General features: G+C 50.8%; 3 protein-coding genes across 5 annotated transcripts; 2 read left to right on the top strand and 1 right to left on the bottom strand.

Moving 5' to 3' along the window:
- The first annotated feature begins 797 nt into the window (after positions 1-797).
- Positions 798-14,248, top strand: LOC149366820 (uncharacterized). 2 transcript variants are annotated; one of them, XM_089552530.1, is made up of 3 exons: positions 798-1,396; positions 9,907-10,144; positions 10,735-14,248. In XM_089552530.1, exons 1-3 carry the CDS (start codon positions 867-869, stop codon positions 11,479-11,481), a joined length of 1,515 nt encoding a protein of 504 aa, XP_089408656.1. In that variant the 5' UTR covers positions 798-866; the 3' UTR covers positions 11,482-14,248. The 2 variants fall into 2 exon arrangements, with proteins under 2 accessions (XP_089408656.1, XP_089408662.1); XM_089552536.1 differs by lacking the exon at positions 798-1,396 and adding an exon at positions 7,140-7,716.
- A 5,515-nt stretch (positions 14,249-19,763) lies between these two features.
- LOC149366821 (uncharacterized) lies at positions 19,764-24,131 on the bottom strand. Of its 2 annotated transcripts, XM_089552596.1 has the most exons (4): positions 23,629-24,131; positions 23,310-23,473; positions 21,701-21,938; positions 19,764-20,869 (listed from the first exon to the last, which is right to left on the bottom strand). In XM_089552596.1, exons 2-4 carry the CDS (start codon positions 23,393-23,395, stop codon positions 20,120-20,122), a joined length of 1,074 nt encoding a protein of 357 aa, XP_089408722.1. In that variant the 5' UTR covers positions 23,396-23,473; positions 23,629-24,131; the 3' UTR covers positions 19,764-20,119. The 2 variants fall into 2 exon arrangements, with proteins under 2 accessions (XP_089408722.1, XP_089408713.1); XM_089552587.1 differs by lacking the exon at positions 23,629-24,131 and having other exon boundaries at positions 23,310-23,618.
- An 18,788-nt stretch (positions 24,132-42,919) lies between these two features.
- LOC149366822 (uncharacterized) lies at positions 42,920-52,431 on the top strand. The gene is made up of 3 exons (XM_089552548.1): positions 42,920-43,858; positions 45,436-45,673; positions 51,675-52,431. The coding sequence occupies exons 1-3, from the start codon at positions 43,368-43,370 to the stop codon at positions 51,777-51,779; spliced, it is 834 nt and encodes a 277-aa protein (XP_089408674.1). The 5' UTR covers positions 42,920-43,367; the 3' UTR covers positions 51,780-52,431.
- Positions 52,432-67,227: the final 14,796 nt, after the last annotated feature.

Raw genomic sequence — 67,227 nt, forward strand, 5'->3', positions numbered from 1 at the left:
ACGACCATACTGCGCATGCGCTAGGAGCAAGTGACGTTATTCGCACAGCTGCCATGCCACAGCCTTGCCGCGCGCGGTCGGCTGCCTTTCCTTAAAATGATCGGAGTGCAAAACGCTGACAACCACAATGAACACAATGAACGCCTATGGCCTATCGCTTTAGCGCCGCGTCTCTGGCACATTCTTGTCAACGCCTGCAGCTCACACCTCTCTCTCTCTCATCACCCCACGGGCCGATGAGCACAGTTCAGGCGTCCACTGACCCAGGGCGCCATTATGTGAACTTCCTTTCCTTAAAATGATCGGAGTGTAAAACGTGGTCAACGCCAACGCCAATGAACACAACGAACGCCGACGCCCTATGGCTTGGTAAATAGGTCGGTAAATTGGTTTTTGAGGAAAGGAAATCGCAGTATTTGTCTCGCATATATCGGCGGACACCTGACCGCGCCGTAAGGGAATGGAGGAGGCGCCGTAAGGGAATGGAGGAAGGTAGGAGTGAAAGAAGGAACGGAGCGAGTCGGTCACCCATAATCTACAGCTGGTATGACGTCACAGCGGCAACTTGCCTGCTCCTTCGCATGAACGCGCGCGCATGAACGCCCCACGCAACACAACAACGGAGCGAGTTGGTCGCCCATAACCTACGTGTTGGTCGTCCATATTCAGACGGCTAAGGTTAGACGTAACTGCGACTGGGTCACGCGAAGGCTTGAAAGTGCGAGTAGTATTGCTTTCGCAATAAAAGTGCCCGCGATACCATTGCGGTGACACCCGAAACTCTCCGGTGCGTTCTGTCGGGGCGTCGTGACTGTCGCCAGAAGAAACGTCTGAAAGCGTTAAACGCACGCTCAGTGCGGAATCAAATGTGGTGTCTGTGCGCAAGCTGGGGCGAACCCCGGATGCGGTGGTCACCTTCGCGGGGACAAAGGTGTCACGGACGGTGTTGTACAACTATTAACGGCTCCCTGTTCGCCTCTACAAGAAGACAGTGCCTGCATGCCGCCGCTGTGGCACAGTGCGACATCGGGCCGATGCGTGCCCGCGACCGCAGCCGGGGCGCTGCAAACGCTGCGGGATCAAGCTTCCTGGTGCCACTTCTGACGGCCCAGCGGAACATGGGTGTGTTCCGAGCTGCCTCATGTGCGGAGGTGGCCACTCAACCGGAGCTCCCGGCTGTGCCGAGCGGTTCCGGAAAGCCTTCAAACCAAGCTCTCCATCTGGATCCAAGCCAAAGACAAAGACGGGGCCCAAGCAGGCTCCTCTGCCCAAAGCCAAGAAAGCGCCAGCCGCTAAGGAACCCACGGCCCAAACCGGGCCCCACGCGGGGACCCACGCGGGACTCCCGGTCCTTAACGTCAGGGTCTTCCCGCCCTTGCCATATGTCCAACCACAGGTGAGCAGTTGGAGTAGGGCAGTCTCCGGGCCCCCAACCCGTCCCTGTCCTACTGAAACCGTCCCACAGCAGCAGGTAGAGGAGCTCAGGCGCCAGAACCAAATTCTAGGGCGCAAAATTCAAGAATTGGAGGCCAAACAGGCCGGGTCATCCGAGCCAATGCAGGAAGTTGAGCCAGATGACGAGCATGACGGATCATTCGCAACATCTTGCCTCACTAGCGTCTCGCGGCAGAGCGGGGACACGATAGCTGGACCAGTTTCCACTGCTGGTCGTTTCGGCGGCCTCGAGGCAATGCAGCGCCAAACCGAGCAACTGGAGGAGCAAGCGGCGGCCCTCCCGAATCAAATCATGTCAGCAGTCCGCGCGTGCTTCCACGACATGTTGAAGGCGGCTTTAACGCAAGCACTTCCCGTCCTTATCGCCCATGTCGCTGATTCCGTCCTTAAAGCCGTGCAGCCCTGGGTCAGCAACCAAATTGCTGTCAGCAACCAAATTAAGAACTCCACTAGCGGTGAATCCCCTCACCTCAAACGTAAGACAGCCTCCCGCCACGCAGCGGAGGAACACGGTTCAGGCTCGGCTGCCGGTGGGTCGCTGCGGCCCCTCACTTGGGTTGCGTCGGCTCCCGCCCAGGGCTAGTCCGCTCGCCCGTAAATATAAACAACAAGATGGCTAGCAGATCTAACAGGAATGCTAAAAACCTTGAAAAATTCCACATCATTCAATGGAACTGCAGGGGTTTCAGAGCTTGGAAAAAGCGGTCGCACCTCCAGCTCTACTTTCACTCCGTAGGTGACATGTCGGCGCTCATTGCCCTGTAGGAGCCCGGCATAGACGCCAAATTCACGGGCTACAGCACCTTTCAGGGGGTACCCTTTGCGTGCATCCTGGTGAATAAAGCTTACACAGTGGTTCAGGTCGACTTAGACTTGAGCACCGAGCAAGAATATACAATGGTCCGGGTACTGCCTCTCCGACGCCGCGACCCGTCAATACGTATCCTCAACATGTATTTCCCTCCTCATTAACCGCGCGTAACTTTCAATGAAATCGTCCTTCGCGCGATCTAAATGGCAGCCAAAGAGCCTCTTGTGATCGTTGGAGACTTCAATGCTCCCAGCCTTCACTAGGGCTACAACTTCGAAAAGGCTAGAGGACCTAAGCTGGCGGAGCTCATCTCCACCCTCTGCCTCACGTGGCTCACGGACCCGGCGTATCCTACCCGAGTAGGGAATTCGGTAACCCCCGACACGTCTCCTGACCTTTCCCTCGTTAAAAATGCTAGAGCGCCTACCTGGGAGAACTTGGGAGATTCTCTAGGCAGCGATCACTTCGTTCTCCGGATTACACTCGTGGCAAAGGCAGCGCGCAAAAAATGGGGTCAGGCCAAGCTGACCGATTGGCACACATTCCGAAATCACACTAAACCTCCCGTACTATTTTCCAGCGGCTACGCGGAGTGGGGTAACCACATATACAACATTCAGAAACAACACGTCACAACACTACAAAGCACCGAAGAGATCCCCGCAGTGAACACCCACCTCCTGCATTTGTGAGAGGCGCGCCGGAGCTTAACTAAACGGTGCAAAAAGCAGAAAACTAATCGCAAACTGCGCCCCAGCATAGCCAAACTCAGAAAGCAGGCTGCAGCGTATGTTGTCGAGCTCTCAGATTCAAATTGGATAGCACGCTGCGACGCCGCAGCTCATCAGATGAGTCAAGAGCACTTGCTGCTGGACTAGTTGGTTTTGGTTCATATTTGAATAGGTTTTAGGCGCACAAAACAGACAGACACATAGGTCTGTCTGAACCAAAACCAACTAGCCCAGTAGCAAGTGCTCTTAGACTATGTTTCTATGGCGCTTCGCACTGTTACCTACCTATGTGTCTGTCTGTTTTTTGCGCCTTGCCCGGCTGCTCAGCAGTCGGGTTCCTTCCCCCCACCCTCTCTATCCATCACCACCTGGCTCGACTGGCTTGGCGCTGAAGGGGAAGAAGAACAGCGGCTTCTGGTCGCCCAGGCGGTCGACATGCTCGGCCTATAAATTATGGTCGAATAAAAGTCTTTTACGACTACTACTACTAAACCTATTCAAATATGAACCAGAACCAACTAGCCCAGCAGCAAGTGCTCTTAGACTATGTTTCTATGGCGCTTCGTCCTGTTACCTACCTATGTGTCTGTCTGCTTTTTGCGCCTAAAACCTATTCAATCATCAGATGAGCTCGAAGGGGACGCTGCGTCTCTTTCGCAGTCTAATCGGCCCCTCCCAAACTAGAGGGGAGACGCAGAAGTAGCTCCGGCGGGCTCTCCATGGGTACCAAGGTACGACGGCGGAACTTGCGGACACTGTGCGACAGACATCTCTGTCTTCCGGACGACCCAACTGGGCCTGAGTACATGTACTCTGGCAGGCCTAATGCAACACTCGACGCCCCTTTTGAGTTGCACGACCTTAAGGCGGCCTTAGCAAATATGCGCCGTGGTACGGCTACGGGATGGGACCACATAACAGTGATCCTTTTGGCAGCCTACCGGACTCAGCCTACATCCACTGATTAGAATACACCAACCAGATCTGGGGCGGGCGTCCACTCCCTACCCAGTGGAAAACGTCACTTGTGAAGTTTATCCCTAAAACATGTAAGGTCGTGCATACGGACAACCAGGTCCATATCACTGACCCCGTGTGCGGGCAAGCTTATGGAGACGATGGTACGGGATCGCCTCTCTCCATACCTGGACAGCAAGGGCTTCTTTGTAGTCACCATGTTCGCGTCTCGCCCCCACATGTCTGCACAGGACGCCCTCCTCCAGCTGCACAGGGATGTAATACGACCCACAACTATGCAACGCAATGGCAAAGCCATCCTCGCCCTTGATCTGATAGGATTTTCGACAATGTTAAACACGGTATTATCCTGGCCAACTTGAGTTCTACCGATTGTTGAGCTAAGACGTACGCGTATGTGAGAGATTTTTTGACTAATCGCCATGGCCTTTCTTCGGACTGGGGACGAGGAATACTGCCCTTACATGATGAAAACTTGGGATACCCCTCAGGGAGCGGTGTTAACACCGCTCCTGTTCAACATAGCTATGACGCGGCTATGATCCAACACGCGTTATATGCAGATGACATTACAATCTTGACTACCGAGGGGAGCCTTGGGGACATGGAGGACCGCTTTCAGCAGGCCGCTTCCATCGTCAATGCGTATGATATTGACTGTTGTCTCCAATGAGCTCCAGCGAAATCAGAGCTTCTGCATATCAGAGCAAACCCAAAGGACAGGACAGCAATACACATCTTTCTCACGAGGTTCTATTAGAGAGGTGGAGGAACTCCGTATTCTGGGCCTTTTCATTCACCACTGACTCAGACCGGACACCACTATCGTGAAACTCAAGAAAGTAGGCGAACAGGTAGGACGCATTATCCGCCGCGTTTCCGACAAGCGGGGCGGTCTGCGGGGCAAGGACGCGCTTCGGCTCATCTATGCCTGCGTGACCAGCCGGATCCTCTACGCCGTGCTAATCTCCGCACTACTAAGCAAGAGGAGTCGCGAATAGACGCCATCTTGCGCAAGGCAACTAAGCGAGCCCTAGATCTCCCGGTGGCTACCTATAATGCCAAGCTCGATCGAGGCACTGGGGCTGCTAAACTCCTTACAGGAGCTGCGGGAGGCCCACCTCGTGAGCCAATACACGCGGCTCATGCAGACGGCCAGTGGGCGCCACCTGATAAGCCGCTTACACGTCCAACACGACTGCACTCCAGGGGAGGCAGAGCGTATCCCAGTACTGTGGCGTCATATGCTCTGAATCCCCCCGCTCCCCCGTAACATGGACGCCGACATGCACGAAAACGGCGACAACCGCGGGTTCGGGCTCTTGAGAGACAACACGGGTTCCAACCCGGTGTATATTATGTAGACGTAGCAGGGCCATCGCCCACGGGATTTTACACGGCCGCTGTCGTTCACCAGGAAATGCACGTTGATGGACTCTCCTTTCGAGCCCCGAATTCAATGCGAGCCGAAGAAATAGCAATTGCGCTTGCTGCCGTCCACGCCAATTCGAGAATCATCATCACTTACTCCCGAAAGGCATGTGATCATTACTTGACAGGAGAGAGCTCCCACTTAGCTGTTTGTATTCTAAGACGGACTGCCACTGACCCAGCACAGAAAATAATCATTTGGGATACCGGCCACCAGGGCTTACGAGTTAATGAGGCCGTTAATACGGCTGCCCGAGCGCTTACTCACCGGGCTCCTCATCCCAGCTATTCTGGATCGGAGACTAACCAGCCGCTTCTGCGATTCAGGGAAATAATAACGCATTATAGCGACAACCACCGCCTTCTCCCGGCCCCTGCAAAGGGGGTGATTAAGACGGAGCAGCGAACCTTAAGGCGCCTGCAGACAGGCACTCTACTCTGTCCTGCAATCATAATGCATTACGATCCTAACACGGATGGGTGATGCCCGCACTGTGGGCAGACCTGTGATATCTTCCACATGGTGTGAGCATATATTCAAAATCCCCACCTCCCGCTTTCCCCTAGCCCTTCTCGAGAGACATGGGAGACTGCATTCCTCAACTGCTCCTCGCTTGATGCCCAAAGGGCTGTGGTGAAGCGGGCGAGAGACGGGGCCTTGTCATGCGGTGTCCTGGACTAGGGACGCCGACCTTGTAGCCGGGCCACTCTGGAGCTCCCAAACTCTATTTCACTAAATAAAAGTTTTCACCACCCCGACCAAGCAGCAGAACAGCCAAAAGGGTAGATTCGCTGCACGCTGATGTGAAGGTACGCGAAAATAACTAAGAAGTGTTGTATTTTACAACCAAACACAACTAAAAGCATCTTTAAAACGAGTAACACCAGTGGTGTCTTAAACGGCGCAAAGACCAAGAATATTTGCGGAATTATTGTTCTCTTATCTTATTTGTGTCGTCCCTCCTCGACAATTTTGGCGCTACAGTTCGCTGGAACTTTGTTCTAGACCGCTGTCGAGCTCCGCCTTCACGACGTATGCCATGTGACCTTGCAGTGAGTGTCTATTGTTATTTGCGATTTTACCGCAAAACCCAGTTGGGAACCAGTTCCATTGCTGTTACATGGCATGCATGCCTCATCATCTTTTGCAATGTTCAATTACCTTCCATCACAATACCATACGTGATTGTACTCATCCGACGCACAAATCGAGCTTGATCCACATACCAATCCCTACCAACCAACCTTAATTCATTTCATAGGGTGGCCCTATTTCAAAATTTTTTGTGGTCCTTTGGAATTCTTAGGGTGACCAAACTTCCTAACAATGGGATCCTCACATTTTCATGCAAGGAGGCCCCCCATGATTGGTCCAATGTTACCGCGTGGTTTTGATGACGTCGCGACAATCGCTTATACTCATAGATGGCGGGGAGTCATAACACTATTGGCGCCGCGGAGCAGCGGCTAAGCGGAAGGCCACTGCGCCAGAAGGTGGCTGTTTCAAGCACAGCCACCGAGAGGGCGTGTGAGATCACGGTGGCGCCTCCCGAGCACCCGTAAAGCTCATGGGCAGCGACGCGGTGGGCAGTTTGTTCACAGTGGGGTGAAGCGCTTGAGATGACCTCACATGGCCAAGTGACGCCTCGGCCAATCAAAAAATTTTGTGACGGAGAAGCCGGGAATATAGACGTTTTTTACGACAAAGTAAGTTTTGTCGACGTGACAACGGAATCATGCTGCTCGATCGCATCGTTCTTCCAACGGCGCACCTCTGTGTGGAAGAGCACAGCGAAAACGTTGAAAAGGTTAAGACTTACTTTTCCTCTACCAGTTCTTCTCTCGTTCGGTGCGAGCGCCACGGGATTATTTTAAGCTCTATTTGCGGCTACCTTCAGGATTACATTACGGCAACTGGTCAATTTCCCTATTAACTCCATATAATATTCCACCGAATGTCCAACAAGTGTATTTTCTCTTATTCCTGGTATTTCTAATTTGTTTAATTTATTTAAAAATTTCAACAATAAATTTTTATGGTTTGAGTGATTACACTATGCTACTCAGATTTCTTTTTTATTGCACATGTACTTTCTTGGCATTCACCACCATACCTTGGCTAATCCCCCCGCGTGGGTATATGCCACGTTTACTGAGGAGAAGCCGAAGAAGCAGAAGAACGAAGAAGTCCCGGCCATTCTATGAGGTGAACAAAAACAACAACATGGAGATCGAGCACCTGCCGGAGAGCCTTCTCTTGGAGGTGTTCGGGCACCTGACGTCGTTCGACCAAGTATGCGCCTGCGCGAGGTAAGTCGGCCGTCACTGCTACGCAGTGCATCACTTTCCAGTCGATGCTTCAGAGCTTAGACGAAGCATGTTAGGATGAGGATGCCGGTGCGACACTACATCGCTCAGCACGTATTTCGCTTTTCAATTTATTAAAGGTAGCATGAAACGCTCTTCAGCGTTTCTTTGCAGTTTATAACGACAAGGTAATTAGTGTGAGCTATTAACAGCCACGCGCCTGCTGGATCTTGCATTCCCTATTACGCTTCAACACATGAAATCAACGGGCGCCCTCCGTAATCTGGTGGTTCCCACAGTCTTTGCAGCATCTCAACGCTTATCTTGAAGCACTCAGGAAGCTGGAAAAAATCCTCAACAAGGAAGATCACATAGGTCTCACAGATGTTCCTGCACTATTACCATCGACTTGTCTCCTCATGTTATTGCCGAAACGCCTGCAGCAGACGAGCCTTTGGAAGCGCCGCGGGGACCAAATATTGGCACATAAACGTTGCGGCAGGGTTTGAAACAGAGGTGCGACGCAGCCGCTCGCGGTCCAATCTCCATCTGTATAGCAGTGTGTGCGAGATCATAAGAAGTTCCGATTCCAAAGTTTTGAGTCTCATACTCTTTTGCCGCTTGGGAGCGCTTTACGAGTGCCTCCTCTGCATCTCAGTGGTATGTAGACGCCGTGTTTCCATGAAGTCACGAGGAAGCTGCTCATTCGGAAGAGATTGCGATGCACAAAGCTCATCTGCAAAAGCTGCAAAAGCTGCATAAGACGGACAACTAGCGAACAGTCCGGATTTCCTGTTGCGACAAGTGCCGCTGCTAGACAGTCTCCAGTCGCGTCCCAGTTCTCGGTGGAGGACATCAAACGGGCTGCGCAAGATATCAACTTTAGGATGGGAGCCACTCCCGGACTGGTAATCCGAAAGTGCTATTCACTCCTCTCTATAGCGGAGAAATTCAACAATCACCACAGCGAAGGCCATGGCATGGCAGTAGCGACGAATGATTCTCTCCCTGTGGCGACCGAGATGCAAGGTTGGCGTAGCAAGAATAAGACTCGGGCAATGTATGCCGCGAAGGTTCATAAAGTTGAAAATGCCGCTAGCAGCGACACAATCAGTAAGCGGCAACATAACAGTACCCCTCAGTTCCCGCTTCTTTATTCCTACACACCAGTTCTCAGCGCGGATGGAGATCACACTGCTGGAATGCTTTACGCAGACCTTGTCTGAACGCTATGGCAGTCACAGGACTTTTAGCCTCACTCTCATCGATTCTGGGTCTGCGACGGCGGATAAACGGCTCTTCACCGTTGGAGTAAAGATCCTGGATTGGGAACAGTTGCGGATAACATTTAATGGAGAATACCTAAGTACCTCGCGCTTCGCTGATGACATTGCCTTCCTAAGTGACTCATGAGATGAGTGCAAAGCTTCATCAATGAGTTATGCGGAGCAGAATGGCAGTCTCGCAATGGAACAGCAGATTACAATTCTTAGCGAGGTGCTGGAAGTGGTAATGGAATACGTGAACTTAGGGCAGCTAGTGGCTGCTGATCCGTATCTTCAGAGGGAAATGTCTAGATTAAGAATTGGGTCGAGCGCATATGGCTGGCTTTGTCATATCATGAATGACAGTTTACCAACATCCCTGAAGGGAAATGTATTAGCAGCTGTATCTTACAAGTGTTCACCTACGAGGAAAAAACATGGAGGCCAACAAAGAGGGTTCACCTAAAGTTAGGCGCAACGCAGTGACCTATATAAAGAAAATTATGTGTAACGTTAGAAGGCCGCAAGCGGGAGGAATGGCTGAGGGCAAAAACGCGGACCAATGATATCAGTCGAAATCAAGAGGAGTAAATGGGCTTGCGCAGGGCATGTAATGCAAAGGCACGATAACCGCTGGTCCTTAAGGGTAACGCTGTGCGATTCCAAGAGAAGGCAAACGTAGCAGGAGGCGGCAAAAAGTTAGGTGGGCGGATGAGATAAGAAGTTTCCCGAGATACGGTGGCTGCAGTTTCCTAAAGGGAGGGTTAATTTGAGACGCACATGAGAGAGGCATTTGCCCTGCAGTGGACGTAGTCAGGCTAATGGTGATGATGATGATGCCTCTTCTAGAGCTGGCGCATGCGTTACGATCTGCCCATGTAGCGAATCAAACGATGCGATAACGCTAGCGCTCGTCTCTTCATTGCAGAGTATGTCGGCGGTGGCGACGTGTGGCAGGCGACCGCTCGCTGCGGCGAGTGATACGCGTGACGCCGTTTCCGCTCAAGGCTCCACAGGTGCGCAGCCTCCTCCAAACCCACGTCGATGCCAACATCGTGGGACTGAGCATAACCCGTTGCACCGACACTTCGTCCAACTGGCATGAGGAGAAAGACTTCCCGCGGCAGTTCTTCGCCTACCTGACGGAGCACTGCCCCTCAGTCAGGGTGAGCGTTTGATGGCGCCAGCGCTTAACGGAGGGTCCCCTCGTGCAAGCGCGAGCTCAAAGTGTTATACGGGAGCTGTGGGTCCCGGCTAGTCTAAAAGGAAGCAACGCGTACATCCCGAAAGAAAAATACCACTTTTTTAACGGCAGGAAATGTTACGATCTTCAGTTAACAGAACGTCCAAATTTTACAAGAAGAATAAGGAATGCTTAGTCATCATATTTATCAGCATGTCTTCGCTCACCAACATTACTACTGTCACGTAGTCGTACTGCAGTCCGACAAGCAGGGAAACAGCGAGAACGGCTCCCAAACAGAAAGTAAGTTAGGTGGAAGACATTAAGAAGTTTGCGGGAGTTTGGTGCGGCAGCTGTGAAAGGGCAGGGTTCACTGCAGGGACATAGGAGAGGAATTTGCCCTCCTGGGGGCGTAGTAAAACTGATGGTGATGATTATCCAGGAATGATAAAAGAGGAGATAATCAGAGAGAAATTATAATGATAATCAGAGAGAAACGCGCGTATTTCAGCAGGCCTTCTTCGTGAATGAGGGAATAAAAAGGGCTCTACAACTGTTCTTGCTTATTCGCAGGTCCTGCACTTCACTCGGGGCTTCCTCGTGCGTTACCTTCGACCCGTCAAGCTCACAGTGTGCGACCTGCCACCGTCACTCACGCACCTGTCACTGCGCCAGTCATGGTTCAGTCCGGAACAGTTCTTCACCGTCGAACCGGGCCGGCCATACCCGCGCGGCCTCCAGTTGCTCGACCTCGCCGAGGGCGGACGCGCCTTTGACATCGCGCACGCCACGCCGGAGCCGTTCCTGTCGCTTCGCGCCCTTAGCGTCGAAGGCGTCTACCTGATCGATTACCAAATCCTGACCAACATACTGCCAGTGATCGCCAACCTCGTCGTGCTGGACATTGAGCGTACGCTCATGAGCGACACCGGCGTCGCGGTGGCGCTCCTGCACGGTCACAGCCTGCGTGTTTTGTTCTTGGGACACAAGGCTTGCACCGGCGAAGCATTCGAATCTGTCTACGGACGAACGAACGGAAGCCTAAAGCTGCGCCTAACACACGTATGCCTCAGGAGAACGCAGGTGGGAGAGGAGGGCCTTTACAGATTGTTAAACATCGCTCCCCGCTTGCAGTGGCTCTCTGTGAGCAGCCCCCACATGACGGAGCGCGTCGCGGACCGCGTGCGAAATGCCGTGCCCAGTTCGTGCCACTTCGACGTCTTGCCATGCTCCGAGGAAGCGAGTCACCTGTGCCATCACTTCGCCAGTGACTACGTTCAGAACATAAAGCTGGGTACCACGCCTAGCGAAAGCTGCTGAAGGGACCTTTTTTTCTCCTTCCACGTCGCAGCAGTAAAGAAGAGCAAGAAAACAGAACAGAAGAGAGAATGGAATGCTACACTTGCGCGTCGCAAGAAGCGCCTTTATGAAAAAGGCTGCCTTATTGCTGAGGTTCCATGCACCCGCGAACAAGTTGCCCAACGAAGCAGCAAAAATGATTTTACTGCCAGAAGTTAGGGCATTTCGAAAAGACTTGCCACATTAAAAACCGAGAAAGAAAACTTGAAGGGGTAACGGCACCTGATAACGAGCGCCAATTCCTCGGCACAGTTACACCACGACAAAGCAAGTCGTCTGCGCACTTTGTGACGGTACAGATAAACGGCCATGAAGTAAAGATGGAAGTTGATACTGGAGCACAGGTCACGGTCGTGGGCGAAACGTTTCCAGGAATACTGAGTTGTTTTGCGAAAGCAAGAAATCTAAGGGGACCATAGCTTTGACACGTGCGGAAAGTCAGGCCGAAATTGCATGGGAGGACAGTCTCTGAGAGGACACAGTGTAGGTCGTAAAAAACTTGCGGGTGTCTTTACTATCGCTGCCTTCAATAAAGGCCCTTGCAGTAGTTCGATTTTTACACGAACTAGAAACGTGCGATGAGGTCACGAAAAAGTACCCAGAGCTTTTTCAAGGAATCGGCTCTTTAGCAGACGAGCAGACGATACGTATGCCGCCGCGGTGGCTCAGTGGCTATGGTGCTCAGCTGCTGGCCCGAAAGACGCGGGTTCGATCCCGGCCGCGGCGGTTGAATTTCTTTGGAGGAGAAATTCGAGGCCCGTGTACTGTGCGATGTCAGTGCACGTTAAAGAACCCCAGGTGGCCGAAATTTCCAGAGCCCTTCACTACAGCGTCTCTCATAGCCTTAGTTGCTTTAGGACGTTAACCCCATAAACCAAACCAAACCAAACACGATACGTATGGTAGAAAATGCAATCCACTACGCAGTGTCAACCCCGCGCAGGATTCCTATCCGGATGAAGCAACCAGTTAAGGAGAAACTTGACAGGCTTGAGCGGGAAGGCGTGATTAGGAAGGTCGAGGATACGACAGAATGGTGTGCGCCAATTGTGCCCGTTTTGAAGCCGTCCGGCGCAGTCAGGATTTGCGTCGACCTCACTCAACTAAATAAGTTCGTAAGAAGAGAGCGCCTCCAGTTACCAACCGCAGAGCAGTTCATGGGAAGCTTGCAAGAAGCCTCCGTGTTCTCTAAATTAGACGCAAGCTCGGGATTTTACCAAATCCAACTTTCGGAGTCGTGCCAAACGCTCACCACTTTCATAACACAGTTCGGCAGCTACTACTATCGCAGACTACCGTTTGGTATAACCTCGGCACCAGAAGTTTTTCAGAGCAAGGTCACGCAAGTTTTGGAAGGATTAGACGGTGTTTTGAACTACATGGATGATATTGTGGTGTTCGGCGCAAATAAGGCCGAACACGACTCTCGCCCAGCGAAGCACAAGGTTCTCGAAAGACTACAGCGGGAAGGGGTGAAGCTAAAGAAGTAAAAATGCTGTTTTTCATTGCGAGAAGTATCCTTCCTTGTCATGATTTTTGGCGCTGGTGGAGTGCGGCCGCATCCTGAAAAAGTGCGGGCCATCAAAGAATTTCCAAGGCTGCAGAACGTATCAGAATTTCGCTCTCTTCTGGAAACGACAAACCATCGTGCTAGATTCCTTCCAGATGCAGCGTCCATGAGCGCACCTCTGCGCAGCCTTCTGAGCAAGCACAATGACTGGACTTGGGGACCGCCACAGGAACAGGCGTTATGCAAAATCTAGGAAACCAATTAGCTCGGACAGGTGACTCGCCAGGTACCACCCTCTTTAAGAGACAATCGTCTCCACTCATGCTTCGTCGTATGGTCTTGGTGCTGTGTTATTTCAGATGCAACCATCCCGGGAACGACGACCGTTTGCTTATGCCTGGAGATCGCTGACGAAGACGGAACAAAAATACTCAAATAGAGAAGAAGGCGTTAGCGCTGACGTGGGCAGCTGAGCGTTTCGACAAAGTTTTAAGAAGTATGAAATTTTTGTTCGAAACATATCACAAGCCTCTACATCCGTTGCTCGGCTGTGATCCTCTGGACGCTATGCCGCCTCGCATTCAAAGATTCAGAATGTGTTTGATGAGGTGCTACTTCACACTAACGCACGTTCCCGGCAAAAGCATTGTGACAGCAGACACCTTATTAAGAGTGCGAGCGAACACTGCTCACCATACTCTAGGGGCCTTGACAGACTCTGACGTATCGGCTTTCATCGATGGAATCGTTGAGGGACTACCTCCTACAGAAAGCATGCTTAATCTCATACGAGCCGAGCAACAAAAAGACCATGAATGCTTGTCATTGCTGGAAGCCTGCCACCACGGGTGGCCAAGAAAAGAAAGGCTCCCAGTTGTTTTGAGACAGTTTTGGCACGTCCCGGCTAGCATTTCAGTTTGCAAGAAGCTGTTGCTAAAAGATTCTGGCATTATTATTCCGTGAAGTCTGCGGAATGAAATGATCGAACGGATGCCCGAAGGGCACCAAGGCATCGTTCGCTGCAGAGCAAAAGCTAAGGAATCTGTTTGGTGGCCCGGGCTCAGCAAAGAGATAGCAAAAGCTGTAGCTGATTGCCCCGTGTGTACGACCGAAAATGTGCAGTTCGCGGAACCAATGATTCCCTCGGAAACGACAGAACTACCATGGCAAAAAGTCGACATTGACCTGTTTGAAATAAAACGCTCCGTGTATCTTGTTGTCGTGGATTATCATTCCAGATATCCAGAGCTGGCCTTGCTGAAAGAAGATACGTCATCAGAGGCGGTTATCAACCACCTGAAGAGCATCTCTCTTCAGGTGGTTGATAACTTCTTCCTGTGTTGCGTTCGCGCTGCTGATACTGATGGATCGCAACCAACTAGCTCTGCAGATGGTGTTATTCAAGCCTCTTTCTACTGTCCCCCTCCCCTCGGTCACCTCTTCGGAGGCAGCCGAAGTCCTGACAAGTCCTGACATCACAGCCACACCTGCGGCGAACTTCCAGTTACAGGTAAAATCCACTCCTCGTTTGAATTCCACGAGTGTGCTCTGTTAAAGATATGCGAAAGGCACTGGTCATCGCCAGATTATCGCGCACCGTCAAAGACATAGCTTCGCATCAAAGCTGCTACCCGGAGTGCCTATTAATCAGAGCCGAGGATGGGGATGCTGTGGCTGTGGAAGCCATGCTCTTCACAGTAGACTTCAGACACACCCACTATTCAGGCCGCCGCATTCACGATGGTCTCAGGACAGGTCCATAACACTGGCAGCACGGCCGGTGGCGATGGTCTGCACGGCCGGGTCCTCCGAGCGCAGCAGGGTCTCCCAGTCCTCCCAGGTCTTGAGGTTCTCTAGGTCCCGCGGGGGAGGGTCCGCCGGGCAGTGGGAATTGATGTGGAGGGAAGAGGCGAAGAATTCTGGGCATAGAGTGCATGCCGGAGTGGGGAAGGAGGGATGATAGTAGGCTAGGTTAAGGGGTGAAGGGAGAGTGTGTGTCTGTAGTCTGCGGCAGAGTGTTGCGTGTTTGTTATCTAGAGAAGGGTGGGGCGGGGGGTAGAGCTGGCGTAAGGCTCTGTACGCCTAGGTCAGCTCATTGAATGAGTGAATGCGCTCCTTCGTGAATCCCCGATCAGAGGCCACCTGAGCCCGGTTTAAAGAACCTCGGGCTAAAAGGTTGGCGGCCTCGTTTCCAGGATTCCCGGAGTGCTCAGGCACCCATATCAGCTCCACTTGGCGGGGCGGGGGTGCATCGGGCGAGTCCAGTATGCCAAAAGCAGGGACGTGGACTCGACCTCAAGCAAAATTTAGAATCGCAGTTTTAGAATCACTTAAAATGTACCGGGCTTCCGTGCGGGTGATAGCAAGTGCAATGGCGGCTTCCTCGGCAGCTTCTGGCGAGGTGTCTGGAGGGAGAGGTAGGATGAGGACGGCGGAAAAAGAGGAGTCCAGCACAGCTGCTGTCACCTCATCACACGTGCAGGCAGCGTCCACCCATACGGCGTCCGGCTCGGGGCCGTACGCTCGATGGAGTGCCTTCGCACGGGCTCTGCGGCGCTGCTCATGGTGGTACGGATGCATATTCCGCGGGAGCGGCCTGATTAGGAGCTCTCGGTGAAGGGATCGTTGGATCGCGAGGAGCGTTGGGTCGTTGGCCGGTATTCTGATGCCGAAGGTGTCCAGGATATACCGACCTGTGGAGGTTTGTGTGAGCCTGATGTATTGGGCCTGTCGGTGGGCCTCCACCAGTTCCCCGATCGTATTGTGGAGGGCCAGGCCTAGTAATTTTTCTGTGGATGTGTTGAGGGGAAGGTGAAGTGCTACCTTGAATGCCTTGCGAATCAAAGCATCCAAAGCGTTTATATCATGTTTGGATAGTTGTAAGTATGGGGTAGTGTACAGCACACGGCTGAGGACAAAGGCATGAATCAGGCGGCATAGATCGCGCTCCTTCATGCCTCTACGACGTCGCGAATTCCTGCGGATGAGGTGCGATATCGCGCCTACAACCTGCTTGAGTTTCTTGAGGGTGGTGGTGTTTTTGCCATCGTTCTGGATGTGCAGGCCCAATACACGGAGGGTGGCAACCTCAGGTATCGGGTAACCATTCAGTTCAATGGCAATGGGGGAGCGGGGACAGCGGTGGTTCTTAGGCCGGATGAGGAAGAGTTCGGACTGTGCTGCCAGTTTTATGGACCTTCGGAACATAAACACTTGAGTGCAGTGGGGTCGTGCGGGGACCCTGGGGCGTGCCCAGAATTCCTGTGTAAATAAAGTTTTCTCTCTCTCTCTCTCAGGACAGGTCCCCGCAAGGCCGCAAGACCAAACGCGGGATGCCAGCCTCTGAACGATGTACAACTCTCCCAAACGAAGAGCTTGTGAAACTGCCGTCCAAGACTCAACTGACATGGGACCACCCGCTTTCTGAACCTCTCGTTTTTTGGGGGCCAGAAAGTGAACGGCTGGAGCAAAATATCTTCCTCAATGACTAAGGAAATACAAAGCATAACATTTTTCACAGCCATCATCACGCTGGACTGCACGTGCTGCATAAAATTGCTAAAAGCGGTTGTTAATAACACAACGCATACTAAAATAGATCTCGCATTTTATAGTCGTGTTTAAATGAATCTAGCTAGACATTTATCCGTGGTTACGACAGCGAGGCCTCGACGGCACCTCTTTCTAAAATTCTGCTTTCACCCGCTCCTTTATGCGTTCCCTTACGGCGCGGTAAGTGTGTCCACCGAGATATGTGAGACAGTCACCGCGTCATTTCTTTTCCTGAGAAAAGAAATTTCATAGCGGGGCGATATGCCCATCCTTTCAATCTTTTCTTTTGCATCTAATTCACCCCCATTACTCACCTTTAACGGTGGTTGTGGTGAAAGTATTTTTTAGGAAAGGACAGGATGTTGTTTTGACCAGCCCGTGAAGGACCGTGCCTTACAAGCACTTGGTACGGTTAAGTGCCCACCAAGAAATTACAGTTACTGCGCCCATTAACTTGCTCAGAGCCCTTGTAATTCTAGGGTACGGTTAAGTGCCCACCAAGAAATTACAGTTACTGCGCCCATTAACTTGCTCAGAGCCCTTGTAATTCTAGGCTACGACATTGGGCGAGTGACCAGGGCGCGAAGTTAAGGCTACGCAGGGTGCGATACCGGCCGCAGTCGCACACTGGTTAAGGCTCTCGTCTACCGAGCCGGAGTACTCGGGTTCGAACACGACCGCGGCAGTCGCGCTTCGATGGAGGCGAAACGCAAGAGGCGCCCATGTGCTCTGCGATATCAGCACACGTTAAAGATCCCCAGGTGGTCGAAGTTTTATTGCGAAAGCAATACTACTCGCACTTTCAAGCCTTCGCGCGACCCGGCCGCATTTACGTTTGACCTTTACCGGAGTGAATATGGGCGACCAACCCGCTCCTTTAGATAGCCCTGCTGCAGTCACGCCGCGCCGCGCACCTGTGGCGCTAATGTCGTTGTGACGACATACCAGCTGCAGATTATGTTTTCTTTCTCTCAGTCGCAACATCAAAAACGAAATATAAAAAAAATTACCGAAGACGCTTTGAGTCCTCTCGCAGCGGGGGCCGGTAGCCACGCGGGACCCGTAAACGCGGCGCACTGCGTTTCAAGACGCTTTCAGTCGTCGCGCAGTGGTGGCCGATAGCCACGCATGACTTGTAGACGCGGCGCACTGCGTTCCTTCAGTTGGAGGCGCTGCGAGTTTGTTTTCACAACCTACCAGGCTTAAAGAAAGCTAAGGCCCCGCCAATTTTTTCCGGTCACCTCCACTACAACACCTATTTCTCTCTCTTGTTTCACTTCCACCTTCCACCACGACGCGGTTCAGGGGTCCACGAGATATGTGAGAGATACTGAGCAATTTCTTTTCCTCAAAAACGAACTTACCAATTTACCAATGCTACTCCATGGAACCAATAAGTGCAAGCGATTTCGCACCATCGCAGCGCTATGACCCACAACTAATCATTGTTCACTATCAGGAAGGCAAAAGAGCCCCACCGCCCGATGTGTGCAGCCGCTAATATTTATAGTTCGTAAAGAACGACGTTGTAGTTAAGAATAATAATAATAATAATAATTGGTTATTGAGGAAAGGGAGATAGCGCAGTATCTGTCTCACATCTCGGGTGTACACTTCAACCGCGCTTTAGGGTGGGAGTGAAAAAGGACAAAGAGAAAGAGGATTCTCGTTAAGCCCCACAAAGACTACATGCCTTCTCGTCCTTCCCAACTGTCTTTGCCGAGAAAATACACAGGCCTCAACGACGACCCGACCGCTAGGCAACTCTTGCTTATCAGCGAGTAGTACTTCCAACTGAAGTACCACTTGACCCCACTTTCAACCGATGCCGCACGTTACGTAAAATGTCTGCTTAAGTTTTTGAGCGACTAGTAATAGCACCTACTAAGACAGCAGGAGTTATGTTAATCCCATAACCAACAAGACCATTCCAGCAGATAGGCATAGAGCTCCACGACCTCTTTAGGACGTCGTCCTTTGAAAACAAAAGCATATATGCGGCGGCAGGCTACCTCACCTAGGGAGTTATGATTAGCAGGGATGCGAATTTGAAGTTTATAGAGTATGCCGGCCGTCAGGTAAAGAAATTCGTCAAAGACTACGCATTCGACCACTCCCTCGTAACATGCACCTAGACCGCAACCGCGAGGGACAGGAAGCCAGGGAAGCGGCCCTTCATGAACGATACGGCGATGAACAGAACACCGTATGGGTAGATGCTGCATGTGACCAGCACGTATCGCTCCAATTACAAAAGAATTACCCCAGGGAACCAACCCAGAGTAAAACCGAATAAATAGCTATAGCGCTAGCGCTGGGCAGCTCCAGTGCTACCTTTATACACAGTCTTCCAAAAACTGTAATGCTAAATTATGCTAGGGGCAAAGTCTACCCTGCTACCTACCAAATACCGACCCAGAACCCCCCTCCTCCAGCAGCACTGAGCTCATCTGGGTGCCTGCGCACTCTGGAAACCCAGGCATTGAGGCCGCCGAATCTTTAGCCCGAGGGTCGAGAAACCGGGCACAGGCGGACTTCATGGGGGGTTTCTGAAAGGAGCGCGCGTCCACCTGAGCTGAACTCGTTGCGAATGCTCATGCCGAAAGGGAACTATACCCCCCTCAACCCCCGACTCCTCCCTCACTACTAGGGAGTAACACCTAAGGCCCCGTCTGCAATCGCAGACCATCCCTACCCCCTCTCTACTCTCCCACTAGCGAACCATCCCACCTTCCTACCCTCTGTCCAATACGCAGAAAGAAAACTTGACCCATAGCCTCCTTGACGGTGCGGCTTCACCTCCACACAGCGGGCAGGGACCACTCCAAACATGGGAGGACTGGGAGACATCGCTACGCTCCATGGACTCAGCAATTCAAAACATCGTCGCCGGCCGCGCTGCCAGCGTCATGGAGAATACACAACTAACAAGACTTCTGTGCAATGTTGGAGACAAACGGGTATCTCCAATATTGTTGATAGATCAAACAATATTTGCACTTCGAGCATGCAGGGGAGAAAAACGGCGCAGCATATCTTCATTGACTGCCTTCGGTCATAAAAGTGAACAAGAGAAGAGGTGCCTCAGGGAGCTTAACCCACGGTGCGACAAGAGGTTGTGCCGGAGGACGCGTTCATGAATACAAAGAGGCGCAGTGCCAAGCTCAATGACATGAAACAATGCCGTTGCGTAAACCATTTATTTCGGTTTGTCTTGAAAACGAAGGCCACATATCCAACACTGCATTTATGGTGTCTGCCAGCTCACATATAAGAAGTGTAGTTGTCCGAGATGATTTAAAACCGGGTTTTTTTTTCTGACCATTCAAGCGATATTTTGACCCGAAGTGGTATTCTCTTTTGACCCATCGTTACTTCAAGAATTGCAAAACGCAAAGCTTTGCTTAAACTTTCATGGGTATCGAAAATTATGTTGACTGGCGAACAGCAGAACGACGTGAGCAAAGAGTCAACTCACGGAGGTCTCTTGAAGGTGAAAAATCAGGTCATATAAACAACAGAAGAAAAAAGGACGTTTCAGCAGTTTTCACCAGGCGGGGCACCTAGCTTCAAGTTCTTAATGAAGTCACAGGTGAAGTGCTGGCAGAGGGGACTTGTTTGCTCGGAGCTTGGTAAGACCTCCAAGTAGCGGCAAGAACTGGGCACGGCATTACGCACGCGCTCCGCGACGCGCTCCGTCATGCGGTGGCTGCTCACAGCGAGCCACTGCAAGCGGGGAGCCATGCTTATAAGTTTGTAAAGGCGCTTCTTGCCCACAATCGTGCTCCTCAGGCATAGATGTGTTAGGCCCAGCCTTAGGCTTCCATTTGTTCGCCTGTAGATTGATTTGAATGCTTTGCCCGTGACTGCAGTGTGTCCCAAGAACAACAAACACAGGCTGTGACCGTGCAAGAGCACCATCTCGGCACTCGTCTCACTCACGCGCGTGAGCTCAATGTCAAGGACAACGAGGTTTGCGATCACGGGCAGTATGTCGGTCAGAATATGGTCGGTGAACAGGAAGCAGCCTTCGAAGCCAAGGGCACGAAGAGACGGGAACGGCTCCAACATGGCGAGCCCGATCGCAGATTCGAATCCGCAGTCGGCGAGGTCCAGCAGCCGGAGATCCCGTGGGTATGGACGGCCCGCTTCGGTGGTGAAGAATTGCTCCGGACTGAACCACGACTGGCGCAGCGAGAGATGGGTTAGCGTCGGTGGCAGGTCGCACACTGTGACCTTGTTCTCTCGAATGTGATCGAAGAGGAAGCCGTGAGTGATGTGCAAGACCTGCGAATAAGTAAGGACACTTGTTGATCCTTTTAGTACGCTAGCACTTGTAGTGGGCATTCCCCTTATTTATCCTTTGCGTGTTTATCAAAAAGTTGACGTTTCAGTTTTTTGGGGAACAACAACAGCGCTGTATGGGATGACTAGAGATCGGAAACTTTAATATATCGCATTACCCATTCAATCCAGATGTCACCGCCGATTCCTCCCCAACTGGAGCGTCGTATTGTTGCTATAGCAGCGGTCTCAAGCATGAAAAAACTTCGTCACCGAGCAGGTTTATAACCACCAACAGTGATAACAAACCAGAATCGTTTTACTATGCCTAAAACGGTGCGGCTAAGGCGCAGCCTTTCGCGCTGCGTTCACGTCCAGAATTTCATTTTCTAAACATCAAACCCCGTTGAGTCAGCACGTGCGCTTAAATAGATGAAATCGAATTTAAATGGAGCTTCCGACCCCAGGGTTAACTACCGCTTTCGTGCTTGGTTTGTCGACGCAAGCGAAAAATATAACTTCATCGACTTCATTGCCAAGAGTGAGGCCAGATTCTAGGGCACCGCATCAATGTTTTGTAATTCTTGGTTATCAATGATGGAAGGCATGCTTATAAAAATGTCTAAGCATTCGTTTTTCTTCATTTAAAAATTTCACATCCTGTTTACTGAAGATCACATCAATTGCTGGCGTTAAAGAAGCGCTATTTTTGTTACAGATGGACGTGTTGCTTTCACTTCGACTACTCCGATCCCGTAGCGCTCGTATAAGACTTTGCGCTCGGGTTTGAACGAGGGGACACTTCGTCAAGCGTAGCCATCATGAAACGCTCACTCTGAGTGAGGGGCAGTGCTCGGCCAGGTAGACGAACAACGCTCGCGGAAAGTCTCTCTCCTCATCCTCGGCAGTGGATATGTCGAAGGAACGGGTTATGTGCAGTTCCACGATGTTGGCGTCGACCTGGGTCTCGAGAAGGCTGTGCACCTGTCGGGCCTTGAGCGGAAACGACGTCACACGTAGCACACGCCGCAGCGAGAAGTCGCGTGCTACACGCCACCATCGGCGACATACCCTGGAATGAAGAGGCGTGCGCTGGTGTTGTCACATTGTTTTATTTGATATATATACATAAGCGGTCAAGTATACGTGAGTTCTAGCAGAGGCAAAGCTCATTATTGCGATGTTTATGAGCCGTTAATTCACCGTCGTACAGCCAGAATCTATTGAAGCTAAGAGTGATCTGACCTCAATAGCATTCAGACAAGGTGTACATGAAGGATTCCGACGGGGTGATTTTCCTGAGAGCTCTGAAATGGAGAGGGTAGAAAGAAAGACGTGGGGATTGATGAATAATCTTCTCTTGCCGCTTACTGATGGCGCCGTTGCAGTGGGAATTTCTCACGTTCTTAACGTTTGCGGAATACATTGCCAGAGTATGATTCCTGCTACACCTACCTTGCGCCTCCGTCGACGTATGGAGAGAACCGTTTATCGCTGCTACCACGCCATGGTCTTCGGTATGGTGATTATTCGGATTGCTGCCACTCTACAGGGGAATACATACTACGTGCGGATAAGAAGCCCTGGACTGGCACCAATTTTAAAAATGACATCTTGCTCATCAATTTCATATCGTCCACTGAGATCTCGGACGCGACTGGTGAGTTGCTAGCAGCTGCGCCCGTCAAAACTGAAAATCCTGACTGATTGGTAGTTGCCCGCCTCATGCACCTTTTGCAGGTGAGTTTGGTGCATGCCAGTCCCCTCAGGAAGACCAGCTTCCTCGTGACTGCAACACAACCCTGCAGTGTATGTACCACTGAGGTGCAGAGGAAGGTCCCATAACACGCACCCAAGCTTCAAAAGAGTATGAGACTAGAGACTGTGGAATTTTACACAGATGGAAATTGGGCCGTGAGCTGCTGAGCCGCAACTTTGTTTCAAAATCTGACGCAACGTTTATCTGCCACTATTTCGTCCGCACGGAGTTTCCGAACACACGTCTGCTGCTGGCCTTGCGGCAATAACAGCGAGGAGACAATAAGCAGACAACTGGGCCTGCAGGAGCATCTCTAACATCTATGTGATCTCATTTGTTGAAAATTTTCTGCACTTTCCTCAGCGCTCAAGCGTTGAGATGCTGCAAAGGCGGTGGGACGCATCACATCTACGCAGGGCGTTGGTTTATTTTGTGTTGAAGCGTAATGGGGAATCCAAGATCAAGCAGTCTCCTGGCTGTTAATAGCTCACACTAAGTACACTATCGTTATAAACTAGAAAGAAGCGTTGAATAGCACTTGACGCCACACTTAATAAGTGGACAGCGAAATACGTGCTCAGCGATGTAGTGTCGCGCCGGTATCCTTAGGCTAACATGCTTCGTCTAAGCTCCGAAGCATCGACTGGAAGGTGATGCACCGCGTAGCAGTGACGGCCGACTTACCTCGCGCAGGCGCATACTTGGTCGAACGACGTCAGGTGCCCGAACACCTCCAAGAGAAGGCTCTCCGGCAGATTCTCGATCTCCATGGCCGGCACTTTCCTTCTTCTTCTTCTTCTACTCAGTAAATTCTTCCTTTGAACGTGCACGTGGCGCTCTTAGACCGGCTGCCGTCGGAGAAAAATTCAGGTGGCACTTTGCCTAAAGGGCGTAGAGGCGAAAGCGTTTTCCGCATAAAGCTTCGCGTGTATGAGTGGAACGCGACAGCGTGTAGCGCTGCCACGGAGTCCACGGAACGCTACCACCCGTACGGCGCAAATACCTTCAGGATATGGTCCGCGTCTGGCGCGGAAAGATGAACGCGGCGGCTGCATCGAGGGACGCTGGTGCTGGTGCCGCCCAGCAACAGGCGCCGGCAAGCTCTGCGCACACGCAGGGCGGGAGTGCGCTGAACGCAGCCTCGAAGCGTTCCAAGCAACTCCGGTGCGGCCGCAGAACACACCGTGCATCGAAAAAGACATCATCGTGGTGCTCAAACCGCGAAACACGGTCGAACTCGAGCTAACTTTTGGTCCTGGACAAGCCGGCGCTGCAATCCGCAGCATCCTCGGGGTCGCCGCAAAAGCGGGACTTGTGGTGTGCCTCGTTTGGGACCAAAACGTGCTGGTATGAGCGCTCAAATCTGTCGACGCCGCGGAGAAACTTCTCCGTGATATTAAGGCGGAAGCGTTTAATGCCTCATACTCTCGTTATCATCCGTGTCGGCTGATTTGTCCGCGTTTCGGCGTCACTACTTAAAAAGAAACTGCGTCGGGGCAGGGAATCGAACCAGGTAGCGGAGACGGTACCACCCCGCCACGGAGCCCTTAATCATGCTCAAACCTTTGGCCTCCGTGGCGGTATTCAATAAACCCCGCCACGGAGGCCCAAGGTTTGAGCATGATTAAAGGCGCATCTAGAGAAAGCATGGGTTTCATAAATAGAATAAAAGGAATAAAAAATAAAATAAGAAATGAAAAATAAAAACAAAAGCAAAGAAAGAAGCGAAAACAAAATACAAAATGCAAAAATAAAAATAAGAAGAGAAAGAAAAAGAACAAGGAAAAAAGTAAAATAAAAATAAATAAAAATAATAAAATAAAAATAAATTCTGATATTAAAATGTGATAAGTAGAAATAAACAGTAAAAAGATCACAAATAAAACTAAAATAATGAAAATTTTTAGAAAATTAAAAACAAACAACGCGCCAGGAAAAGCTTTCGCCTTGCAGCACTTTAGAGACAAAAAAAAATTACCGACGATTACGTTACTTCCTAATGCGAAATTTGAGCGCAGCAAATAAGCTGTTTCACCTTTTCGATAGTGAGTCAACCCCAGCTGCGGAGTTGGTTTCAGGGACAACGCCGCCGATGCCGACACAAACAATATGATACCCTCGCTTCCGCAGCGCTAAGAACCAGGTCTAGCCGTGGGAAGGTGGTCACGTATTCGTCGACGTGCCGGGGCCTACGTGAAATAACCGGCGCGTCGGCAACTGAAGAGCACCCTATCCGCCGCACAAGAACAGGGGGGGGGGGACCCTTTCCTCCTCTTTCTGCATGGCGGCGACGGTGTTCTATGCAGTCACGTTATCTTGACTCTCTAGCGGCGTCAGCGGCATCCAGCGGTATCAGTCGGTCGTTATCTGCCGGTCGCTGCTAGCGCTGGGGGGATGAAAGGGGGGCGGAGCTGGTTACGAGGCCGACGCCGACGACGACGCGAAACCCAGGAACGGACGCCAAAGAGCTGCACTCTAAAATTAGGAGTCACTTTGGCGACTAAAGTGGTGCAAGGCGAAAGCCTTAGTACAGCATTCTGTCACGAATGTGGTTGTGAATGATGAATCAAGTGCTGCCAGCGAATGACGCGTCCATTGGCTGTCTGCGTGTGTTACTGATGTGTGGTTAACATGTTAAGCTTCGCCTGTAAGAGTGGAACGCGACAGCGTCTTGCAACGCTGCCAGGGAGTCCACAGAACGCCATTGCCAATTCGGCTGTACGCCTTGCTGGACGGTAAATTTATTTTTTGAGGAAAGGAAATGTATCTCTCTCGCATATCTGGGTGGACACCTGCACCTCGCCGTAAGGGAAAGGGGGAAGATGGGAGTGAACGAAGACGCCGTATTAGCTAGACGCGCCTTTGTTCATTCCAAACCATTCAGCTGGCATTACGGAGTGGCTAGCGTGCTCGTATCGCACTCCGGAGACCCTAGTTCGATTCCCCAACTCGACCAATTTCGTTCTCGGTTTTATTGATTTATGCGGTCTAACTAGAAAGGTTAATTAGGCTATTTCATATTTATATTATTGTATTTCTATCCATCGTGTTCTGTCATTAACCTGTCAATTGTTGGAACTGTCTAGGATGTTCGACACAACGTATATGAAACGAGCAACGTCTTACTGAGTGGGGAAGTGCGTGGTGGTGGAGGGAACGCGGCTTCGTACTTATCTGTTTTTTTTCAGCAGCGTCTCCTTCCGCGGACGCTGTTGCTGCGGCGCGCGTCTTTCTTTTTTCTTCTGACCTCTTCATTCTCCTCTATATTAATTAGGCTAATTGATTAATTAAGCGATTAACTAAACTCAGTCCAACTTAGTTGCAGCATCACTATACGATCCCTTTGATTGGTTGCATGGTTACTAGCCAAAGTACAATTGGCCCCATTTGAAATTCGCGCACTGTGACGTCACGAGCATTTCGACCAATTGAAAAGCGTGACATTGGGAGCGGAGCTGGTTACGAGGCCGACGCCGACGACGACGCGAAACCCAGGAACGGACGCTAAAGAGCTGCGCTCTAAAAAATTGGCTGCGGTTTAGTTCTAATTAAACCTGGATGATTGCGAAAGCAACATCTGCGCGTAACCATATATTACTGCCTGAGCTACATTGCCCACAGTCTCGCCGTTTCGCGTGCTCTTGCACGACCATACTGCGCATGCGCTAGGAGCAAGTGACGTCATTCGTACAGCTGGCATGCCACAGCCTCGCCGCGCGCGCTCCGCTTCCTTTCCTTAAAATGATCGGAGTATAAAACGTTGGCAACCCCAATGAACACAATGAACGCCGATGGCCTATAGCTTTAGCACCGCGTCCTGGCACAACCTTGTCAATGCCTGCTGCTCACCTCTCTCTCTCTCTCTCTCTCTCTCATCACCCCACGGACCGATGAGCACAGTTCAGGCGTCCACTGACCCAGGGCGCCATTATGCGCACTTACTTTCCTTAAAATGATCGGAGTGTAAAACGTGGTCAACGCCAACGCCAATGAACGCAACGAACGCCGACGGCCTATGGCTTGGTAAATTGGTTGGTAAATTGGTTTTTGAGGAAAGGAAATGGAGCAGTATTTGTCTCGCATATATCGGCGCACACCTGAACCGCGCCGTAAGGGAAGGTAGGAAGATAGGAGTGAAAGAAGAAACGGAGCGACTTGGTCACCCATAATCTACAGCTGGTATGACGTCACAGCGGGAACTTGCCTGCTCCTTCGCTTGAACGCGGGCTCAAAAACGCGCGCGCATGAACGCCCCACGCAACACAACGGAGCGAATTGGTCGCCCATAATCTACAGCTGGTATGACGTCACAGAGGCAGTAGCGCCATAGGTGTGCGGCGCTGCGTCCGGGCTATCTGAAGGAGCGAGCTGGTCGCCCATATTCACTCCGCTGAAGGTCAAACGTAACTGCGGCCGGGTCATGCGAAGGCGTGAAAGTGCGAGTACCATTGCTTTCGCTGTAAAAGTGCCGCCGAAATTTTTATGCTGCCGGTAGGGGAACGCGAACTACCATTGCGGGAACACCCCAAACTCTCCGCTGCGTCCCGTCGGGGCGTCGTGACTGTTTCGCCAGACGAAACGTCTGAAAGCGTTAAACGCACATTAGGTGCAGAACCAAATGTGGTGTCTCTGCGCAAGCTGGTGGGAGACCCGGTTGCGGTGATCACCTTCGCGGGGACCAAGGTGCCACGGACGGTGTTGTACAGCTATGAATGGTTCCCTGTTCGCATCTACAAGAAGACAGTGCCTACATGCCACCGCTGTTGCACATTGGGCCATCGGACAGATGCATGACTGCGACCGCAGCCCGGGAGCTGCAAACACTGCGGGGTCCAGCTTCCTGGTGCCACTCCTGACAGCCCAGTCATCCTCCGCAAAATTATTAAGCGGGCTCTAGACCTCCCCGTGACCACCTCCAACAAGCGCCTCCTGGGGCTGGGCATGGTGAACACATTTCGGGAGCTCCGGGAAAGCTCACTTGACCAACCAATACACACGTCTCTCGAAGACATCGTCGGGTCGCTGCCTTCTTGCCCGTCTACACATCCAACACACCACTCCCATGGAAGAGCACGTACGTATTCCATCCCAGTGGAGATGCGCCCTCCACGTGCGCCCTCTTCCCGCGAACATGAACCGCGAGGACCATAATGGCCGGCGCCTGGCGCGGGCGGAAGCACTGGCCCGCCACTATGGATCGAAAACCGGCGTATTCTACGTGGATGCCTCCGGCCCCCACCATGGGGGATGGTTCACGGCCGCAGTCGTCCACGAATCCAAACTAGTGAACGGCCTTACTTTCCGAGCCCGTGACATAACACACGCTGAGGAGGTCGCCATTGCGTTGGCTGCATCTCATTCCAATTCAAAAACAATTATTTCCGACTTGCGAGGGGCATGTCGGAACGTCGAGCAGGGCTGGGTACCGTATCTAGCCTACCGCATTCTCCAAAACAGCGTCTATACCGGGGACTCCGCTCACCGGCGTATCGTTTGGGCTCCTGCTCACATGGGCCTTGAGGGAAATGAGGCAGCTGACGCCGCCGCCCGCGCGCTCTCTCACCGGACATTCCCCTCCGACCCCGACGATCAGGAACTCGAATTTACACCAGCTTACTCGTTTAAAGACATTTCTTTACTTTATAAATCTGGCCATAGTCTTTATCCCCGCCCGTGTAAAGGTATCTCAAAGGCGGAGGAGCGGCTTCTGCTTGGCCTATATACAAATACTTTGCTGTGCCCGCAGCTCTAAAACACTTTGACCCTTCTTTCTCTGGCAGCTGTCCGCACTGTGCGGACAAGTCTTCGGACATCTATTACATGGTGTGGGCCTGCCCCTCCAACCTTGCTATCCCCCCTCACCCCAACCCAACCCGGGAGGACTGGGAGGCGACCCTGCTCGGCTGCTCTGACCTGCAGGCCCAACGGGCCCTGGTCGCGCGAGCCCGGGCAGCGGCCGACGCCACTGGGGTCCCGAACTAGGGACCTCCACCTAGTACTTGTGAGGGCTGGCCCCCTTTGGGTCAGCTCATACCTCACCTCCCGAAGTTTATCTGTAAATAAATGTTTTCCACCACCACCCAACCGGAGCTCCCGGCCATGCCGGGCGGTACCATCAAGCCGAGCTCCCCATCCGGGTCCAAGCCGAAGAGAAAGACGGGGCTCAAGCAGGCTCCTCCGCCCAAGGCCAAGAAAGTGCCAGCCGCTAATGAACCCAAGGCCCAAACCGGGCCATCAAAACCTGTCAACTCCGGGACCCAGGCGGTGCCCCTGGTCCTCATCGTCAGGGACTTCCCGCCCTTGGCACCCGTCGAACCACAGGCGAGTAGTTGGAGTAGGGCAGTCTCCGGGCCCCCTACTCATCAATGTCCTACCGAAACCGCCCTACAGCAGCAGGTAGAGCAGCTCATGCGCCAGAACGAAATTCTAGCGCGCAAAATTCAAGAATCAGAGGCCAAACAGGCCAGGTCATCCGAACCAATGCAAGAAGCTGAGCCAGATGACGAGGATGACGGATCAACCCTAAACATGTTGCCTCACTAGCGTCTCGCGGCAGAGCGGAGACACAGTAGTTGGATCAGTTTCCACTGCTGGTCGCGTCGGCGGCCTCGAGACACTGCAGCGCCAAACCGAGCAACTGGAGGAGCAAGTGGCGGCCCTCCCGAATCAAATCATATCAGCAGTCCGCGCGTCCTTCCAGGACATGTTCAAGGCGGCTTTAACGCAAGCACTTCCCAACCTTATGGCCCAGGTCACTGACTCCGTCCTTAAAGCTGTGCAGCCCTGGGTCCGCACCCAAATTAAGAACTCCACTAGCTGCGAATCCCCACACTTCAAACGTAAGACAGCCTCCCGCCAGGCAGCGGCGGAATGCGGCTCAGGCTCGGCTGCCGGTGGGTCGGTACGGCCCCTCACTGGGGTTGCGCCGGCTCCCGGCCAGAGCTAGTACGCTCGCCCGCAAATAAATACAACAAGATGGCTAGTATATCAAACAGGAATGCTAAAATCCTTGAAAAATTCTAGATCATCCAATGGAACTGCAGGGGTTTCAGAGCCTGGAGAAAGCGGTCACACTTCCAGCTCTACCTGCAGTCCCTGGGTGACATGCCGGCGCTCATTGCCCTGCAGGAGCCCGGCATAGACGCTGAATTCTCGGGCTACAGCACCTTTCAGGCGGGCCCCTCTACGTGTATCCTGGTGAATAAGGCTTAAACCGTCGTTCAGGTACACTTAGACTTGAGCACCGAGCAAGAATATACAATGGTCCGGGTACTGCCTCTCAGACGCCGCTACCCGTCAATACATATCCTCAACATATACTGCCCTCCGCACAAGCCGCGCGCAACTTTCAATGAAATCTTCCTTCGAGCGATCAAAATGGCATCCAAAGGGCCTCTAGTGATCGTTGGAGACTTCAATGCTCTGAGCCTTCACTGGGGCTACCACTTCGAAAATGCAAGAGGTCGTAAGTTGGCGGAGCTCATCTCCACCCTCAGCCTCACGTTGCGCACGGACCCGGCGTATCCCACCCGAGTGGGTAAACCGCGACACGTGTCCTCATCTTTCTCTCGTCAAAAATGCTAGAGAAGCTGCCTGGGAGAACTTGGGAGATTCTCCAGGCAGTGATCACTTCCTTTTCCGGATTACGCTCGTGGCAAAGGCAGCTCGCAAAAAATGGGGTCAGGCGAAGCTGACCGATTGGCACAAATTCCGAAATCACACTATCCCTCCCGTACCATTTCCCGGCGGCTACGCGGAGTGGGCTAACCACAAATACAACGTTCAGGAACAACACGTCACAACACTACAAAGCACCGAAGAGATCCCCGCAGTAGACACCCACCTCCTGCATTTGTGGGAGGCGCGCCGGAGCTTAACTAAACGGTGGAAAAAGCAGAAAACTAATAGCAAGCTACGCCCCAGCATAGCCAAACTCACAAAGCAGGCTGCAGCGTATGCTGTCAAGCTCTCAGATTCAAGTTGGATAGCACACTGCGACGCCGCAGATCATCAGAGAAACTCGAAGAGGACGCGGCCTCTCTTTCGCAGTCTAATCGACCCCTCCCAAACGATGGGGGAGATGCAAAAGCAGCTACGTCCGGCCCTGCCTGGGTATCAAGGTACGACGGCACAACTTGCGGACACTGTGCGACAGATATCTCTGGCTTACGGAGGACCGAACTGGGCCTGAGTACATGTACTCTTTCAGGCAAAATGAAACACTCGATGCCCCTTTTGAGTTCCACGACCTTAAGGCGGCCTTAGCAAAAATGTGCCGGAGTACGGCTCCGGGATGGGACCTCATAACAGTGAACCTGTTGGCGAACCTACCGGACTCAGCCTACCTCCATTTATTAGGATACATCAACCAGATCTGGGGCGGACGTCCACTTCCTCCCTAGTGGGAAACGTCACTTGTGACGTTTATCTCTAAAACAGGTAAGGCCATGAATACGGAGAACCCGAGGCCCATATCACTGACCCCGTGTGCGGGCAAGCTTATGGAGACAATGATACGAGATCGCCTCTCTCCATATCTGGAGAGCAATAGCTTCTTTGCAGTCACCATGTTCGGGTTTCTACCCCACATGTCTGCACAGGACGTCCTCTTCCAGCTGCACAGGGATGTAATACGACCCACAACTATGGAACACAATGACAAAGCGATCCTCGCCCTTGATCTGAAAGGGGCTCTCGACAATTTTAAACACGGTAGCATCCTGGCCAGCTTGAGTTCTATCAATTGTGGGGCTAAGTATTACGCGTATGTAAGAGATTTCTGACTAATCGCAAGGCCTTTCTGCGGATTGAGGGCGAGGAATACGGCCCTTACATGATGGGAATACGGGGTACCCCTCAGTGAGTGGCGTTATCATCGCTCCTGTTCAACATAGCTATGATGCGTCTCCCAAGCCAACTGGCCCGGGTGGAAGGCATTCAACACGCGTTATATGCAGGTGACATTACAATCTGGACCAGCGAGGGGAGCCTTGGGGATATGGAGGGCCGCCCTCAGCAGGCCGCTTCCATAGTTGATGCGTATGCTATTGACTGTGGGCTGCAATGTGCTCCAGCGAAACCAGAGCTTCTGCATGTCAGAGCGAACCCAAAGGATAGGACAGCAATACACATCTCTCTGTCAGGAGGAGTTATTAAGGCGGAAGCCTTTAATGCCTCATCGTTGTAAGCAGGAGCTGTCGACAAGAAATGTCACGCTTTTCAGTTGGTCGAAACGGTCGTAACGTCACAGTGCGCGAGTTTCAAACGGGGCCAATTATACTTTGGCTACTAACCATGCAACCAATTAAAGGGATCGTATAGGGATACTCCAAGTAAGTTTGAGTTTAGTTAATTGCTTACTTAACCAATTAGTCCAATTAACCTTTCTAGTCAGACCAGATAAATAAATAAAACCGAGTAAGAAATTGGCCGAGCTTGGGAATCGAACCCCGGTCTTCGGCGTGAGAGACGAGCATGCTATCCACTCCGCCATGCCAGCTCGATGGTTTGGAATGAACAAAGGCGCGTCTAGTGAATACGGTGTCTTGACTCACTCTTATCCTCCTCCATTCCCTTCCGGCGAGGTTTAGGTGTCCACCGACAAATGAGAGACAGATACATTTCCTTTCCTCAAAAACCAATTTACCGACGAGCGAGGCGTAGAACCGAATGGGCGATGGCGTTCTATGGACTCCTTGGCAGCGTTGCAAGACGCTGTCGCGTTCCACTCTTAGGGGCGAAGCTTAACCACACATCAGTGACCGCACTTTAGGTCAAAAAGTGCCCCCCTGAATTTTGTGAGGCAGTTACTGCGTAATTTCCTTTCCTCAAATACAATTTTCATTTTCTTCATTACGGCTCCTCTTTATCTATCTTCTTTCACTCCCACTTCCTCCCTTCCTCTACGGTGCGGTTCAGGTGTCCACCGAGATGACAGAGAATTACTGCGCCATTTCCTTTCCTCAAAAAGCGTTGCGTTCAAAGGGCAAGGCATCGCGCCGAACGGGTGGTGGCGTTCCGTGTACTCCCTAGCAGCGCTACAACGCGCTGTCGCGTTCAACTCCTAAAGGCGAAGCTTAAGCGTCGCTAACTAGCAGTTAATTAGTATTCAGGCATTAATCAGTAATTATCCATTGATTAGTGCTTTGTCATCACTTAGTAATTAGTACTCAATTGTATGTGACGCCACCAGTGCCACAGAAACAGCGAAGGTGGTGCGGAAAACGCTTCCGCCTCTACCCACTTTAGACAGTAAAGTGCCCCCTGAATTTTTTTCCGGCTACCTTCAAGATCATATTATGGCAACTGGTTAATTATCCTGTTAACTCCATGTAAAATTCCATCGAATGTCCAAAAAGTGTATTTTATTTTATTCCTGGTAGTTCTAATTTGTATAATTTATTTTTAAAATTCAACAATTAATATTGTAAGCACAACATGCGCCCCTCGTCTTCATCTATACATATTCATCATCATCGCTCATCTTCTTCGGAGGGCTGGTCGCCATATTTGCGGATGGCATTGTAAGCACAACACGCGCCCCTCGTCTTCATCTGTACATATTCATCATCATCGCTCATCTTCTTCGGAGGGCTGGTTGCCATATTTGCGGATGGCATTAAATCTCGCTCCATCCTGCGCTCCGTTTCCCGTCTCACAAGTGCTGGAGTGTGCTCTCGATCCCTGCGTCCTCTGCGCCGCCAGACTGCAGCTACGTTCCGGTCGCTACCTGCTCCTACTATCCGCCCCGATAAGGTCCTTCGCAATCTTCTGAACAGCCCACTTGGGCCATCACCACACTCCATCGCGAGCCTCCTATTTGCTCCTACTATCCGCCCCGATAAGGTCCTTCGCAATCTTCTGAACAGCCCACTTGGGCCATCACCACACTCCGTCGCGAGCCTCCTATTTGCTCCGACTATCCGCACCGATAAGGTCCTTCGCAATCTTCTGAACAGCCCACTTGGGCCATCACCACACTCCATCGCGAGCCTCCTATTTGCTCCTACTATCCGCACCGATAAGGTCCTTCGCAATCTTCTGAACAGCCCACTTGGGCCATCACCACACTCCATCGCGAGCCTCCTATTTGCTCCTACTATCCGCACCGATAAGGTCCTTCGCAATCTTCTGAAAAGCCCACTTGGGCCATCACAACACTCCATCGCGAGCCTCCTATTTGCTCCTACTATCCGCACCGATAAGGTCCTTCGCAATCTTCTGAACAGCCCACTTGGGCCATCACCACACTCCATCGCGAGCCTCCTATTTGCTCCTACTATCCGCACCGATAAGGTCCTTCGCAATCTTCTGAACAGCCCACTTGGGCCATCACCACACTCCATCGCGAGCCTCCTATTTGCTCCTACTATCCGCACCGATAAGGTCCTTCGCAATCTTCTGAACAGCCCACTTGGGCCATCACCACACTCCATCGCGAGCCTCCTATTTGCTCCTACTATCCGCACCGATAAGGTCCTTCGCAATCTTCTGAACAGCCCACTTGGGCCATCACCACACTCCATCGCGAGCCTCCTATTTGCTCCTACTATCCGCACCGATAAGGTCCTTCGCAATCTTCTGAACAGCCCGCTTGGGCCATCACCACACGCCATCGCGAGCCTCCTATTTGCTCCTACTATCCGCACCGATAAGGCCCTTCGCAATCTTCTGAACAGCCCACTTTGGCCATCACCACACTCCATCGCGAGCCTCCTATTTGCTCCTACTATCCGCACCGATAAGGTCCTTCGCAATCTTCTGGACAGCCCACTTGGACCATCACCACACTCCATCGCGAGCCTCCTATTTGCTCCTACTATCCGCACCGATAAGGTCCTTCGCAATCTTCTGAACAGCCCACTTGGGCCATCACCACACTCCATCGCGAGCCTCCTATTTGCTCCTACTATCCGCACCGATAAGGTCCTTCGCAATCTTCTGGACAGCCCACTTGGACCATCACCACACTCCATCGCGAGCCTCCTATTTGCTCCTACTATCCGCACCGATAAGGTCCTTCGCAATCTTCTGAACAGCCCACTTGGGCCATCACCACACTCCATCGCGAGCCTCCTATTTGCTCCTACTATCCGCACCGATAAGGTCCTTCGCAATCTTCTGAACAGCCCACTTGGGCCATCACCACACTCCATCGCGAGCCTCCTATTTGCTCCTACTATCCGCACCGATAAGGTCCTTCGCAATCTTCTGAACAGCCCACTTGGGCCATCACCACACTCCATCGCGAGCCTCCTATTTGCTCCTACTATCCGCACCGATAAGGTCCTTCGCAATCTTCTGGACAGCCCACTTGGACCATCACCACACTCCAGCGCGAGCCTCCTATTTGCTCCTACTATCCGCACCGATAAGGTCCTTCGCAATCTTCTGGACAGCCCACTTGGGCCATCACCACACTCCAGCGCGAGCCTCCTATTTGCTCCTACTATCCGCACCGATAAGGTCCTTCGCAATCTTCTGGACAGCCCACTTGGGCCATCACCACACTCCATCGCGAGCCTCCTATGTGCTCCTACTATCCGCACCGATAAGGTCCTTCGCAATCTTCTGGACAGCCCACTTGGACAATCACCACACTCCAGCGCGAGCCTCCTATTTGCTCCTACTATCCGCACCGATAAGGTCCTTCGCAATCTTCTGGACAGCCCACTTGGACCATCACCACACTCCAGCGCGAGCCTCCTATTTGCTCCTACTATCCGCACCGATAAGGTCCTTCGCAATCTTCTGGACAGCCCACTTGGGCCATCACCACACTCCAGCGCGAGCCTCCTATGTGCTCCTACTATCCGCACCGATAAGGTCCTTCGCAATCTTCTGGACAGCCCACTTGGACCATCACCACACTCCAGCGCGAGCCTCCTATTTGCTCCTACTATCCGCACCGATAAGGTCCTTCGCAATCTTCTGGACAGCCCACTTGGGCCATCACCACACTCCAGCGCGAGCCTCCTATGTGCTCCTACTATCCGCACCGATAAGGTCCTTCGCAATCTTCTGGACAGCCCACTTGGACCATCACCACACTCCAGCGCGAGCCTCCTAATTTTTCTGGTCTTCTTGGGGACGACGTAGAGGACTGGCTCGACCAATGCAACCAGATCAGTGCCTATAATCGTTGGGACTCAGCAATGAAACTTCTCAACGTGTCCTTCTACCTCACTGCCGTGGCCAAGACTTGGTTCGTGAACCACAAAGATGCCATCCCGGACTGGGCTCACTTCTGCTAACAGATTCGACAAATTTTTGGCACATTTGGTGCAAGCCCCACCTTACCAAAAAAAAGCTAGATACGCGTGTCGAGCTACTGTTACGTTCTGGGCCAGCCGAGTGAGACGCGCGCCGGCGTTCTGGGCCAGCCGAGTGGGACGCGTGCCGGCGTTCTGGGCGAGCCGAGTGGGACGCGCGCCGGCGTTCTCGGGATGCTATATAAACGGCATGGCAGAGCGCTGCGCCGCTCTTTCCTGCCCGTCTGCCGAGTTGGAAAAAAGGTGTACCTTCGGTGTCTCCGCTTGCTCGTCATTCGTCGAATCGCGCGAAACGTAACACTACCCAGTGAATCCTACACGTCCTACATTGAAGACATACTTGGCCTGTGTTGACGTGTCAACCCCGTTATGTCTGAGTACGATCGGGTACGTCACCCTCTGAAAGGGCTTGGGTCATTTGCTTTTAATACGCTTGCTGCCCCGAATCCAACGTCAATACAAGACATCCGAATAACTTGCCATCATCTTGAAGACCTTCAGTCACTACGCTTAAAAAACTCCTGAGACAGCCTCATTTCAACCGACGTGGAGTTACGCTCCCTGATTCGCTCAATTATCCGGGAGGAACTGAACGGCTCCACCTCACCGCCATTAGACTCCCATCGGCACGCAGCCCCATCGTCTTCGTCTTTGGGTGATCTCATTCAAGACGACCTCGCTTCTCTCCCTCGTCCCATGGCTGCGGAACCACCTGTACCGCGTTTTGTACCTACTTATGCCCAGGTTCCTGCGACGCCTCCTGCTGCTGTTTATCCGTCCCATCCACAAGCCCGTCCAGCAAACTCCGGCCTCCCTGTCCCCGAGCCCCGCAATGTGTCCTGTTTGGAGTCCGCCTGCACGTCGCCCGGTGTGTTACTACTGCGGATTTCGCGGACATGTTGCCCGTGTTTGCCGTTAGCGTCAGCGCGACGAGCGCGAATGGTATGCAGTCTTCCCCAGCGAAGCTACATACTCGTCGCCTGCTTTACCGCCCGACATTTGCCACGAGTCATCCTCGTCTCTCATCGTACAGGGACTTCTCCCAAGACGCTACGCAATCGTCCTACGCTTACCGCCAACCGTTTGCCGACCATGCTAATTCTAGGCCCTTCTCTCTCTCTACCTCTCCGGACTGCTCCTGGAACGCTGCTCGAAAGTCGATGTTGTAAAAACTGTCCTGCAATTTTTTGCATCTCACATGACCCACTCCTAATTTACCCAATTCTACGTAATCCAACCGAATTTCATATAGTCCAGTCTTAATCCATTGCGATCCGCCAGAATCCACCGCAGTACGCCCGTAATACAACTGAATCCTACATAATTCCCCGCAATCCAGTAGAATCCACCACTGTTCGAGAGCAATACGCTATAACCCACCCTAATGCAGCTTTACTTTCCTGTTGATGTAGGCATTGCCGATGAGGGCACTCTCCTTTTTGTACCATCTCCCTTCACAGACACCACCGGCTTTTCTCGGAATGGGCCATGAAAGCTTTCCCCTTAAAACGATATGAAAAAATTTTAAACCGGGATTTTGGCACAACTATACATGCGAAGCGCAACTAGAACAGAGAGGCAAAGCCTCGCCACTACAGACCGCCGTATCTCGGCGCTGCGCGAGCCTACACTTGTTGAAAAGCAGCGGTAAGCGAGCTCGGCAAAGCGGGAGCACCTTGCCATACCACTCCATTTTCGCGCCCACACGCCGCGAGCATACACCCGCGATTATCCACATGCTCTCTTTCGGAGCGAGCCCCAGCGGCGAAACAGGCGATCGCCGCACATAGACTTTATCAGGCGCGTTACGTAACAGCTCGAGAGTGAGGGCGAAGGCTGTTGTCCAATCTCGCAGCAAGCGCCGGTCGGAGACAGCAGCGCCGCGGTGCGGCCCCGCGGCCGCTCGGCGCACTGAAGCCGTGGGCCGAACATTTTTGAAAACAACTGTACTTGTCGCAAACTGAGTCGGGTTGCCGCCTTCTTGCTCGACTCCATATGCAACACAACACTCCCATGGAAGGCAGGTTTCACATCCCAGAACTGTGGAGACGCGCCCTTCTTCTGCGACCTCTTCCAGCTAATATGTCACACGAAGACCATAATGGTCGGACGAGGGCAAGATCTAGCCCGACATTATTGCAACAAAACAGGGGCATACTGCGTGGACGCCCCGGCCCGCACCACGGGAAGGTACACGGCCGCTCGTAGACCACAGCAGCAACGCAATTAACGGCTTCACCTTCAAAGCCCGCAGTGCAACACAAGCAGAAGAGGTCGCGATTGCTCTCGCGGCCTCGCATTCCGATTAAAAATACATAATCACCGACTCGCGAAGGGACTGTGGGAACGTAGAACAAGGCTGCACTCCCTTCCTAGCCTATCGAATCTATCAAAATTGCATACGTGATACGGACCCCGCACACCGTTACCTTATATGGGCCCCTGCTCATCAGGGGTTGGCAGGAAACGAGGCAGCAGACGCAGCCGCCCACGCGCTCTCTCACCGGGCTGCTTTCTCCTCCTCACCCGATCAGGAACCCGATTTTAATACAGTCTATACGTTCAGAGATATTGCAACCTACTATCTAGAGAGTCATCGCCTTTACCCTAGCCTATTTAAAGGCCTGAAGAAGTCGGATGAGCGGCTCCTCCGTCTTTTCACCAATACACTGCTACGCCAGGCAGCACTGAAATGTTTTGACCCCTCCTTTAGCAGCAACTGCACTGTAGTGCAGTGTCTTCGGACACCTATCACATGGATTGGGCCTGCACCTCCAACACAGCCATTCCCCCCATCCCCTACCAAACCCGAGAGGACTGGGAGGCGACCCTGCTCGGCTGCCACGACATACACGCCCCAATAAGCCTTAGTCGGGCGCGCCCGGGCGGCGGCCACCCCCACTAGGCCCAAACTAGGGACCTCCACCTAGTGCTTGTAAGGATCGGTCCCTTACGGGCTGATCCAAACATACCTCCTGTCCCTTCTAAATAAATGTTTTCTCCACCACCGCCACCACCTTCCTTCCCTTACTGCGCGGTTCGGGTGTCCACCGAGATGTGAGACAATTAATATGCGCCATTTCTTCTTCTCAAATGCCAATTTTCTGCTACGCTAATATCTCTTTGCTTGGTTTAGTTTATGGGGTGTAACGTGCTAAAGCGCCTCAGGCTATTAGGGGCGCCGTAGTGGAGGGCTCCGGAAATTTCGACCACCTGGGGTTATTTAACGTGCACTGACATCGCACAGTACACGGGCCTCTAGAATTTCTCCTGCAGAGAAATTCAACCGCCGCGGCCGGTATCGAACCCGCGTCTTTCGGGTCAGCAGCCGAGCACCATAACCACTGAGCCACCACGGCGGCTCTGTGGTCCTCTCATGCGGTTGTTTGGCAGGCAGAACGCAAAAATATTAAGGCGAAAGCCTTTAATGTCTCATCGTTGTAAGTAGCAGTTGTCGACAGAGAATGTCACGCTTTTCAGTTGGTCGAAACGGTCGTGACGTCACAGTGCGCCAATTTCAAACGGGGCCAATTGTACTTTGGCTAGTAACCATGCAACCAATTGAAGGAACCATATAGTGATGCTCCAAGTAAGTGGGTCTGAGCTTAGTTAATTGCTTAATTACCCAATTAGCCTAATTAACTTCTCTAGTCAGGCCATATAAATAAATAAAACCTAGTAAGAAATTGGTCGAGCTCGGGAATCGAACCCCGGTCTTCGCAGTGCGAGACGAGCTTGCTATCCACTCCGCCACGCCAGCTCGATGGTTTGGAATGAACAAAGGCACGTCTAGTGAATACTGTGTCTTCGCTCACTGCCATCCTCCTCCCTTCCCTTCCGGCGAGGTTTAGGTGTCCACCGAGATACGAGAGAGACATACATTTCCTTTCCTCAAAAACCAATTTACCGACGAGCGAGGCGTAGAACCGAATGGGCGATGGCGTTCTATGGACTCCCTGGCAGCGTTGCAAGACTCTCTCGCGTTCCACTCTTAGAGGCGAAGCTTAACATCTTAACCACACATCAGTGACCCCACTTGAGGTCAAAAAAAGTGCACCCCCCCCCCCTGAATTTTGACGGGTGTCCACCGAGATATGTGAGACAGTTACTGCGTAATTTTCTTTCCTCAAATACAATTTTCATTTTCTTCATTACGGGCCATCTTCGTCTTTCTTCTTTCACTCCCACTTCCTCCGTTCCTCTACGGTGCGGTTCAGGTGTCCACCGAGATGACAGATTTACTGCGCCATTTCCTTTCCTCAAAAACCATTGCGTTGAAACGGCAAGGCATATCGCGCCGAACGGGTGGTGGCGTTCCGTGGACTCCCTGGCAGCGCTACAACACGCTGTCGCGTTCCACTCCTAAAGGCGAAGCTTAAGCTTAAGCTTAATTAGCAGTTAATTAGTGTTCAGGCATTAATCAGTAATTAACCATTAATTAGTGATTTGTCATCAGTTAGTAATTAGTACTCAATTACATGTGACGCCACCAGTGCCACAGAAGCACTGAAAGTGGTGCGGAAAACGCTTTCGCCTCTACGCACTTTAGACAGTCAAAGTGCCCCCTGAATTTTTTCTTTCACTTCGATTACTTTTTATAAACGCTTCCCTTGTCGTGCTTCGCTGCCTGGTGTAGTAGAGTGAGTGCTTATCAAAGCTGTTGTTGTTAATGGCGCATAATTTGGGAGCTTACTACTACACGAGCATTTTCCCTTTGCTTAACCTACTGCTGCCTGCATATCGATAGATTTCTATGGAGGCGAAATTCTAGAGGCCCGTGTGCTGTGCGATGTCAGTGCACGTTAAATAACCCCAGGGGGTCGAAATTTCCGGAGCCATTCACTACGGCGTCTCTCATAGCCTCAGTTGCTTTGGGACGTTAAAACCCACAAACCAACCAACCAAACAAAAAGGCATACTAACAGTATTCTGGCGCGGCAGTTTGAAGCGAAGGAGCTATTCGTTCCATCATTCATTTCGCATCTATTTCAACTCTCTTCCGTAGTAGCTGTCATTTTCTCGAGCTGCGGACGGACCGACAAAATCTGCAGACAGTCAGTGGTGAAAAATTTGCCGTTGAGTGCAATATTTAAGTAAAACTTTTTCCATACTTACAGTCCCAGCGCCGTGTGAACTCAGGACTGGCACATAGCGCGCCGCTTTGTCTCCGGATGATTTATACCACAAAGCGAAAAATTCAGGGGGCAGTTTGACTGTCTAAAGTTCGTAGAGGCGAAAGCCTTTTCCTCATCACTTTGACTGCCTCTGTCGCACTAGTGACGTCACCACTGGATGACGGCACACATAATAATTACTAATTACTAAGTAATGACAAATTACTAATTAATGGCTAGTTTCATGTTCATTACTAAATGCTAATTAACTGCTAATTAATGACGCTTAAGCTTTGCCTTTAGGAGTGGAACGCGACAGCGTGTTATACCGCTGCCAGGGAGTCCATGGAACGCCACCACCCGCTCGGCGTGATGCCTTACCTACATATACTAAACAATATGCACCCTACGATATACACGGACAAATGTCCCTGGTGCGACGAAAAACCTACTCTATAAACGGAGTGTAGTGCTTTAAGAGAAGTTTATTGAACTCAGGACCAAAAAGGGACATCGGTCCCTCTACAAAAACAAACAAACATCGCGGCGACTGATGTCGCCCGGTGCACACACACACACGCAGGGAACTTAAAGAGTCCAAAACCACGAGATGTCCAAGAAAGTTCAGGTGTTCCTACGCGCGGGGGAAGCACGCCGGATGGAAATACCGCGCACAAATATAACGCGCGAACAAAACACACACCTCGCGCACAAACTCCGGGCGCGAACATAGCGCGCACAAACATAACGCGCGAACAACGCACACAAACCTCCCGCACAAACTTCGGGCACGAACATAACAAGCGAACATCGTGTACGAAACACGCGTACCACACAGGCGCGCCACACTTAATCCTCTGCTATCCAGCGACCGCTATGACGACCAACAAGGTCTGGTACAGCGAGCTCAAGGGGCGGAAGTGGCCAGCGGAGCCCTGGACTGAGGGCAACCGTCCACTGATTAGAGGCGGACGACTTCGACAGAGAAGGCTCCTGGGGGTAGAACCAAGACGTCTCTGAAGATGCCCCCAAACCGCAGGAAAAACCATTAGTGTAAATAAAAATGGCTGAGGCTTAGCTAAGGTTAAGCCTAGTCAGATGCGAAGCATATTGGTGGCTAGGCTTGGTAATACATGGCTTTCCTTGGTTGAATACTTGGTCACTTTAATACAACCACTAGAAGCCTTCGTCGTGGGGGAAGACAACGGCATGGCTACAGCGGAACGCCGACTAACCCCGAGACGCGCGTTGGGTGAGCGCCTGGATTGCCACGGAAGCCGCGTCTGCCTGCCCGGTGGAGCGAGCGTTTCACCTATACCGAGTGTGAACGCGCGTTCGAAATGCGCGGGAATGCCGCTCGAGGACATTCCGGCGTCTGTGCGATGGCATCGTTCTCCCTCTCCCAGCGCGTGACGGCGATCTGTCGTGACGTGATGTGTCACGTGGTATGTCACGTGGTGTGACGTCACTGTACCACGTGGTCTGCACGGCGTGCAACCACAGCGACGGCGCGAGGTGGACCCCCGTCTTACACTGTCGTGACGTCATGTGTCACGTGGTATGTCACGTGGTGTGACGTCACTGTACCACGTGGTCTGCACGGCGTGCAACCACAGCGACGGCGCAAGGTGGACCCCCGTCTTCCTCTGTCGTGACGTCATGTGTCACGTGGTATGTCACGTGGTATGTCACGTGGTGTGACGTCACTGTACCACGTGGTCTGCACGGCGTGCAACCACAGCTACGGCGCGAGGTGGACCCCCGTCTTCCTCGGTCGCGACGTCATGTGTCACGTGGTATGTCACGTGGTGTGACGTCACTGTACCACGTGGTGTGCACGGCGCGTAACCACGGCGAAGGGCTGTAGTGTACCTCTAGTAATATGCTTCGCATAAAAGTTTTCCCCTGCTTGCCTGCCGTTTGAACGCAACGCTTTTCAGGAAGGAAATGTCGCAGTAATTCTTTGTCATCTCGGTGGACACCTGAACCGCACCGTACAGGAAGGGAGGAAGTGGAGTGAAAGAAGAAAGAGAAAGAGGGGCCGTAATGAAGGAAATGAAAATTGTATTTGAGAAAAGGAAACTACGCAGTAACTGTCTCACTTATCTCGGTGGACACCAATCAAAAATTGTACTTGAGGAAAGGAAATTGCGCAGTAACTATCTCACATGTTTTGGTGGACACCCGTCAAAATTCACGCGCAGTGACGTAACGACCATTTCAACCAATCTGAAACGCGTACGAATTTGCTAACGCGTCTTGGTCACAACAGTATGAGCCATTAAAGGCTTTCGCCTTAAAAATTAAATAAAAAATTACAGCCAGGCCGGCAGTCGAACCTTGCCGTCCCTCATAAAATGAACAGAGAGGCGCGTGCTTCGTACCACTCCGCCACGACGCGAGGCGGACGGATACATTTTGTTTGTTTTCGGCAGCGGACTACTTTCGTACCTTCGCCACCGTTGACTGCTATGCATGAAACGGAGCATAAGAAGAGCGCCACGTCTACATTGATGTTGAGGAGCCATGGGGGATGGGGTGTCTGTTACAGCCGGCCTCGTCTCTTCGGCGGACGCGGTTGTTGCGACGCGCGTCTATTATTTCTATCTTTCCTACCACATATTTCAACTCTCCTCTGTCTGCTCGTGGCAGCGAGTGTGGCTCGGTTCGAGCCAGTGGGCAGGCCCGTGCAATTTCCTTTTCATACTTCCTTCGGTCGCAACAACAACAGCGTCCACGTTGACAAGGAAGAAGCGCCGGCCATGGAGATCGAGCATCTGCCAGAGAGCCTTCTCTTGGAAGCGTTCGGACACCTGCCGTCGTTCGACGATGTATGCGCCTGCCCGGGGTAAGTCGGCCGTCACTGCTACGCAGTGCGTCACTTTCCAATCGATGCTTCGGAGCTTGGAACTTGGGAAAACCACCTAGGCGCAAATAATTTCACAAGGACAAAAAGAGACAAGGAGACGCCTGTCCGTTGTCTCCTCGTCTCTTTCAGTCCTTGTGAAATTATTTGCGCCTAGGTGGTTTTTCCAAGTTTCAAAATGCAATACCAACAAGCCCGTCAACATGCCTTACTGAGATTCGGAGCTTGGACGCAGCATGTCAGCATAAGGACGCCGGCATGGCACTACATCGCTGAGCATGAATTTCGCTGTCCAGATTCTTAAAGGGGGCATATAGCGCTGTTCAGCGCCTCTTTGTAGCTTTTAACGATAGTGCAATTAGTGTGAGCTGTTAACAGCCAGGATCCTGCGTGATCTTGGATTGCAGATTAATCTTCAACACATTAAGTAAACGAACGCCCTGCGTGGATCCGTAGATCCACCGTCTTCGCAGCATCTGAACGCTAAACCTGTAGCACAGCGGAAGCTGCAAAAATTCCTGAACAAATAAGATAAGCGCATAGTAAAGATGTTCCTGCGTCGTCGGCTTGGCGTCTCCCCGTGGTTACTTGTGAAACGCCAGCGGTAGACGCGTCTTTGGAAACGCCGCCGGGACCAAATAGTTGAACATAAACTCGTGAGGATTTGAAACAGAGGTGCGGCGCAGCCGCCCACGGCTCAATCTCCATCTGTATAAAAGTTAGTAGGAGACGGTAAGTTATTGGGATCGTACATTTTCATGTCTCATACTCTTTTGCAGCATTCGTGCGCGTTGCGGCAGCTTCCTCTGCATCTCAGTGGTATATAGACGCCGGGCTTGCCATGAAGTCAGCAGGAAGCTGGTCTTCCTGAGGTGAATGGGATACAATAAGCTCATATGCAAAAGATGCAGAAGGTGCAGAGGACGATCAACTAGCGATCAGTCAGGATTTTCTGTTTCGACGGGTGCCGCTGCTTGCCAGTCGTGTCTGGGTTCTCGGTGGAAGTCATCAAATGGCTGTGCAAAATGTCACCTTTACGATGCGTGCCACTCCAGAGCTGGTCTTCCGAACGTACTGTGCGCTCCTCTCTAGAGTGGCAGAAATGCCAGTAATCACCATAGCGAAGACCAAGGCATGGCAGTAGCGATGGATGATTCTTTCACTATGGCGACGCAGATGCAAGGTTGGCGTTGCAGGAATCAGACTCAGGCAGTGTATTCCGTAAACGTTTAAAGTCGGGAATGAAGCTAGCAGCGACGCCATCAGTAATCAGCAGTATAGCATTACGCCTCAATTCCCGCTTCTTTATTCCTACACTCTCCAGAACTCAGCGCGGATGGAGATCACCCTGCCGTAATCCCTTACGAAAACCTTGTCTGAACGCTAGAGGACCTTAAGGTTCACTTTAATCGATTTTGGGTATACGAGGCTGAATCAAAGGCTCTTCATCGTTAGAGTTAATGAGCTTTACTTCCGCTGGAGCTGACGCATACGTGTTCGTCTATATATCTGTCAAATTAAACAATGCGACAAGGCTAACGCACACGTCTTCGTTCCAGGGTATGTCGGCGATGGCGACGCGTGGCAGGCGACCGCTCGCTGCGGCGAGTGATACGCGTGACGTCGTTTCCGCTGAAGGCTCGACAGGTGCACAGCTTCCTCCAGGCCCACGTCGATGCCAACATCGTGGAATTGCGCATAACCCGTTCCACGGACACATCGACCGCCGAGCATGAGGAGAGAGACTTTCCGCGGGCGTTCTTTGGCTACCTGGCGAAGCACTGCCCCTCACTCAAGGTGAGCGTTTGATGGCGTTAGCGCTTAACGGAGGGTCCCTTCGGCCAAGCCCCAGCTCAAAGTCTTATACGAGAGCTGTGTGTCCGGGCTGGTCTAAAAGGAAGCAGCACGTACGTTCGAAACAAAGATAGCAGTTTTTTTTAACGCACGCCAGTAACTGTTGCAATCTTCAGTTAACAGGACATAAAAGACATGAAGAATAACGAATGTTTAGTCATCATATTTATCGGGATGCCTTCGCTCATCGATAACCCCACAATACAAGATATGGATGAGCTGCTCTAGGTTCTGCCCCCACTCTCGGCGAAGAAGTAGATGAAACTACATTGTAACATTTTAACGCGAGATCGTTATGGGATCCGCGTAGAAGAAAAAAAAATTACGAGGAAATTTAGCGTCTAAAGTGGTGAAAGGCGAAAGCCTGAGTGCTCTGTTGTGCTACGCGATTGTTGCGCATGTAGTGATGAATGCTGCCACGAGTAAAGTAAGCGACTACACTTTCACATTCCGTTGGTGCATTAATTAACTGCCAATTAATGATGCTTAACCTTCGCCTTTAGGAGTGGAACGCGGCAGCGTGTTGTAGCGCTGCCAGGAAGTCCACGGAACGCCACCACCCGTTCGGCGCGATGGCTTGCGCTTTGAAGGCAACGCTTTTTGAGGAAAGGAAATGGCGCTGTCATTCTGTGTCATCTCGGTGGACACCTTAACCGCACCATACAGGGAGGAAGGAAGTGGGAGTGAAAGAAGAAAGAGAAAGAGGGGCCGTAATGGAGAAAATGAAAATTGTATTTGAGGAAAGGAAATTACGTAGTAACTGTCTCATGTATCTCGGTGGACACCCGAAAAGCGGGACATATTTTGTTCACGACAACGATGAGCCAGTAAAGGCTTTCACCTTAAAACCGGTGTCGTTGTCGGCGGCGTAATCCGTGAGCGAAAAATCTAGGAAGCAATTAGTAAATAAACCGAGCAGGAAATTGGTCGAGTTGGGGAATCGAAACAGGGCCTCTGGAGTGCAAGACGAGCACGCTAAACACTCCGCCACGCCAGGTCGATGGTTTGGAATCAACGAAGGCGCGTCTAGTGAATACGCTGTTGTCTTAGAAGGTTTGGTTTATTGGGGGTTTAACGTCATCATCATCATCATCATCATTTATTGAACCCTTAAAGATCCCGTCTGGGACATTACATAAGGGGGGGGGGGAGACAGTGATGTGAAACAGTCATACAAAAGCATGTAAGCATAGAAAAGCATAACAAAAGAACAAAAAATAACAAGAATAACAAATTTGACGTGAAATTAGCGTCAGGTGATTCAAATAGAACAGAATATATAGGGCAAAGCAGTAGTATATAAATTACACATTAAAAAGTACGGAAATGAAATAAGTGGGAAAACACTTGGGGGGGGGTGGGGGTGTCGCAATAACACAAGCAGTTCAAATTGCACTCAGAGCATCGCGAGGGAAGTAGCTATAGTTGGATCAAGTGGTCTGTTATTAGCTGCCTAAATCTGGTGGGATTAGTTTCGATGACAACGGTTTCAGGAAGATTGTTCCATTCCTCTATGGCGATGGGAAGGAAAGATTTGTTGAAAGCGTTGGATGAACCATGCAACCGCTGAATGCTCAGGGAGTTGAATAATCGGCGAGATGAGCGTAAGGGAGCAGATAACAAAGTTTGGCGTAGTGCAGGGAATTTAAAGTATAGTTTGTGGAAAAGACAAAGAATTGATACTTTTCTGCGGAATGCTAATGGTTCAAGGCCGAGAGACGATTTTAGGTTGGTAACGCTGTGTCGAGACGAATACTGCGACTCAGGCTATGAGGGACGTCGTAGTGAAGGGCTCCAGAAATTTCGACCACATGGGGTTTATTAACGTGCGCTGACATCGCACAGTACACGGGCCTCTTGAATTTCGCCTCATACGAAATTCGGCTGCCGCGGCCGGGATCGATTCCGCGTAGGGAACTTTAGAGACAGGTACTGAGGTGTATATCAGTAATTTTGAACATGGAAATTACAGAAGTCGCAGTTAAGCGAGTAAAACCAACACTAAAACCCCTCCCTTCTCGTCCTCCTCCTCGCAATGTACGCCACTGCCCCAACAAATAGCGCACGACGGCAGCGCCTACCGCTCGTCTCGATCGGGCGCAGTGAGGCCGTGGTGGGGACGCAGGAATCACCGCGGCTAACAACGCAGCGCGCATCCAAGGCGCGTTCACCACGAAATTTGCGGCTTCCTGCTCGTTCGTTCGGCGCGGAAGCTATGCTGGCGTTTGTGGCATCGGGTTTTTCGATTTGTCCTTCGGGCAAGGTATCGCACCGAACTGGCGATGGCGTTCCGTGGACTGCCTGGCAGCGCTGCAAGACGCTGTCACGTTCCGCTCTTAGAGGCGAAGCTTAAGCGTCCTGCAATTTTTTTTATTGCGAAAGCAATACTGCTTGCACTTTCCAGGGTGACCACCATCGTGCCGCGGCGGTGACCACCATTGACCTTCATTTGACCTTGATTGCATTAGTTGGATTAGATTGAATTACATTGGATTACATTAGATTGGATTGGACTAGACTGGACTGGATTTGATTAGATTGTATTGGATTGGATTAGATTAGATTAGATTACTTTAGATTAGAGTAGATTACATTGGATTGGATTCGATTGCATTGGATTGCATTTGGATTAGATAGCAGTAGATTGCAGTGAATTGGAGTGGAGTGGATTGCATTGGATTGGATTGCATTGGATTGGATTGGATTGGATTGGATGGGATTGGATTGGATTGGACTGGATTGTATAACCAATGCATCACCACAAGTCTAACCACAAGCACCACCACCAGCTGTACCATGGCGTAGGTACGGATATTGCTTTCGCAATTACCGGGCTTAACCAAGCTAAGCCACAGCATATCTTTTTTTTCTTCCCAGGGCACTAAACCGTGGGTAGGGAACTACAGTTAGTTTCGGGTTAACCTACTTCAGCGCACGTGGTGACTGAAGGGAATTTGATGTGTTTGGAAAGTGAAGAAATTCTGGACGTGAACGCCGCGCGGAAGGCGCGGCTGTGGCCCAATTGTTCGAGGCACAGGGGTACGAAGCTGCCTCGTTATGGCTGCTGGTTATTTCCTGCTGATTTATACTGCTGGAGACAGTTGCCATGACGCTCCAGTTGGCTTCCTTCCTGCCGCTCTGGGAGGAATTGGCGCTGATGTCTGGATTGAATGGACAATAGGATATATAGCTTTCCCCTCTCTGGCCAGCCCATTCAGCGCGGTGGATGTTCGCCAAAGCGCTGAAAGGCCGATTTCATTGTGTCCGTACCGAAAAATCTCATCATTTGATATGTGTGTCTAGCGTGAATGCAGATGCGCTATATAGGAGTTTGCGGCAAAAGTCTCTATTATGAATTTTTATGTGGTGCGTACTATTTCACATATTTAACATATGTGTAACACACGAATTCACGAGTTTTGCTATCAGCGCGTGTGTTTTGTTAAAATTAATTTCGTACTCGGACGCGTTCATTCAGAATACAAATTTGTCTCATGTCAACTTATATGCAACACAGATAGGCTGACACGAGACACCGGTAAGCAAGCGTCAGCTAATGTATGTATCGTGTGAACTGGCGTCTCGTATGAAACGCGTATAGTTCCACGCATGAACGTTACCGTGTTTCGTGAAACACCTAGAAAAAAGCTCCTAACAAGCTACGAAACCGTGCCTGGGAAGGAAAAAAGAAAAGGAAGAGCCAGTTTAGAAGAATTAGCTCTGTGTGTCCACACTTTTCTCGTTCTTCTTGCTATACATAATCATTGTGAGGTGTTGAATGCGCAGCGGTTGCAGATGCTTGGTTTTGGTTTATTGGGGTTTAACGTCCCGAAGCAACTCAGGCTCTGAGGGGACGCCGTAGTGAAGGGCTCCGGAAATTTCGACCACCTGGGGTTCTTTAATGTGCACTGACATCCCGTGTGCTTTGCGATGTCAGTGCAGGTGGTCGAAATTTCCGGAGCCCTTCTCTACGGCGTCCCTCATAGCCGTGAGTTGCTTTGGGACGTTAAACGCCAATAAAACCAAAACCAAGCATCTGCAGCCGCTGCGCATTCAACACCTCACAATGATTATGTATAGCAAGAAGGACGATAAAAACGTGTTTACTTATATACTATGTTTAGTTGAAGGTAAACGGCCTGCTCCGATAGCTTGGGTGGCTGTAGACCTGGGCAATGCATAATGTCGGGTCATTTTGCGCCACACCTCTGCTTTATGATGATGATAGCGAGAGGACGACCAAAAAGACGGCCCTTGACAGTTTGCACAAATAAGTTTCGTAGCTTCTCACACACACTGCTATCAAAATTCTCACATCAGTGGCGCCTCCCTGGAACCTACCAGCGTAAGAGTCGGGAGCGCTTCAGGGACAATGCTCTATTGCTGCAGACGCAATTTGTACACGTTGCGCAATGAACCAAAGGGCAGGGCAAGAGGATAGAGACTACTTACGTGCTTTTAATGTGGATACTTGAATATTTTAATTTATTTTTTTTCCTTTCTAATGACACACCTGCTCATTGGCATGCGTTCGTAAATCAACCCACACACTAGGTTCGCCTTTATTCGCCAAGATGTACCGTGGTCTTGTGACCTGCGGATTCCGTCTTCGCCTCGCAGTCTAAAGGCGCGCAGTTGTGCGCGCACCTTGTGGAACAAATTCCTTTCTTCGCTGCTGATATTATTGGCGGTTTTGACAGATCAGATTAAGAAGTTTGCGAGGACAAGATGGCGGCGGGGAGCATAGGACACGGTTAATTGGAGAGATATGCGACAGGACTTCGCTCTGCAGTGGGCGTAGTCAGGCTGATGATGACGATGATTCGGAAACCAGCCTTACTCGTCAAAATGGACCTCTTTCTTCCTTTCTTCTTTCAATCTCTCCTTTACCCCCTTCTCTTAAGCGCTGTTCGGGCGGCCACCGAGATATGTGAGACAGTTACTGCGTCATTTCCTTTCATCAATAACCAATTCTCTTTCGCTTGGTCAATAATATTATCTCCATGAGTAGTTCTCGTGTAAACGTTCTTTATGTGTTCTGTCATGCTAGGTGAAAGTCCGCCCATAAAGAAAAAATGGCCGCGTCGGACTGGTTTAGGCATCCGCTTATAGCATCGAAGAGGCATTTGCTTTATTCCGACTGACGCGTAATTTATTCCTTGTATTTCATACAAATGCAAGAGTGTATCTTATTCTCAAGACTCGCCAGGGGTGCGGATGGACGGCCAAATACTGGCGAACAGGGGGGAAAACCTAGCCGTCAAATGTGTGAAAGGCCAGCGAAAACGCGAGTCTCGATAGGACGAAAAGTACGTTTAAACTCTCTTTTTCACTTCTCGCCACTCTTCTTCTGCAGTAAAATATATTTCAATCGTATAAAAGTAAGAAAAAAAGCAGCGACAATTTGCGCTTCCGATCTCGGGACGTTATAAGGACGTGCCATCCGGTACTCGCCTATGGGGCAGAAATTCGGAGGCGAAAGAGGAGGTTTCAACGTAAAGACAATGCACCAAACTATGGAAAGCAAAAAGATAGGTGTAACGTTAAGAGATCGCAACCGGATGGAATGGGAGGGGGAAGAAACGCGAGTGAAATGGGCTTAGGCAGGGCATGTAACGCGAAAGCAAGATAACCGGTGGTCCTTAAGGATAATAGAGTGAATTCCAAGAGAAGAGAAGCGTAGCAGGGGGCGGTAAAGCTAGGTGGGCAGATGAGATTAAGTACTTTGCGAGGATAGAGTGACCGCAGCTGGCAAAGGACAGGATTAATTGGAGACACATGAGAAAGGCCTTTGCCCTGCACTGGGCATAGTCAGTTTGGTGATGATTATGACGACGATTACCTAGGAATGCTAAAGCAGCAGCGCGAATCTGTGAGAAATGCGCGCATTCTTGCCGGCGTTCTTCATGAACGACGCTCTACAACTGTTCTCGCTTACTCGCAGGTTGTGCACTTCACTCGCGCCTTCCAACCGCGTCACCATCGAGCGAACAACGACACGGTGTGCGACCTGCCAACGACTCGCACTCACCTATCACTGCGCCAGTAGCGGTTCAGTCCAGATCAGTTCTTCACCGCCATACCAACGCGACCTCCAGCTACTGGACCTGGCCGACTGCGGACTCGCGCCTGCCATCGGGCTCGCCATGCTGGAGCCGTTCCCGTCGCTTCGTGCCCTTAGCGTCGAAGGCTGCCAACCTCGTCGTGCTGGACATTGAGCGTTCGTGCGTGCACGACACGGATGCCGCGCTCGCGCTCCTGCACGCTCAGAGCCTGCGTGTTTCGTTCTTGGGACGACACGGCATTTACCGGCAAAGCATTCGAATCGGGCTACAGGCGAACGAAGGGACGCCGAAAGCTGTGTCGAACACACGTATGCCAGAGGACCACGCAGGTGGGCGAGGAGCGCCTTTACAAAATGTTAAGGATTGCTCACCAGTAGCAGCGGCTTGCTGTGAGCAGCCCCCACATGACGTAGCGCGTCCTGGAGCGCGTCTGAAGTGCCGTGCCCAGTTCGTGCCACTATTTGGAGGTCTTGCCAGGCTCCGAGCAAACGAGTCGCCTGTGCCAGCATTTTACCTGTGACTTCATTAAGAACTTGAAGCTGGATGTCCCACCAAGTGAAAACTGCTGAAGCGTCTTTTTATTTGTATTGCGAATAGTACGTAATTTCTTAACTTGAATAAAACTGTGTGTGTCGACTCTTTCCTCACATCATTATGCTCACCAATAAGCCAGTTTGCGATATCGAGGACGGGGTTTATAAATGAAATGAAATTTAAGCGCACACGAAAAAACGCACACAAGAGGAGATACACACAGGACAGGCGCTAACTTCATCTGATTTATTCGCAGGTAAGAGAGCGAAAATATATACATAAAACGAGACATGCGCAGTAAAGAAACAGATCGTCATATCACAATGCGTGCTCAAGGTATCTGTATTCTGCCTGCAAAAGATTAACTGATGTGTCACTCACACAGTCATGCCCCCTCTTCCTGATGTGAAATGCTTCTAATTCACGTGCCGTCTTATCACCGCTCCTGCCAAGTATCTTTATCTCCTTCAGCCGCAGCTCGCACGCTCTGCAGTTCGCACAATGGTCTGCCAAATGTGTCCCTACACCCCTAACCACACGCTAGTTTTTTTCCAATTGTTGAGACAATGGTTTGTCAAGAGAGAATACTACTTAGGGTCAAAGTTTCGCCTAACTGATCAGAAACATCAAATTTACGCCTTCATGGAAGAAAAAATTCCCGACGATTACGTGACTTCATAATGCGAAATTTGAGCGCAACTCATCAGCTGTTTCAGCTTTTCGATAGATTGAAATAAAGAATTCAAGCAAGACATGTATGTGCAACTACAGACAACTTGTTATTTTGCACACATTTTGCTCCTTAGAAACATTCTACTAACAGTTCTTGATTGTAATGAAGGAACATTTGTGGTCGGAGAAGTAGATGGATGTATCGTCGATTTGCTGCTCCAATGCCTGGTTCTCAAAGACGATGTCTGCGCAAGTATTTCTTGAGGTTACAGCCATGGAAAGGCGTTACGAGCGAGGCGAACGGGTTGTTCTCCCGCATAGGTGGTAAGAAATTCCTGTTTTCTTTATATGTACAGTCGCCGTAAAAAGTAAATGGAAGGCGACTTAGTCAAAAAATTTAATTTCTTTAAATTTAATGGTCCATCTTTGTTGGTGCAAAGTGCAATTCGCAAAATCACCATTAGGCTGCATATGTATTCAAGATGCATGAATCTGAGGGGAGGGGGGGGGGGGGGGGCAATGATTAAATTTTTTCGTTAATATTGCGTTCCAATTACTTTTGACGGCACCTGTACATTAAAGTCCCCACCCACTCTGCCACCCTGGCAGGTGGCACTTAATGGTTGATCGCGAGAGTTCGCTCACCGTTGTCAGTGCTAACGCATGCAGCCCACATCTCTATCTAATCACCCCACGTACCAATAAGCTTCGCGAACGCCACTTAGTCAACCAATACACGCGTCTTGCATAGGCCACGTCCGGTCGCCGCCTCTTGCACCGGCTACTCATCAACACGACTACCACACTCAGGAAAGGGAAAGAGTGCCAGAACCCTGGAGACGCGCCTTACGGGTCCGACCCCTTCCTCGGAACATGTTAGAGAAGACCATAGACGTCGTCGCCAGGCGCGCGGAAGCTTTGGCGCGATACTATAGTAACCAACAACACGTGTATTACGTGGACGTTGCCAGCCAACACAAAGGGGTGGTACACGGCCGCAGTCGTACGCAACACACACACAGTTAGCGGGCTCACTTTCAAAGCCTACATCGCAACACACGCGGTGAAGATTGCCATTGCTCTGTATCTCACTAATTCAAAGTCGAAACGCATCATCACCAACTCGCGAGGGGCCTGTCGAAACTATGAGCTTGGATGGGCTACTCCGCTTGCCTTGCGCATACTGCAGTATAGCTGCCGATGCGACGATCCAATTCCACGTAACCTAATTTGGGCCCCCTGCCACCAAGGACTCCCGAAAAACGAACAGGCCTATCAAGTCACCCGCGCACTCTCTCCCCAGGCTATCTCCCTGTCCTTGGAAGCCTACTCCCAATCAGACAATCTCGCATTAGATTCAAACATATTACGGATTACTACAAGGAGGAGCACCGGCGCTACATGGCCCCTTGTAAGGGACTGGATCGCGCTGACGAGCGCCTCTCATCAAAATTATCTGTACTGTGCCATGCGGTGCTTAAACATTTCAACACATCCTTTGACGGCGCGTGCCAGTTCTGTGGGGAGATGGTTGACATCGTCCACATGTTTAGACGTGTCAGTCAAACCCACCTATTCCCCTCGACCCCAACCCTACCAGAGAGGACTGGGTGGCGGCCTCTTGGATAAGACCTGAAGGCCCAAAAGGCACTGGTTCAATGGACGCGGGCGGCGTTGCTTGCCGATGGGGCCCCGGATTAGGGGCTCATCATGGTATTGTGAGAGGAAGAGGCCAATAGGGCCCTACCCTAATGACCTCTGTAAGGAAAAAAAAATGTTTTCTACCACCAACTACCTATAAGCGCCATTCGGCGTCCGCTAACCCAGGGAGTCAGTTATGCGCACTTCCTTTTCTTAATATGATCGGAGAGTAAAAAACTTTTAGTAAGGCTGAGATCTGGGCGAGTTGGTATGAATTCATACTGGTGAACAGCGCAAAAAAGGCGGGACAACAACAAGACAAGCGCTGACTATCAACTGGGTTTATTGAAGGACGGAAGGGTATATATACAAAAACATAACACAAAGAAGTAAGAAGATAGTGTGAAAAGGGCCGTGAAAATCAAAACTTATGTCACATGTGAAGTGATGTAAGCCAATTCCTTGTTGCTAAGTGCCACGGAAGGACTGCTGATGCATTCGTCACAAAGATAAGCTCACGCGCGAAATAATGGAAGCGCATCACATCCACAGGCAAGGTGACGAATGCATCAGCAGTCCTTCCGTGGCACTTAGGAACAAGGAATTGGCTTACGTCACTTCACATGTGGCATAAGTTTTGATTTTCACGGCCCTTTTCACACTATCTTCTTACTTCTTTGTGTTATGTTTTGTATATATACCCTTCCGTCCTTCAATAAACCCAGTTGATAGTCAGCGCTTGTCTTGTTGTTGTCCCGCCTTTTTTGGGCTGTTCACCAGTATGAGTAAAAAACTGTCAGCGCCAACCCCAAGGAACACAATGATCGCCGACGGTCTATGGCTTCAACACCGCGTTTCTGGCACAACGTTGACAATGCCTGCAGCCCACATCTTTCGCTAACCAACGTACCTGTAAGCGCAATTCAGGCGTCCTCTAACCCAGGAAGCCAGTTATGCTTAGTTCCTTTCCTTAAAATGATAGGAGTGTAAAACAGTCAGCGCCAACGCTAAGGGAACGCCGACGGCCTATGTCTCCAACACCGCGTTTCGGGCACAACGTTAATGCCTGCAACCCGCATCGCTCTCTCATCACTCCACGTACCTATAAGCACGATTCAGGCGTCCACTGACCCAAGCAGCCAGTTGTCCGCCTTTCCATTCCTTAAAAATGGAAGGAGTGTAAAACGTCAACGCCAACGCCAATGAGCACAATGAACGCCGACGGCCTATGGCTTCAGCGCGCGTTTCTGGCACAACGTTGCCAATGCCTACAGCCCACATCTCTCCCTCATCAGCCCACGTTCCTATAAGCGCGCTTCAGGCGTCCACTGGCCCAGGAAGCCAGTTATGTTCACTTCCTTTCCTTGAAATGGCCCAAAGGTTGTCGATACCAACGCATGCAGCGCACATCTGTCAAGGCAACAAACACAACAGAACGCTTAAGAGCGGCTGGCCGCGCTGCAGAAACAAATCCAAGAGGAGCTCTGTCGGTCCAACTGGGGACAGATATGTGACGGCATCGCCGGAAACCTGTCCAGCAAACGCTCATGGCAACTCCTCCGACTAGAGCTCTGCACGGGCCTCAGTCTGGGGCCCGAGCCCGGCCCGGGCCCGACACCTGAAGCCCGAGCCCGGCCCAGGCCCGCGGCTTCAAGCCCGGGCCCGGCCCAGGCCCGCTAAATTATCGCTCCAGCGAGCCCGGCCCGGCCCATGAATCCCGCAGTGAGGCCCAGCCCGGGCCCGGCCCGGCCCGTTTCACAGTAACGCTTGAGGTACACTGCTCACTCTGAGCAAGTAGACTGCTACTAGACCGATAAGGAACTGGCCGACAAAGGTTCTGAAACCACAGTATGGCTTGCAGAAAGTTGGTTCTTTTTAACCCAGAAGGAAGTGATTAAGAGTAGTGCTCGCCAGGCCCTCTTTTGGACAGTGATCTTGTGTAGCTGCGCAAAGATAAACTCGGAAGTTTTGAAAGCGAAATAAAAAGGGCTGCATACGCGCGTAATAGACTACTTTGCATTCCCCCATGATTTTAATCAGCTATATTTTGCCGCCCGGAAGAAAAAACATCAAAGCTGCTTAGCAAGCAGTAGGATGACATTTTTTTAGTGAACGCGACCTCACAGGTTGAAATCGTAGCCGAACTGGTCGCCTTTCAGCAGAAACGAAAAGCTAAAAGACCTATTTCATGGTGTGTGTTTTGAAGACTTTAAGCGTCCAAAACTTTGGGATGACGAATGATTATTGGCCAATTAAGACCGGTTGAATTTTACTCTTACTGGTGGAGCAGAATATAACGTGCAAACGACGGGATAACAGGGAAAAACTCTTGTCATGACAACCAGGCTGAAGAAGCGAGGAGAGATAGATGTGCTTATTCGATGATATTTCCTTTTCAACACTACAATGAGAGGCCTCCCTCCGCTCCTGGAAGAGATACCTCACATTAAACACTCAATATATGCCGACGACATTACCCTGTGGACCAACTCTGGCTCTGACGGGGAAATCCAAAACTCCCTCCAAACAGCAATCGATAAAGTACACTCCTTTGTACAGGCGAACGGGCTCACATGCTCCTCCACGAAGTCAGAATTACTAGTCATCAGGGACAGACAAGTTCGCTTGCCAGTCCCCGACCCGCAAGAACCTATTGTGCTTGAAGTCGACACACATCCCATACCGGCGGTCCGCACCATCCGCGTTCTGGGTATGTTAATACAGAACAACACGCAAAACTCGGAGGCCATTCAGCGCCTCCGCACCACAGCCAATCAGATCAACGGCCTTATCCGCCGCATCAGCACCCGCCGCAGAGGTATGAAGGAGGATGACCTCTGTCGGCTCACGCAAGCTTTCCTCATTAGCAGGATAGTCTACTCCTACCCCTACTATCACCTCCGCCGGAAGGACGAGGAAGCTGTGAACAGCATTATACGTGCCAGTTCCCGCCTCCACACCCCGACTTGAATCGAGCGCAAGCCAGCTTGCTCCGCAGGCTGGAGACGCACTCCATCCTTAGCCATTCTAGACTTTCACTCATCACAGACGGGGAATATGACCCCGTCTGCCAAAATTGTTACCAGGGAGAAATCGCCACCCAGGCACACATCCTCTGGGGTTGCGCGGGAAATCCGCCCCCTCGAACCTTACTGCCAGCTCCCTCCGAAGAAGGATGGAACCAACTCCTCAAAAGGCCAGACAAGAGCATCCAACTGGCACTCATTTCGTGGGCCCAGGAAGTCGCCCCCACCTGGGGGCCACACCAAGCCCACCTGCCCTAAATCCCTCCAATCTATGGCAATAAAGTTGTTTCTCTCTCTCTCTCTCTCGATGAGATTTACAAACTCTCGCGAGCTTTTGTGGCTATTTCATTTACGAGACGTTGCGGTCAGCTCATGAAAAACAAAACCAAACGCGCTTTAGTTTGTGAATTTTCTCACATGAGAAAAATATAGCTATAAAATTAAAGCTATGTTTTTGGGGCTTAAGGGCCCAAGGGGAGTCAGGCTGTGAGAGATACCGAAGCGAAAGGCTCCGGATCATTTCAACCACCTAGGCTTCCTCAACGAACAATGATACTACAAAGTACATGGCTGTCATGCTTGCCGCCTAAACAGAAATGCAGCCACTGAGTATAGGAGCAAACCCTGGTTCCCCGACTCAGTAATCAAGCGCCTTGACCACTAGGCCACCACGGCGTGGAAATAAGGAAATAAATAAATCAATGAATAAAGTTTAGTTTTTTTCTGAGCGCGTACTATAACCCATAGCTCATCCGTGTCGCTGCTCCAATGTCGCAGTTGTCTACTTCACTCTGCAATAGTGAATGAATAGTCGGACACCAGCCGTTTCTGTACGGACCCAAGCCCCACTCGCGTCCGCAGCTTTAAGCCGGAGCCCGGCCCTGGCCCGCAACTTCAGGCCCGGGCCCGGCCCGGGCCCGGCAATACGAATCATGTCCCGGCCCGGCCCGGCCCCGGGCTTTCTGGCTGGCCCGAGCCCGTGCAGTGCACTACCTCCGACACCTCATTGACCCCACACGCACCAAATCAGCAACACAGCACCACGTGACACGCCTCACACATGAACACATTGAAGATCCCGACACCCTTCTAGACACACTTCAAACCATGTACACATCTCCAGGCGGCCCCACACCTCTACCCCACCACACAGGACAAGCAAATCCCAAACTCTACACCGACATCACGGAGACGGAAGTCAGAGCGGCCCTCCTGATTCTCCGCGCCAACTCCGCCCCTGGTGCAGACCAGATCACAAACTCCATGCTCCGTAATCTGGATGACCAATCGATGACCCACATTACTAAATACTTCAACCAGTGCTGGAGGGAGGGTAACCTCCCGCAGTCCTGGCTCCACGCGAAGGTAATATTCATACCTAAACCCAACAAACCACTTACACCTCAAAACCTTCGCCCGATTTCGCTAACCTCATGCCTCGGGAAGCTCCTCGAGCATGTTGTGTTAGGGAGACTCACAAGTCACATGGCGGACAACAACATTTACCCGCATAACATGGTGGGATTTCGTCCCCATCTATCCGCACAGGACGCCATGCTGCAACTCACACACGACATTTTCGACCCGCTTCTTCCAGGTCACACCAAGGCAGTCTTAGCTTTGGATCTCTCCAAAGCTTTTGATCGCGTTGAACATCAGGCGATCATGACTGCTCTATCCCCATTGAATGTGGGTGCGCGCACGTATGCCTACATTCAAGCATTCCTCACTGACCGCACGGCTGAGATACACCTCGGCCCTCTGTCTTCCCCCTCCTACACGCTTCAGAGTATCGGAACCCCTCAAGGGTCCGTGCTTTCCCCCTTTCTCTTTAACATTAACCTCATCCCCCTCGCCCGAAAATTGGCAACTATTCCTCGCATGAAGCACACTCTCTATGAAGACGATATCACCCTGTGGACCACCCACGGCAATGACGGCGACATAGAGAACACCTTACAGGAAGCAGCCACCCTCACCCAAAATTACGCACGGACCATCGGACTGTCTTGCTCCCCAGAGAAGTCCGAACTGCTCCTCATCCGGCCTAAGAACCACCGCTGTCCCCGCTTCCCCATTGCCATTGAACGGAATGGTGACCGGGTACCTGAGGTCGGCACCCTCCGTGTATTGGGCCTGCACATCTAGAACGGTGGCAAAAACACCACTACCTCAAGAAACTCAAGCAGGTTGTAGGCGCGATATTGCACCTCGTCCGCAGGGGTTCGGGACGTCATAGAGGCATGAAGGAGCGCGACCTATGTCGCCTCATTCATGCCTTTGTCCTCATCCGTGTGCTGTACACTACCCCATACTTACAACTATCCAAACATGACATAAACGCTTTGGATGCTTTGATTCGCAAGGCATTCAAGGTAGCACTTCATCTTCCCCTCAACACACCCACAGAAAGGTTACTAGGCCTGCGCCTCCACAACACGATCGCGGAATTGGTGGAGGCCCACCGACAGGTCCAATACATCAGGCTCACACAAATTTCCACAGAATCGGCCCGGCGGACCCTCCCCCGCGGGACCTAGAGAACCTCAAGACCTGGGAGGACTGCGAGACCCTGCTGCGCTCGGAGGACCCGGCCGTGCAGACCATCGCCACCGGCCGTGCTGCCAGTGTTATGGACCTCAGGAACATAAACACTTGAGTGCAGTGGGGTCGTGCGGGAACCCTGGGGCGTGCCCCGAATTCGAGTTGAAATAAAGTTTTCTCTCTCTCTCTCTCTCTGTCACGACCGCCACGTAGCTTAAAGCACAATTCAGGTGTCCACTACTCCAAAAAGGCAGTTGGTTTCGTAGCTTGAAGCGCGACTAAGGTGTCCACTGTTGGTTACAACGAACAACGGTGACGGCGACGCCGCGAAACGCAGAAAAGGGCCCCAAAGGGCTGCGCTCTACAACAATCTTAGCTGGTGGCAGGCACCAGAAATACAAGGTTCGATGTGTAGCCTTCGTTTTAGAGCGCAGCTCTTTGACGCACGTTTCTGCGTTTCGCGGCGTTGCCGTCGCCGTTGCCGTCACCGTTGTCCGTTGTAACCAGCAATGGACACCTCAGTTCTGCTTTAAGCTGCGAAACCAATGGATAGAGAGCTTGGAAGGCAGAGGGTAAAATAGGTATATTTGTTTTGCAGTAAAGAAAATGGCGCAGAATCTGTCTCACACATCTCGGTGCACACCTGAGCCAGAGGGAAAGCACATGCCGTCTTCGAGCAGTGGACACCTGAATCGTGCTTTAAGCTACGTGGCTGTAGTGAAAGATGTGAGCTGCATGCGTTCGCATAGACATTGTGCCAGAAACGCGGCGCTGAAGCGATAGGCCGTCGGCGTTCGTTTTGTTCATTGGCGTTGGCGTTGACATTTTTCACTCCGATCATGGGCAGAACTAGCTCCCTGGGTAAGTGGACGCCTGAATCGCGCTTATAGGTACGTGGGGTGACGAGAGATAGATGTGGGTTGCAGGCACTGACAACGCTGTGCCAGAAAGGCGGCGCTGAAGCTATAGGCCGCGTTTTGATGGAGGCGAAACGCAAGAGGCGCCTGTGTGCTCTGCGATGTCAGTGCACATTAAAGATCCCCAGATGGTCGAAAATATTCCGGAGACCTCCACTACAGCACCTCTTTCTCGCTTTCTTCTTTCACTCCTACCTTCCTCCCATCCCTTACGGCGCGGTTCAAGTGTCCGCCGAGATATGGGAGACAGATACTGCTCCATTTCCTTTCCTCAAAAGTCAATTTACCAATTTTTTAAGCATAGGCCATCGGCGTGATTCTGTTCATTGGCGTTGGCGTCGATAACGTTTTACACTCTGATCATTTTAAGGAAAGGAAGTGAGCATAACTGGCTCCCTAGATCAGTAGACGCCTGAACTGCTCTTATAGGTACGTGGGGTGATGGTAGAGAGATGTGGGCTGCATTCGCAAGCGCTGACAACGGTGAGCGAAGTCTCGCGATGAACCTTAACTGCCATCTCGCAGGGTGGCAGGGTGGGTGCGGACTTTAATGTACATATAAAAACCGAATTTCTTACCACTTATGCGGAAGAACATCCCATTTCTTTCGCTCGTAACGCCTTCCGCGGCTGCGACGACCTCTCCAAATACTTCCATAGACCATGGTTTGGTTTGGTTTATGGGGTTTAACGTCCCAAAGCGACCAAGGCTATGAGAGACGCCGTAGTGGAGGGCTCCGGAAAATTCGACCACCTGGGGTTCTTTAACGTGCACTGACATCGCACAGTACACGGGCCTCTAGAATTTCTCCTCCAAAGAAATTCTAGCCGCCGCGGCCGGGATCGAACCCGCGTCTTTCGGGTCAGCAGCCGAGCACCATAGCCACTGAGCCACCGCGGCGGCTTGCATAGACCATCTTTGAGAACCAGGCAGTGATGCAGCAAGTCGAGCAGATATCCATCTATTTCTCCGATCACAAAGCTTCCTACAATCACGAACTCTTAGTGGAGTGGTTCTTGAAGAAGGTTTGGGTTATTGGTTTATTGGGGTTTAACGTCCCAAAGCAACTCGGCCTATGACGGACGCCGTAGTGAAGAACTCCGGAAATTTCGACCACCTGGGGTTTTTTAACGTGCACTGACATCGCACAGTACACGGGCCTCTAGAATTTCGCCTCCATCGAAATTCAGCCACTGCGGCTGGGTTCGAACCCGCGTTTTCGGGTCAACAACCGAACGCCGCATATTTACTGAGCCACCGCGGCGGGGTTCTTGAAGAAGGAATATGTGGGAAAAATAACAAGTCGTGTGTAATTGTACACACATATTCCTTAAAGAAGGAATATGTGTTAAAAATAACAAGTTGTCTGTAATTGTACATGCTTGCCTTGCTCGAATTCTTTGCTTCAATCTATCGAAATCCTGGAACAGCTGCCCTGCAGCGGTGGCTCAGGGGTTTACTTTTGGGTGTGGTCATTCTTGTGTAATGTCAAAGCCAATCAATAAAGAAAAAAAAGCAGCGGTGGCTCAGTGGTTACGGCGCTCGACTACTGACCCGAAAGACGTGGGTTCGATCCCGGCCGGAGCGGCCGAATTTCGTTGGAGGCGAAATTCTAGAGGCCGGTGTACTGTGCTATGTCAGTGCACGTTAAAGAACCCCAGGTGGTCGAAATTTGCGGAGCCCTTCACTAGGCTGTCCCTCAAAGCCTGAGTTGCTTTGGTACGTTAAACCGCAATTAACCAAACCAATAAACCAAACAGCTGGTGAGCTGCGCTAAGATATTGCATAAGCAAGTGACGTAATCGTCGGCAATTTTTTGCTTTTCGCCTCCATTTAAACACGGCTGCCAAAACCGGGTTCGAACCCGGGTACTCCAGCTCAGCAAGAGAAAAGCATCGCTAAGAAAGACACACTGCGTGTGGCAAAAGCGTAAACTTCAGCAAAGTTTTCAATCTCTTGACGATATTGGCAGATAAACGCATTAATGTTGCCTTCTATTTCGGTATGGTTTATATAATTCTTTGCTTTCCTTCTCGTGCTTCGCTACATGCGCTATAGAGTCAGTGTCTCGCAATGCTGTCCCTGTTAGTGGCGTGAAAATTTACAACTATTATATGAGTGTATGTTCTTTGCATAAGCTTCTAGGATCTCCGAGTCAGTTGAAAGACGGGGCTGTACTAGCAATGCTCTTTTATGTGTGGCGGCAATTGTTTCTTTCGTATGTTTTTGTTGGAACTCCGTTCTGTTGGCACGCGGCACTGACAGTTGTCGTTTTGTCGTGCAGTGGAGGAACGGACAAAAGGATACCAGACGCTGATTATCAAGCGTTACCTTAAGTTTTTATTTTTTTGAACAAAGCATTTTGATGCCAACATATACAGCATAACAAGGGAATTGTTTGACAGCACTTCGAATGTCCTACCTCAAGTAGTTTGGTCGTAATGGACATCTGATTTCTGCCGATGAGGCAGAAATCTGTTCCACATTTCTGAACTTACATAACAATAATGCCAAAGATGCTGACGACTTGCAAATAAAGCCGGTTAAATACGTTATTGATACATCGCACCTTATTTATCGTATATATTTAACTTAGCACTTGAATCAGGCTGTTTTCCAACCGCTATGAAGAAAGCAAGAGTCTCCGTTATACATAAGGGGGGCGAAAAGAATGATATTAATAACTATCGACCGATATCTATACTTCCTGTATTTTCAAAACGACTAGAAAAACTAATATTTGCACGTATTAACATCTTTTTCTTGAAGCATAGCTTACTAACCGACTGCCAGCACGGTTTCCGTAAAGGCAGGTGTACTGAAACGGCTTTACATACAATGAAAGACCTTATAGTTAACAACATTGACAACAACTACCTTACACTCGGCATATTTATTGACTATAGCAAAGCTTTTGACCGCCTAAATCATCAAATATTATTACACAAACTGTTTGCATATGGCTTACGTGGTGTATGTCATTCGTTGCTTGAATCATACTTATGTGACCGCCAGCAATGTGTTTCTATTGACAACATCTGCTCCTCTTTTCAAACAGTTACCTCCGGCGTACCTCAAGGTAGTGTTCTGGGGCCGTTTTTGTTCAATGTATATATTAATGATGCTGTTGAAAATAGAAATAATTTATCATTTGTGCTTTATGCTGATGATATGAGCATGTTTGTTTCTGGCAAACATATTAGTGCAGTTCTAGCGGAAGCTCAATCTGAATTGCTGAAAATTTGGGATTGGTCCAATCTTAATGGACTAAAAATTAATACAACTAAAACTAAAGGTGTACTGTTCAAAGCCAGAAACAAACATGTGGACATAAACCACCCTCTTGTACTTGGTCCTGAAGTGATAACAATAGTTGATAAACTTAAAATATTGGGTGTAACCTTCTCCGCTGATATGACATGGACTAGTCATATCGAATCATTATCAAAACACCTATCAGCAGCAGCAGGTGCAATATCACGATCCCGGCAGCTCCTACCAATGAAAGCCAAACTCCAAGTTTACCACGCTCTTTTTGCTTCTCGAATTAATTACTGTACACTTGTGTAGGCTACAACGACCCTTAAGAATCTTTGCATTCTTCATCGTTTGCAAAAGAAAGCTTTGCGCTACATTGGCAATCTCCCAAGACTACATGCAACCGGCCAGTTATTTACAGATTTTGGCATTATCAATGTGATGACTGTCTTTGATTTCCGCTTAGTCTACTGGTTGTTCTTTTCAAGTGAAGATTTTAAAGCATTTCTAACCGCTTCTTCTTGCTTAACTAGTCAAAGAAGTGATCCCCGAACCCGTGCTTCAGACATGTGGTTTCTACCGCATCGTCGCACGGGATACTTACTGCAATCACTTACATACCAGGTTCCTTTTGTGCTGGATAAACATGAAAAACTGCGTGCTGATTTCACTACTTTTACTCGGAGACAAGTTCGCGAATATTTCGTGAAACGTTGACACAATCCTTTTTATGCTTTGATTGTATCCCTCTGGTAATACCATGAGATTGCACTGTTATTTCGGTAACCACATATCTATTCTTCATACCTGTGTTTATACCTGTGTTTATATCTGTGTTTATACCTTTGTTTATACCTGCGTTTATACCTGCGTTTGTACCCTGTTTATATTGCGTTTCTACCTGTGTTTATCCCTGTGTTTATGCCTGTATTTATGCCTGTAATATGTTACATGTAAAGCAGCTTCCTGCTAAAACTGTCGCCTGCTGATGTATGCGAGGGCCCTCGGCACTCTCAAGCAGTGAGAAACTGCTTTTTCGCTGAGGTGCCCCCCAACCTAGCGTTGGAAAATAAACATTGAATTGAAATGAAATTGAATTGAATTAAAACAAATATGGTTTTCGAGACCAAAGGTCGTCGGTACGAATCCCTGTAATGCGCTAAGCTTTGACTCTACTATTAAGGCGGTAGCCTTTAATGCCTTATCGTTGTAAGCAGGAGTTGTCGACAGAAATGTCACGCTTTTCAATTGGTCGAAATGGTCGGTCGTGACTTCACTCAAAAAATTATGGTTTTAGAGACCAAAGGTCGTCGGTTCGAATCCCTGTAATGCGCTAAGCTTTTACTCTACTATTAAGGCGGTAGCCTTTAATGCCTCATCGCTGTAAGCAGGAGTTATCGACAGAAATGTCACGCTTTTCAATTGGTCGAAATGGTCGTGGCTTCACCCAAAAAATTATGGTTTTAGAGTCCAAAGGTCGTCGGTACGAATCCTCGACGGTTTGGAATGAACGAAGGCACGAATAGTGAATACGGTGTCTTCGTTCACTCCCATCTTCCTCCCTTCCCGTTACGGCGAGGTGACGGTGTCCACCGAGATATGCGAGACAGATATATTTCCTTTCTACAAAAACAAATTTACCGACGAGAGAGGCGTAGAGAGAGAGAAAAAAAAACTTTATTTGAAGAGGAGGTCCGCGCACGACCCCATTGCACTCAAGTGTTTATGTTCCTAAGGTCCATAACAATGGCAGCCTGGCCGGTGGCGATGGTCTGCACGGCCGGGTCCTCCGAGCCGAACGAGCGATGGCGTTCTGTGGACTCCCTGGCAGCGTTTGAAGACGTTCTCGCCTTCCACTCTTAGAGGCGAAGCTTAAATTCTTATCCACACATCAGTTGAACAAGCAGCACCATCGCGCTTAAAGCTTTCGCCTCACCGCACTTCAGGTCAACAAAGCGACCCCATGATTTTTTTGGGGACGGTAGACCCCATAACGCAATTTAAACAAAAATTCGCTGTGGCTTAGCTTGGTTAAGCCCGGAAATTGCAAAAGCTATATCCGTACCTACGCCATGGTACAGCTGGTAGTGTAGCTGATAGTGGTGCTTGTGGTTAGACTTGTGGTGATGCATCGGTTATACAATACAATCCAATCGAAACCAATCCAATCCCATCCAATCCAATGAAATCCACTCCTATCCAATCCAATCAAATCCACTCCTATCCAATCCAATGTAATCTAATCTAAGCTAATCCAATCCAGTCCAATCCAATCTAGTCTAATCCAATCTAATGCAATCATGGTCAAATGAAGGTCAATGGTGGTCACCGCCGCGGCACGCCAAAGGCGTGCAAGTGCAAGTAGTATTGCTTTCGCAAAGGTCAATGGTGGTCACCGCCGCGGCACGGCAAAGGCGTGAAAGTGCAAGTAGTATTGCTTTCGCAATAAAACCCTTTAACAGGCAACAAGTACTCGCTACAATCCGTACTTTACTTTCATGAAGGCACTGTACCGAAAACAGTTCGGAATCACAAACCCCGAAAAGAACGGTACGACCTCCAGTTATCCGTACTACGCTTTCCTGAATGCACTGCACCGCTATAGAAAACCAGGAATTGAACGTTTCGACCTCCCATCTGCTGCGCCCTCATACCTGCTCCCCATTATACCGAACGCAAGAACAAGGACTAGCACCATGTTTGAGACTCCTCCACAGCGACCACTGAAATGTTTAAACCGCTTTTCTTCTTCCGTTCTCGCGTGCCTTTTCGTGATTGGCTTAAGGGCTTTAATTGGAACTTCCTGATTATGCAGATTTACACTCTGGTAGCAGAAAACA

The sequence above is a fragment of the Amblyomma mixtum genome, chromosome 1 (genome assembly GCF_055824585.1).
Source record: "Amblyomma mixtum isolate Tamu chromosome 1, ASM5582458v1, whole genome shotgun sequence".
Taxonomy (NCBI): domain Eukaryota; kingdom Metazoa; phylum Arthropoda; class Arachnida; order Ixodida; family Ixodidae; genus Amblyomma; species Amblyomma mixtum.

Bases quoted from the DNA above. Each gene is read 5' to 3' on its own strand.
- LOC149366821 (XM_089552596.1), bottom strand. From the start codon at position 23,395: ATGGAGATCGAGAATCTGCCGGAGAGCCTTCTCTTGGAGGTGTTCGGG. The intron at 21,939-23,309 runs GTAAGTCGGCCG...TCTTCATTCCAG, and splicing joins CAAGTATGCGCCTGCGCGAG to GGTATGTCGCCGATGGTGGC. The intron at 20,870-21,700 runs GTGAGCGTTTCA...ACTTATTCGCAG, and splicing joins AGCACTGCCCCTCACTCAGA to GTCTTGCACATCACTCACGG.
- LOC149366820 (XM_089552530.1), top strand. From the start codon at position 867: ATGTGGTGTCTGTGCGCAAGCTGGGGCGAACCCCGGATGCGGTGGTCA. The intron at 1,397-9,906 runs GTGAGCAGTTGG...TCTTCATTGCAG, and splicing joins TGCCATATGTCCAACCACAG to AGTATGTCGGCGGTGGCGAC. The intron at 10,145-10,734 runs GTGAGCGTTTGA...GCTTATTCGCAG, and splicing joins AGCACTGCCCCTCAGTCAGG to GTCCTGCACTTCACTCGGGG.
- LOC149366822 (XM_089552548.1), top strand. From the start codon at position 43,368: ATGAACAGAGAGGCGCGTGCTTCGTACCACTCCGCCACGACGCGAGGC. The intron at 43,859-45,435 runs GTAAGTCGGCCG...TCTTCGTTCCAG, and splicing joins GATGTATGCGCCTGCCCGGG to GGTATGTCGGCGATGGCGAC. The intron at 45,674-51,674 runs GTGAGCGTTTGA...GCTTACTCGCAG, and splicing joins AGCACTGCCCCTCACTCAAG to GTTGTGCACTTCACTCGCGC.